The following is a 62,090-nucleotide window of genomic DNA, read 5'->3' on the forward strand; positions in this document are numbered from 1 at the left end:
TGGTGTGGGTCAAGGGAAGGAGTAGGTATAACTCTAAAGGGGTAGATATGTGTGGTGATGGGATAATTCTGTATCTTGATTGGGATGGTGGTTATAGGAATCCATTGGTGAAAAAAATGACATACACACACATTGTACCAATGTCAGTTCCCTAGTTTGGAAATTGTATTGTAGTTATATAACATATTACCATTGAGGGAAAATAGGTCAAATGTACCTAATACCTCTCTCTACTACCTTTGCACCTTCTTGTTAATCTGTAATTATTTCAAAATAGAAAAAAAAATTAAGTACTTGCATAGAACAAGAACTAGAGAATGAGAAAAAGAGGGAAATACAGATACACAAAGTAAAACAAGAATAGCAGAAAGAGAGAGAAAGCTGTTCAAAAGACTATGAGGTTTCAGTTCAATCATGACATAAGTGGCTCCAGATCTCCCCTCCTCCCATGGACACACTGAATCTATAGCTATACACACAACAACTCTCTTTGAAAGAAACCCAGAACTAGTCGAGTGACTCCTACACATCAGGTGAACAAGAAAAATCCCACATTAAAATGACTAGAGGAGTTTCCCTAGTGGCTCGGTGGGTTAAGAACCTGACTAGTATCCATTAGGATGTAGGCCTCACTCAGTAGGCTAAGGATCCGGCATTGTGGTGAGTTGTCACATAGGTCACAGATGCGGCTCAGATCTGACATTGCTGTGGCTATGTCTGTGGCATAGGCCAGCAGCTGCAGCTCCAGTTCAACCCCTAGCCTTGGAATTTTCACATGGTGTAGGTGTGGCCTGGGGGGAAAAAAAAAGGCTAGAAGAAGCTAAGACAAAAATCTCAGCATACAACCCAGACCGGCTATATAGTACAGGGAACTTTACCCAATATTCTGTGACGATCTATATGGGAAAAGAATCTGAAAAAGAATGGATGCGTATATAACTGAATCACTTTATTGAACAGCAGAAATTATCACAACATTGCAAATCAACTAATTTCAATGAAACTTTAAAAAATGGAAAAAAAAATCTCAGCGTAAGTCCCACCCTGGGCCCCACAACACACCACCAGGAGAACACTCACAACTGCACGCTTCTCCCTGGGAAGCAAAGTGTTTTTTACCTCACACCTGGTACCCAAACTACAGACTTCCGCCTGAGACATGGCCTCCAAAATATAGAGCTCTGAAAGCCAATTAATCTTGCGCCCATGAAACCCATGTGGCTACAATGAATTAAGAAATAATTTGTAACAGGTTCACCCAGAGTCATGGTGGCTATCACCCCAGAGCACAGCACAGAGATAGCAGACTGAATCACCCAGTTTTTCCCTGAAAGAAGACTATTTCCCCATCTTAATAGCTAAGGTTTCTAATACATATCTAGAGGTCAATTGCAATCTTCTCCAGAGACCTGAGAGGCCAACAGGTACCACCTTTGTGCTATGCCTCTGTCCTATCCCAGGTCACCAGCGTCTCTCTGAAAAGAGCTTGAGCACACGAACAAACGGCAGTCCAAGCTTTGTGGCTGTTGCCCAGGAGGCACTTTCCTTGATGGCCTGGCTCTGGTTGCCAGCAGAGCTTTTGTTCATGGTCCCAACAGGGAAGTAGCAAACAAAGAAATTGTTCCTAAGTGGCTATTCCCCTAGGTCTCAATGTAGAGAGAACAGACAGAAACACCCATCTCCCAGTCTTTCCCTGAAAGAGATATATTTATGTTTTACAAAGGCTATTGTCTGATGGTCCAGCTTCCAATCAGCCTACATCTAGGTGCTGACTGAGATCCCCCTCCTTTGGAACATTAACAGATCTTTGCAAACCTTCGAATACTGGGAGCCACTAAGAATAAAGGGGAGTAGAAATATCCCACAATTGTTGACAAGCTACACACCACTGCCTGAGAGGGAAGTGAGGAGTTGTTGAAAGAGGAACAGACACAGAGACAAAGGCAGACAGAGAATCTTCTTTAAGCTACTATATTTTCAGGGTATTTTTATTATAGCAGCTTAGCCTTTAATTCAACTAACATAGTTTTCCTCTCACCTCTCCAGGTTTTCCTCCCAATCTCATTTGGTCTTATAATTCTCTACTACCCAATCATTAAATGTTGAAGTGCCTCAAACCTTAGTTCTCCTCCTTTCTCCAAAATCTCTCCCCATGTAATATCCTTCATTCTTATGATTATGTCATGATCCCAACAACAATTCCTGGAAAATACAAATAGAATCTAAGAAATAAAGTCTAACCTTTCTTTTTCCTTTTCCTTTCTGCTTAGTCTAGTTTCACTTGCTCATAGGGTACTGTATGCAGAGGCCTTGTGCTCAGGGGACTGTGTGCAGAAGTGCTGTGCACCACACAATTCAAGATGGTGGTGGGCCATATGCAGAGACTCTGCTCCTGGCACTGCCCTCTGGAGCCTTGAGCAGCACAGTTGCACTGCCCATGAGAATCCTCCCCCGACACACATGCCCAGGAGAACCATATAAAGCAGCATCTCAGCCCCATTGGCTGTCAGGCAGTGCACGTAAAGCATGAGCTTGCACCTCTCCATTCTTTGATCAAAGAATAAAACTTTCCTTTGCTTCTGACCCAAAGTCAGTGACACGGGAAGGACTCGAAGGCACTGCTTAGAGTTAAAAATATCTTTGATAGTCAAAAAGCCCAAAATTTGTATTTATAGTGAAGCTTATTTTTATAGGCCACCAGATTCTTTGTCAAAATCATCAGGGGGTTTTTTTGTCATGGGTTTTTTTTGTCATAGGTTTTCCCAGGAAACAGAGCTTGAAACACAAGTATTTATTGCAGAATGTGATACTGCATCAGAAGTGAAACAAGAGGAACAAAAACAGGGAAGAAATGTGGACTTGTCAAGGATACATTATCAAGTTTGCCACTTATATGGAGTGTCTGGGTGCTTAGACACATGTGTTCCCCTAAAGCATGTCTTAAGAGACCAACAGATATCCCAGAAGAAGAAAGGAAAAACAATCTACTCATCAGCTGTCTTTCCCCACTAGTCAAATTTTCACTCTGAAACTGAGCTGTCCCATATGGGAGCCTTCCCAGTGATAGACTCCTCTGTGTCCCCACTTTATCACAGCCTGGGGAAAGAGGCTATGGAAATACACTGTGAACTCTTAGACCCTCCACATGGAACAAAGAACAGGCAATAACAGTTAATATTTGGGGAGGTAAAGAATGCAGAAATAAAGGATAGTTGGGCAGAAGAGTAGCCATAACTTAAACAGTAAATCAGGTGCAAGGACTTGGAAATCTGCCTTCACCATAAGAACAACCCAGGCCATCCTCCTGGAAGATGAGAGACCACATCAAGGAGACAGAGCCATGCCAGCTATGGCTGTGCTAGATCACTGAGCCCTAAATGGACCTAGTAAATAACTGCAGGCATTTGAGTGAGTCCAGCCAAGACCAAGCCAAGCTTAGCTCAAATTTCTGACACACATAATTGTGAGATAAATAAATGAGTGGTGTTTTCCTAAAAAGACAAAAATAAATTAATTAATTAAATTAAATAAAATGATTGGTGTTTTAAGCCACCAACTTTTCGGGTGATTTGCTATATAGAAAAAGCTAACTGACACATAGGTTTTGGCATCTGAACACATACATTATAGCAGTGGGGACACACTACCATATATTGGTCATTTTTTAATGCATATACAGCACCCTAAAGTACATAATCCCCAAACTTCTAGGTGTTATCCCCAGGCTCACACATCAGCTGAGGCAAGGCCATTCCATTGTTACATTAGGCTAAGTTTATTAGGTATGTAACACACACACACACACACACACATATATATAGTATATATAATAGTATATTAGGATGGAGTATATGGTAAGACAAGTGAATCCTGATCATGTGCCACTGTCTCACCTCTTTTGCCACAAAATGGATCCTTTTACCTCAAGCAATATTGCTAGATCAAGCATTTGTAAGCCCAAGGATGGTACTGCTGACAGAGTGATGCAGGCAAGGAAGATAAACCCTATATTTAAAGAATAAATTCACCCATGCCATAAGTTTATTTGATAATTGATATAATGTTTGATATTTGTTCTTTCAGGGCCTCTTCAGGGAGAGATGTGTTACACCCTTCCTGGAAACCTATTAACAACTTCCAGATCTTTTAATTCCCTGAATCTCCTGGAGAATTGTCTGCCAAGTACATTATCCCCAAGGCTGCAACTAGGAAGCCCACAAGGGAGATGAAGTAACTATTACTAGAGGTGAGGGAGCTTGTCAAGACTGCGTTCCCAGAGGCTACAGAGAAGCTGTAAATTTCAATGTAGAGGAGTCCTCTGGTCACTCCAGTTCTCACTGCACCACATAGACCCTCCCCAGGAACTACCCCATCCTTCATCCTTGTATATCCTGGGGGAAGAGCAACATTCTCCCTTTTTTTTTTTTTTTTTTCCTATTTCTTGGGCCGCTTCCGCAGCATATGGAGGGTCCCAGGCTAGGGGTCGAATCGGAGCTGTTGCCAGAGCCACAGCAACGCGGGATCCGAGCCGCGTCTGCAACCTACACCACAGCTCACGGCAACGCCGGATCGTTAACCCACTGAGCAAGGGCAGGGACCGAACCTGCAACCTCATGGTTCCTAGTTGGATTCGTTAATCACTGCACCACGATGGGAACTCCCTCCCTTTTTTATTTTTCCCATTACTCTTGAGGGATATTTGGAAACTAAAGTCTCTTCCCAGAAGATTCCCGATATGAGCATCTGGTAAGTGCAATAAAAAGTGACTAGGTTTGAGGAAAAAGGAGAAAGCATGTCTTTATCTAGATAAGCAAAACAAGTTCGGTTATAGCATTTATCTAACATACAGTAGGAGCCTAATGCCATTTGTGGAACAAATGAATGAACTGATTAAATTAATCAGAGCCTGCCCTTTGAAGGCATGAAATCTTAGACGCAATAGGGGCTCAGTGAAAAGTGAGCTAGATTTCAAACCAAGAAATCTTAATTCAGATCCTGACTCTGCTAAAACTTGCTACATCTGTGTCTATACAATGAGATGTGACCTATATTATAGAATTGTTAGGAGAATTAACAAACTATGAAAACATTTGCCATGATATAGAGTATTTGATGGTGGTAAGTCCTAGATTTACATTTTTTTCTATCTTGGTGAACATTTTATGATTTTTACACAGCTTTAGAATTTACTCATCTGACTTCATGGACTTTTCATTGTTTTATCATATTTTCAAGAGTGAAAATACTTTGTGTCATGGAAAACTGAGGGGGAGAGGTAATAGAGTGAAAATACTTTGTGTCATGGAAAACTGAGGTATCACCACTGCCACCATCCTCATACACCATGCACTGATTAAATCAATAAGTGTTTATGCCTATGCATCTAATGTATTTTCACATGACTATATCTCCTTCTTTATGTCTCCTACAGATTAATGAAAAGCTCTCTCTGCTCCCTCCAGAGTATTTCTTTCCTGGAGTATTTCCTTTGTACATTTTCTGTAAATGAATGTTTCAACATTCAGATCAGTTCTTTAACAGAATCACACAAAGAGCTTAGGATAAGTGTTAACAATAGGCTTGGGTGAAAAATGAAAGAATATTAAAAAAAAAAGTACCTGCCATTGAAAGAGCTACAATGGAAACTCCCACATACAGTGCACATAGTAATTTTTTTGTAAGGAGTTCCCGTCGTGGCTCAGTGGTTAACAAATCCGACTAGGAACCATGAGGTTGCAGGTTTGATCCCTGGCCTTGCTCAGTGGGTTAAGGCTCCAGCGTTGCCATGAGCTGTGGTGTAGGCCGCAGATGCGGCTTGGATCTGGAGTTGCTGTGGCTGTAGTGTAGACCGGCAGCTACAGCTCCAATTTGACCCCTAGCCTGGGAACCTCCATATGCCAAAGGATCGGCCCTAAAAAAAGCAGAAAGACAAAAAAAAAAAAAGATAAATTTCCTGCTCTTATAAACCTCTCATTTTATTGATACAGGTTAGAAAATAAATAAAAATTTATTTTTTTAAGAAAGAAGAAAATTCCTGATAGTAATGAGTGATATGAAGACAAAAAGCAGAGCAATGCAACAGAGAATTTCTTGAGGGAAGCTCTGGATGGAGTGGTCAAAGAATTTCAAAATGAGAAAAGCCCGACTGAAAAAGCTTCAGTGCAGGGAGTTCCCATCATGGCTCAGCAGAAACGAATCCAACTAGGAACCATGAGGTTGCGGGTTCAATCCCTGGCCTCGATCAGTGGGTTAAGGATCTGGCGTTGCTGTGGCTATGGCGTAAGCTGGCAGCTACAGCTCCAATTCGACCCCAGCCTGGGAACCTCCGTACACCGCGGGTGCGGCCCTGAAAAGACAAAAAAGAGAAAGAAAAGAAATAGTTTCAGCGTATGTCAGGAAATTCTAACAATGGGAAACTGAACATAGCAACAGATAAAACTACTAGAGAGGCAAGAAAAGGATTATGTTCCTGACCCAGGAACTTCCACATACTGCAGGTACAGCCAAAAAAATAAAAAATTGAATTAAATTAAGGAAAGGATTCTGAAGAATCTTGTATGCCATAATAAGGAACTTGGGATTTTAGCTGAGGGCAGCTGAAAACCATTGGGAGTTTTAAAGAAGGGAAGTGAGGAAATTCTTGTTTTAGAGGATAATTCTTTAGAAAATACATGAAAGAAAGATTGAAAGGGGAAGACTATAGGAAGGAGGACCAATTTAAAGTTTATTACAAGTATTCAGATGAGAGATGGTGAGAGTCTGTTACAGGCAGTATAATTAGGAATGAGGAAAAGGAGTATAGGTGTAAGAAAAGTCAGACTCAAAAAGGCTTGGTCATTAACTGGATGAGTCAAGAATAATTCCAAAGTTTCTAGCTTTGGTTTAAAACTCCTTAAGGACAGAGACCGTATCTTTCTTATTCACCACCATTTCCCAATGCCTGAAACTGTGCTTTAGCTGTGGTAGATGTTTAAAATGTATTTATTTAATAATAATATTCTTCCTCCCTCAAAGTAACATCAACAGGGCTTAGTGATTGACTGGATGTATAGATAAAGGAAAAGCAGAAGTCCTGGGCTGACTCCCAAGTTTCTTTTCTTAAATAATTGGATAGGTTGTGGTGCTGTTTACTGATAAAATATGGAGTGAAGACGCAGGTAAGTTTTCTGCATTGTGGCAGGAAGTTGGGCACACTCATCTGACAGTGGCTTCCAGTTTCTCTGAAACTATGCTAAGTACAGTAAGTTATGTGAAGGGACATCTTGGAGTAAGAAGTCTGAGAAAATTTTAAACAATCATTGTGGAGACTGGGAAAGAAACCTACTTTCCCCCCACCCCACCCCACCCCTGGGCTTTGTTAACTATAGTTTGAATGTACTGAGTGTCCATTACTCGCTAAGAGTTTTGCATGCATTAACTCATTCCATTTTCACAACAACCTTTAAGGTAGGTACTGTAATTATTTATAAGAAAACCAAGATTTAGAGTAGTTCAGTGATTTGGGGTCTGGTTTCACTGTGGTTAACTTCAGAGCCGACCCTCTCCAGGATTTTACTATCTCTTAGACAGCCCTCCACTCTTCTAAAACTACCTCATCTGTATATGTCCACATCTGTCCTCTTACTTATTTTCCTTAATAATATTTTCCCCCACAACCTGATTTCCAAGGTTCTTGGATCCGGAACTCTGTCTTCTATTACTCTATGTTTTCTACAACTCCAAGAAGTGCAGGACCCAAAGTAGTAACAACCTTATAAACATGAAGCCCTTTTTGTAGTTACGGTTAAAATATTACAGAACCATTAAATGGGAATCTTTTATGTCACCACCCACCCCATTTTGGCATAACTTTTTCTCTGTGTCCTCCTTTAGTCTTACCTGCATGTACTATACAACTACATGTTTTGTATAACTTTTAATTGCTTGTAAATATTCCTGTGTTGCTCATAGTCTTCAGGTAAACTATTCTTGAAGGTTTAACTTTTTACACTTGCCAAGCACATTACTATACTTCTCTATTCAATCTTAAAAAGATAAGATACTTTCTCCACCTTTTAGGAATCCTGAATGGTAGATGCCTGATTGATTTCCATGAAGAGTGGTTCAAGTGGTATTGGACAAAAAGTTAGAAAATTTTTTCTCATTTAAATCTCAGTGTTTGGCACAATCTTAGTGTGCCAGACTCACAGATGACAATCAAGTAGCCACACAAAAGGTAGAATGTGCAAGAGTTGGTATCAACATCAAAAATAAGAAGCGGATCTTTGCCTACTGTGGGGAGATGTACAGAGATCCCATGGAAGTCTTGGATGAGGAGAGGTTCCAGTAAGTGAAAAGACAACTGAAGAAATGGAAGGACCAGAGAGGCTTGGAAGAGAGCATCAGAGAGGAGGTAGAATGTCCTCAAGAGAAAATATTTAGTTAATGGGACCAGACTAGGTAAGTATGTAAAAAATAAAAAGGAAACATTTTTTCTGTCAAAAATATTTCATCCTCTGGGTCTTCATACAGATATATTCAAGCAATGAAAGAGGAAAACCAAACCAGTGTCTCTGAATTTCTCCTCTTGGGTTTCTCGAGTTGGCCAGAGCAGCAGGCACTCCTTTTTGCCCTTTTCCTATGTCTGTACTTAACTGGGCTGTTTGGAAACCTACTCATCTTGCTGGCCATTGCCTCAGACCATCACCTCCACACACCCATGTATTTCTTTCTTGCCAATTTGTCCATAGTAGACCTCTGCCTTCCTTCATCTACAGTACCCAAGATGCTAATGAACATCCAAACACAGACTCAGTCTATCTCCTATCCTGGCTGTCTGGTTCAGATGTATTTCTGTATGATGTTTGCCAACATGGACAATTTCCTTCTCACAGTGATGGCATATGACCGTTATGTGGCCATCTGTCACCCTTTGTACTACTCCATCATTATGACCCAGCACCTCTGCATCTCTCTTGTGGGTATACCCTGGGTAATTGCCATTTTGAACCCCCTCTTGCACACCCTTATGATGACCCGCCTACACTTCTGCTCTAACAATGTTATCCACCATTTCTTCTGTGATATCAATTCTCTCCTCCCTCTATCCTGTTCTGACACCAGTCTTAATCAGTTCTTGGCTCTTGCTGTGGTGGGGCTAATCTTTGTAGTACCTTCAGTGTGTATCCTGGCATCCTATGGCCTCATCATCTCTGCTGTGATGAAAATCCCTTCTGCTGAAGGAAAACTCAAGGCTTTCTCCACCTGTGGATCTCACCTTGCCTTGGTCATTCTTTTCTATGGAGCAATCACAGGGGTCTATATGAGCTCCTCAGCCAACCAGTCAAGTGAAAAAGATTCAGCAGCATCAGTAATTTTCATGGTCATAGCCCCTGTGGTGAATCCCTTCATTTACAGCCTGAGGAACAATGAGCTAAAGGTGGCTTTAAAGAAGGCTCTAGGCCAGAGCAAGATCTTCTCCCAATGATTCTTACTGGCTGAAAGGAGTTCAACAAGAGACAAATCCTAATGAGATCATTATTTTCATTCTCATCATAACTGAAAAGCGTTACTAAATACCTAATTAAACGTGGCACCTACCTAAGTTTGCTACAAACTCTAAGAGTGACATAACCACAGGCCTTATTCATTTGAGCTCCCTAAGATGATGATGTTGGCAAATATTTACATACGAAGTGCCTGAAAATCACAATACAGATACGCAATTAACATTTGAATGCATCATTAGAACATTGCATATGGCTCATATTAATGCTGGAATATACCAAGGGAAGAACATAAAAGAATATTTCCCCTGGACTGTCCTAGAGTGGACAGGAATAAGTAAACACATTGTCATGCCTGAAAAACAGAATAAAATTGCTATGTAATGAAATGTTCAAACCATAACTACAATGTAAGAAAAAAGAAGATATTGGTAAAGTCTTAAGAGGTCAAGTAAAGCTTCAGGGAAAAGGTAGCATTTTAATCTGGGTCTTGACCACAGATGAGTTTTACAAAGGATGAGAATATTCAAAATATATGAGGAATATTTGTAGGTAAGAAGGACCATGGCATGTATGAGTAAATGTATTAAATAAATTAATCTTAATGCAGTGAAGGGTCCATATTGAAGACTGGTGAGAATGAGGGATAGATTATTTCTCATCCTAATGTTTTCTATTTATTCATGTTTTATGACTATATTGTATGTATTTCCTATAATCTCACTTTATTCCCTCATGTAAAAAGCAGGATTTATCTCTGTTGTCTATGTATATATCTATATATGTCCAAGGTGGTCGACAAAAAATTACCTGGGAGGCCACTGCTTACCATTTTAAATTTTAAAAATCTGAGTGGTTATTTACTCTGAAACATGCCTAAAGTTGCCTGTAAGAGACACAGACCTTACCAGCGATGGAAAGCATATGCCATTGTGACTTCTGATTTGGAAAGCATATCTGATTTAACAGATTGATTCTGTGTCCAAAATGTCCCCCAGAGCCCTGAGGGGTATATTTTTCCATATGCCTTATGCCCCATAGTTTAATTCATAGCATCCAAATATCTCTTCAAAGCTGGTTTTAAAAATGCTCATTTTTATGTGATGTAATAACTTACAGGCAGAAATAAAGAGATAAAGATGAGATAAAGATAGAGATTTTTTAAAAGACATCCTGCTATAAATATGTATTTATTTGTTTATGTATGTTGAGAAGATCTTCTACAAATTACCCTTGTGGTCTTCACTTTTCTTTGGTGAGAGACAGAGAGAGAGAGATTAGGAAAATTTGTTGGGGCATATAAGGATTGGTGTAAATGATGCTAGGTGCAAAGAGAAGCAACAGCAAAAATGAACCAATCAGTTCTCAATTCCCTATCTCTTGAAAGATCTTTGTATATACCAGATATCTCAGTCACAAAGAAGAAATCAATTCTTCTTAATTAAGCAGAAATAAATTTAACAAAGGAGTACTGAATAGTTCATAAAATTGCTGAAAGGGTTAGGAAAGCAGGCTCAAAGGCTCATAACTGGATCACAGACAAAATAACATACATAACCATCCTATGAGTTGACCTAAGTCACTGTCATTAAACACTGAATGTTACAGCCTGTTCCTTTGATGATGTGTTCCATGGACACTAGATGACTATGCTAGCGTGCTGCCACTGCTGACCAAAGAACTGGCCATTTCTGTCTCTGCCACCACTACCAGAGATATTTTTCCACTGCCTCTGGTTTCTGTATCACCCATCTTTGATCCAAGTTGCAGGGAGGCTGTATCTGAATGATTAAACATAGATTATATGCCCTTGCCCTAAGTACAAAGAAGACTGATAAAGAGAATTTCTCCAATTTTCCCCTACAGTGAACACGATGCTATGCCTCCCAGATCCCCTTCTAGGACTGAAAGATTTATTCTCCCAGTTTCTAAGAGTACTGCTAGCTGGTAGCCCTTTCTGACAGCTCTCAATGTCAGCCCTCTCCAATAATTGCCCTCTATAAAAAAAAAAATTTTAAATAAAAGCTTGGCCCAAAGTAATGACCCCTCCCTAAGAGCAAGCTGCATCCAATGGACTAGTCTTTGAGGCGGTATAAAGACACAATTTAAGACAACCCTGAAGGGCCGTCCTCATTCCATGGGGGCAGTAGAGGATTTTGCTGTGATCGCATCACAGCCAAACTTCCTCTGCCCAATACTACTGCCCTCACCCTCTCACAGATTGAAGGTTAATCCCAAAAGTGCTACCTATAAATTTCTCAAATGCTAATCTGTATGTTTCTCTTGGAAGCCAACTGTGACACCACCTATAATGAAACAGTTAACATTCTCTGAATATAACTCAATATAACTAGAAATTAATGACATATTCAGAAATAGAAAACATATGCCCCCATTTGAAATCTTTCGAAATCTCTTAGGTAATTATTGATTCAAAGGGAAAATATAAATACTTGAGAATATCTAAAACATTATGATAATCAAAATGCTAAAAATGAGAAAGTTTGAGGATAACTATAGCAGTGTGCAAAAGGGAATTCTTAGTCATGAACATTTAAATAGAACATAGATAAATTAAGAATCCAACTGAAAAGAAACAACAAAATAAAATAGATTGCAACAGATATTGATATAAAAGTAGAAACCAATGAATCAGAAAACAGAAAAAATAAAACTTTTAAAAATAGATCCAAGAGCTGGCCTTTTTTTTTCTTTTTTTTTTTTTTGGTCTTTTTGCCTTTTCTAGGACCGCCCCTGCAGCATATGGAGATTCCCAGGCTAGGGGTCTAATCAGAGCTGCAGCCACCGGCCTATGCCAGAGCCACAGCAACTCAGGATCTGAGTCGAGTCTGCAACCTACACCACAGTTCATGGCAATGCTGGATCCCTGACCCACTGAGCGAGGCCAGGGATCGAACCCGCAACCTCATGGTTCCTAGTCAGATTCATTAACCACTGAGCCACGACGAGAACTCCAAGAGTTGGACATTTTAAAAACAATTAGTAAAATTGAGAAACTACTATCTAAACCAATTAACAAAAAAAAAGAGAGCAAACATACAAAATAATAAATGAGGAAATATCTATAGAAACAAGAAAATCTGAAGAAATGTAAAACTAAAATATTTTAATTTAATCTATGCAAGTAAGTTTGGAAATCTAAACTAAATGAGTAATTTTCTAGGAAAATACATTTATCAAACTGACTCTAAAAGAGATACAAAATGTAAATAAATTAATTTCCATATAGCTAATACATTTTTAAAGAACTAATACCCAAAAAGAGCCAGACCTGAAGGTTTCACAAGAGACTTGTACTAAACTTTAAATTACTTTCAGAACCCAGAAAAACTTCTATGAAGCCAGCATCACCCTAATAACAAAACCAGACAAAGACACTACAAAAAAAGAAAATTACAGGCCAATATCACTGATGTACATAGATGTAAAAATGCTTAACAAAATATTAGCAAATCAAATTCAACAATACATAAAAGGATCATACATCATGATCAAGTGGGACTTATATCCCAAGTGTGCGATGATTTTCCAATATCCATAAATCAATCAATGTGATACATCACATTAACAAACTAAAGAATAAGAACTATATGATCATCTCAATAAATGCAGAGAAAGCTTTTGACAAAATCAATATCTCTTTCTGATAAAAATTCTCCAGAAAGTGGGTATAGAAGGAACACACCCAAACATAATAAAGGACATATATGACAAACCCACTGCGAACATCATACTCAACAGTGAAAAGCTGAAAGCATCCTCTAGGAGCAAGACAAGGATGCCCACCTCATCACTTTCATTCAACACAGTACTGGAAGTCCTAGCCTCAGCAATCAGAGAAGAAAAGCTAATGAAACAGAGGAAATCAAGACAGCAGAGTAAAAGGATGTAGAGCTGACCTCCTCTCACAAACACATCAAAAATACATGTGGACCAGTTATCACAGAATACCAAATGAAACCTGACAGAAGATCTCTTATACAACCAAAGCTGCAGGAAATATCCCAGTATAACTGGGTAGGATAAAGGGGGGTTGGCGGGGAGGTGGAACCTGTACTCCTGGAAGGGAGCTGTGAAAGAGGAAAATCCCCTTCACTCTGGGTTCCATCACTAGCTAGGAGGTCCAGCAGGACAGACTGGGAGCTGAAGTGGCCTAGACTATGCTCAAGAGGAGTGTGCTCATGCTGCCTTCCTGGCAAGCAGGGTAGAGAGAGACCAGCACTGAAGGTGCCATGACATCACACTTCCCAGCCCAAGACACACATCTGCTAGTACACACAGCTACAGAAACATGGGCTTCAGCAGACAGACCCAGGGAGAGGGCTGTTTGGCTGTAAAAGTTAGCCTGAAGGACCTGGAATGTGGCCCCACCACCAATGTTGATGCATGTAGAATGAAGCGGAAGTTCACCATAGGAGTCCCATTGTCAATACGCTGAGGGCAGGGCACAGCTCCAGCAGCAGAGGGCTTTAGGAGCTCACACTCACTGGAGGAAAAACTGACAACGGAGTAGCAGCATTCCACAGTGGGGGCAGATCCAGGAGCTGCACCAGCAGCAGCAGACTTTCTGCATGGTAGTGAGCAAAGTCACAGAATCTCACAGCTCAGTGGACCACCCCTGAGGAGGAATACAGCAGCTCCTGTCCCAGTAGGAGCAATCCAGTCCCACCTACCCCACACTATAGCTTAGAAATGAATATAGGAGCCTCTACTCCAACAACTGGGGAGCAGATCCTGCCCCTTGATAGGACTGTGACAGCCACAAAGCAAAGAAGAGTTCCCACCCAACATCCAGTGCAGGCTCTGGTCACCACAATACCAAATGCACCCCTTATCAAGAGGACAATGGTCAGCACACTCTGAAGAAAGACATGTCAGGCATCCACACCAAATACAGCTCTCACACCAAAAATATTGGTCTCACACAGCCTGCACAGGGATATTCCCACATAAACATAAACACAGCCCTTCAAGACCATGGTAGATAACTGTTTCTTCTAAATTCATAGAGTCAGAGAAATTTAAGTAAAATGAAAAAGTAGAGGAACTACTCCCAAGTAAAAGAACAAGAGAATTCCGCTGAAAGAACAATGAAACAGACCTCTCCAGTCTACCAGATCCCAAGTTCAAAAAGAAGGTAATAAAAATGCTAAAGGAATTAAGAAAGATTATTGATAGAAATGCTGATCATAGTAAAAAGGAACTAGAAACTGTAGGCAGGAGCCAATCAAAATTAACTCAATTGACAAGGTAAAAACCAAGCCAAAGGCAGTAAATAGCAGGCTAAACAATGCAGAAGAATGTGTAAGTGATCCAGAAGATAGAATAAGAAAAATCACCCAATCAGAACAGTAGACAGAAAGACAAATGAAAAAAAAAGAAAAGAAAAGAAAGCAACAAGTGAGATCTATGGGACAATATAAAGTGTGCCTACCTACAAATAACAAGGATTTCAGAAGGAAAAGAAGGAGAAAAAGAGATTAAAAATGTATTTGAAGAAATTGTGTCTGAAAACTTCCCAAGCCTACAGAAGGAAACAGATATCCAGGTACAGGAAGCACAGAGTCACAAACAAGATGAACCGAAACAGATCTATACCAAGAACGTCATAATTAAAATGGCAATTGGATGAATGTGGAGAAAATGGAACATATGAAAAATGTTGGTGGGAGTGCAAATTGGTTCCGCTATAGGGGAAAACACTCTGGAGGTTTCTCAAAAAACTAAAATTAGAATTACCATGTTACCCAGCAGTTCAACTCCTGGGTTTACATCCAAAAAAATGAAAACACTAATTTGAAAAGATACATGCACCCCAATTTTCATGGCAGCATTATTTACAATTGCTAACATATAGAAGCAACTTATATGTCCATGAACAGATGAATAGATAAAGAATATGTGACATAAATATACAATGGAATACTACTCAGTCATAAAAAAGAACAAAATTTTGCCCTTTGTAGCAACACAGATGGACCTGGAGGGGATCATGTTTAGTGAAATAAGTCAGACAGAGAAAGACTATATGGCATCACTTATATGTGGAATCTAAAAAATATAACAAACTAGTGAATATATCAAAAAAGAAGCAGACTCACAGATAAAGAGAACAAACTAGTGGTTATTAGTAGGGAAGAGAGGGAAATACAGGGGTGAGGGAGTGGGAGATACAAATTACTGGATGTAAGATAGGCTTAAGGATATATTGTACAACATGGGAAATATAGCCAATATTTTGTAATACCTTTAAATGGAAAGTTATCTTTAAAAATTGTATTAAGGGAGTTCCCATTGTGGCTCAGTGGGTTAAGAACCCAACTAGTACCCATGAGGATGTGAGTTTGGCCCTGGCCTCACTCAGTTGGCTAAGGATCCAGTGTTGCCTCTAACTGCGGTGTAGGTCACAGATGCAGCTCAGATCTGGCATTACTGTGGCTGTGGTACAGACTAGCAGCTCTGATTCAACCCCTAGCTCCGGGAACTTCCATATGCCACAGGTGTGCCCTAAAGAAAAAAATGTACCAAAATTTTTTGATTATGAAAAAAGCACCATTTCTAACCAGTGTGCTTGAAAAAAAACAAAGATCACAAAATAATTTGCAAAAATATATATTCCTCTAAAATATATATATAATATTGCTCTAAATTAAATACATAAGTAAATAAATAAAACCAAGGAAAAAACAAAATTAATATACAGAAATCTGCTACATTCCTATATACTAAAATAAACAATCAGAGAAAGAAACTAAGGAAACAATCTCGTTTACTATTATATTAAAAAGAAAAAACCTACCTAATGAGATAAAAGACCTGTACTCAGAAAACTATAAGACACTAATGAAAGAAATTGAAGACAACACGAACAGATGGAAAAATATACCATGTTTATGGACTGGAAGAATTAGCATTCTTAAATATGACCAGACTACTAACAGCTCATAGAACTCAACATCAAAAAAACAAACATCCCAATTGAAAAGTGGGCAGAAGACCTGAATAGACATTTTTCCAAAGACATACAGATGGCTACCAAGCAGATGAAAAATGCCCAACATCATTAACCACCAGAAAAATGCAAATCGAAACCACAGAGAGCTGTCACCACACACCTGTCAAAACTGGTATCATCAAAAGAGAATGCATACAGCAGAAACTGACAGAACAATGTAAATTAACTCTAATAGAAAATATAAAAACCTAAAACAAACAAGGAGTTCCCAGAGTGGCTCAGTGAGATATGAACCTGACTGATATCCATGAGGATGCGGGTTCAATCCCTGGTTTGTTCAGTGGGTTAAGGATCCAGCATTGCTGTGAGCTGTGCTATGGGTCCCAGACACCGCTCAGATTCCACATTGCAGTGGCTATGGTGTAGGCCAGCAGCTGCAGCTCTCATTTAACCCCTAGCCTGGGAACTTTCATATGCCATGGGTGTGGCCGGGAAAAGCCAAAAAAAAAAAAACAAATAGCAAGTGTTGGTGAGGTTGCAGAGAAAAGGGAACCCCTGCACACTCTTGCTGCTGGGAGTGTAAACTGGTACACCTGCTGTGGAAAACACTCTGGAAATTTCTCAAAAAATTCCACTGCTGGGTATATACCCAGCAAAAAAAAAAAACACAAATTTGAAAATTTACATGCACCCCAATGTTCATAGCAGCACTATGTACAATTGCCACAATACAGAGGCAATCTAAGGGTTCATCAACAGATGAATGGACAGGAGTTCCTGCTGTGGCTCAACAGAAATGAACCCAATTAGTATCCATGAGCATGCAGGTTTGATCCCCGGCCTCACTCAGTGGGTTAAGAATCCAGTGTTGCAGTGAGCTGTGATGTAGGTCACAAACAAGGCTCAGATCTGGCATTGCCGTAGCTGCGGTGCAGGCCAGCAGCTGCAGCTCTGATTTGACCCCTAGCCTGAGAATCTCCATATGTCAAGAGTGCAGGCCTAAAAAGACAAAAAAAAAAAACAAAAAAAAACAGACGAATGGATAAAGAATATGTGAGATACACACACACACACACACACACACACACACACACAGGAATACCCCTCAGTCATAAAAAGGAAGGAAATTTTGCCATTTATAACCACATGGATGGACTTGGAGGGGATTATGCTTAGTAAAATAAGTCAGACAGAAAAAGACAAATACCAGAGTTCCAGTCATGGCTCAGTGGTTAACAAACCCGACTAGCATCCATGAGGGTGCAGGTTCAATCCTTGGCCTCACTCAGTGGGTTAATAATCCGGCGTTGCCATGAGCTATGGTGTAGGTGGCAGTCACAGCTCAGATCTGGTGTTGCTGTGGCTGTGGTGTAGGCTGGTGGCTACAGCTGCAACTGGACCCCTAGCCTGGGAATTTCCATATGCCACGGATCTGGCCCTAAAAGACAAAAAAAAAAAAAAGAAAAGAAAAAGACAATTACTGTATAATATCATTTATCTAAATGATAATCTAAATAAAACACACTAGTGAATATAACAAAACAAAACAAAACAAAGACTTACAGATATAGAGAACAAACTAGTGGTTACCAGTGGAAACAGGGAAGTGGGGAGGGGCCAGTTATGAGAAGAGGATTAAGAGGTCGAAACTACTGTATGTAAAATAAGATGGAATTCCTTCATGACCTAGAGGGTTAAGGATTCGGTGTTGTCACTGCTGTGGCTTGGGTCACTGCTGTGATACAAGCTCCAGTCCTTCCGCATGCCTACAACGTGGCCAAAAATAAATAAATAAGCTACAAGTATATATGGTTCAGCACAGGGAATACAGCCAATATTGTAAATGGAGTACAACCTTTAAAATTGTGAATAACTATGTTGTACACTTGAAACCTATATAATATTGCACATCAACTATATCTCAATTAAAAAGAATTGTTATAATAAATAAATAAGAGATGATAGTAGAAGATCCACATAAGAAAAAAAAATGATATTCTGATTTATAAAACAAAAACAGTATCACTCCAAATGTTCTGAGACCGGACTGTGGAGGATACAGGTAGAAGCAGACGCCTCACTTAACAGGTTATTGCAGTAGTTCAGGAGAGAGACAACAGCGTATCAGCCTGTCTTTAGAAGAATGGATGAACACGATGTTATAGTCACAACTGGAACGTTACACAGTAATGAAAGTTAATTTTAACTCAACAATTTCGATAAATCTTGGTAACAAATTGCTGAGTGTAAAGAAGCAAATATCAATCACCAATGACACGATGCCTTTTAGTGAGAAACAACTAAAATTAAAAGCATATGTTGTTTGACCTTAAGTATATACCAAACAGAACTATCTTTTTAACAAGGGAACAGAAAATTTGTAGTAGTGGTTACCTCAGATTATAGGAGATACGGAGGGAGACAAGAGAAGGAGTTGTAGTAATGGTTAAGTTATTGTCAATGTTCTAGTTCTTAAAGATTTAGTAATGGATTCGAGAATGTTCACACTTTCGGGTCATGAATAGAAGTCTTGAGCCAGGCGTTACAGTTAATCCTACTGTGTATATCTGCGTTCCACCTGAGTTGGAGGATAAATCAAGGGTTCGAGGGAAAAAAACCTCCTGGAGTCCAAAAGTGAAGTCTGAACTGCATCCCCCTGCATGGGTTTCCATTTCACCACCTTAGACTGAAGTCAAGGACGAGGCCACATGGGAGCGGTAGAGGAAAGTTTACTACTACCATAAAAAACTCTGAGAACTTTAAGACCGGGACGAAAATACCCGGGAAATGGAGTCCGAGCGCCTGAGGAAACCCGAAGACTTCTGGGAATCGCAGTCCAAAACCCGCCAGTCTCCTACTGCGCAGCCTCAAAAGTCTCCGTGGAAGGAAGCCTTGAGAGACCGTGCAGCGCCGTCCTTCCACCGGAAGTGTCCGATCGGAACCAGCCCTGCGGGAGCGGTGAGTCCGGGTCCGGGGACCCAGGTGTCTGGCCCTTTGTCCCCTCCAAACACCCAGTGCCTATCATGTTCCCTTCGGAAATGCAGCAGCCCCGTGGCGCTCTGGACCCGAGACCTCAGAGGAATCCCAAGGAAAGGTGGAACTAGGGTTGGCCTTGGGGGAGCTTTCTCGCCCGCCTATTTCGGGAGGGAAATGAAGGTTTCCATGGTTACCCCCGCCGCGCGTGACGTCATCGTTGAGGGCTGCGGGGCGTGGTTTGGGAGGCAGCGAGCCGTTTGGTTCTCCGATTCCAGGGTAACTGGTAAGAGGAATGGATTGACCCAGTCGAGAGAGAAGGGGAAGGGGGGTTTCTGTTTCAGAAGAAACTGCCCCAGGATCTGTCCCCGACTCCTGCTTTTCATGGGAGAAGTAACCCGCCTTTGAGTAGGAAAAGTAGGGACAGCCCGGCATCCTCGTGAAATTTCCTCACACAGTAAATATTTAATGAGTTATTTCTTGTGTACCGGGGATGCCGTGAAACCTGTACTGAACCCCTGCCCTCTTTCTAGAGTTCAAAACAGGACATCACAGCAGGTAGTTGTAAGACTGGAAAGTGCCTCAATATGAGAAAGACAAGGTGCTGTGGGAGCCTTTCTCAGCAAGTACTTTGAATTCCCTCCTCTATTCTGTGACCTTTTGGATTTCCCCTAACTCCTATCCCTCCTCCAACAAAACTCTTCCTCTTCCTCTCTATCCCAACATAAACTCCGGGGACCTACTCCTCCAACCAGAACCCTACACTTTTCCTAACTTCCACCTTTCCCAATGTAACTAATTACTCCTTACTGTCTGTTGGAATAGCATTTGTTTACATCCTGCTTAGGTTTTTTGGTAACTCTTCTCCAACCCGATGGTCGTAAAGCATTGGATTCTCCATAAATATTTATTATCTTGAGGTTAGTAAGACATTTGACACCTGGCTTTAGGGAAAATATATCAAATCGAATTATCTTGAGAACTAAATAGTTTTATCTAGAGTTTTGAACTGTTTTAAGTGGATGAGAAGTGATTAGACACCTGGAGACAGAACTTTCAGCTATCTGAGGAGATGACATGTAGAATCAGCTACTTAGCATGAATTTTTTTTTTTTTTTTTTTTGCCTTTTTAGGGCCTAACCCTCAGCATATGGAAATTTCCCAGGCTAGGGGTTAAATGGGAGCTGCAGCTGCCCACCTACACCCCAGCCACAGCAACACAGGATCTGAGCCACATCTGCGACCTATACCACAGCTCACCACATCGTCAGCTCCTTAACCCACTGAGCGAGGCCTAGGATGGAACCTAGCATCCTCATGGATTCTAGTCGAGTTCGTTACCACTGAGCCTCAAGAAGAACTGCAAGCATGATAATTTAAATTTAAGCTAGCAATTACGGATTCTGTAGCCTACTTCAATGCTATCTTCCTATGCTAAATGAGATAATGCCCATAAAGTATTAGGACACTATCTAGTAAGCACTTAACACATCTAGAAAACATAAGAAGAAATTATATCTCTATCAAAAGAATGTCCCAAGAAATTATGAAGGATTAAGACTGATATACCATAGGTCTAACCCCCCATTTTCCTTTTCTATCATTGCTAAATTTTGTTCTTACTTATACCCACTCAAACTCTGTTTTCTAAGGTTCAGTCTGAGCCTGTGATCTTCATTTCATACTCTTGGAAAATTACCCTCAATATTTATCTTCAACTTCCTTTTCCATGGATCTTATCTAAATTCGTATTTATGTTCCTAGCTCCTTTCCATTAAAATATCTCAATATTTGTTGAAATGGGAGTTCCAGTGGTGGTTCACTGGTAATGAACCCAACTAGGATCCATGAGGACGCAGGTTAAATCCCTGGCCTCACTCAGTGGGTTAAGGATCCAGTGATTCCATGAGCTGTGGCATAGGCCAGCACTGCAGCTTCCATTCCACCCTTAGCCTGGGAACTTCCCTATGCCATGGGTGCAGCCCTATAAAAAGATTTTTAAAAAATTGTTGAAAATGTTTTTCTAAATGGATGTCTCATTATCATTGAAAATCCAGAGAGTTCCCTTGTGTCTCAGTGGGTTAAGGATTGGGATTGTCACTGCTGTGACTCTGGTTACAATTGTGGCACAAACTCAGTCCCTGGCCTGGGAACTTCGTCATGCCACAGGTATGGCAAAAAAATTAAATTAAATCAAATCAAATTAAATTAAATACAGAATATCCAAAACACAAAGCATCTCAAATTTCCTAATTACTGCTTTAATTCAGTAAATCAACAAGTATAAGAACTTAATAAATATTAATAATGCTTGGTCCTTAGCCTCATGGAGCACCAGTCCACTGATGAAAAAAAAATAGCCAAACAACTAAAACTAACACAAGGTGATAAGTGTTATATCTACAGATATTACATGTTAGGAACTGTAGGAACTCAGAGTTGAGCTGAATTCCATATCAGAAGTAGTGGAATTCTTAGTCACTCTGATTACCCTGCAAGCTGGTCTCACCATCAATCTGCTGTTCATTGTCACTTCCTCAACTCTTCATTGTCCCTTGTTTTTTGCCTTTCTAGGTCTTTCTCATCCTTTATTGTCCAGTTTAAGCCCTACCACCTATAGGAAATATTTGCACACATATGTACATATTCTCTCCCTACCTAAGAACAGTTAAGATATTCAGTGGCTCCACTCTACAATTCATTTAGTACTTTAGCTTTCAACATTTATCAGACATTTTCGGACCTCCTTCTGTGGTACAACAGGATCAGCAGCTTCTTGGGAGCACTAGGACATGGGTTCAATCCCTGGCCCACACAGTGGGTTAAGGATCGGGCATTGCCACAGCTGTGGCTTAGTATAAGGCTGTGGCTTGGATGTAATCCACATGCCACAGAGTGACCAAAAAAAAAACGTTTTCAATGTGTGTGTCATGTAAAACACGTGATGTTATTTCATTGTTTTGTATCCATTTGTGTTTGATGTTACGTCTTTCCAACTATTTTGAAAACTCAAACACTATTCTTGAAATTCCTAATGACTATACATCAGAATATAAAAAATCCAGGCACACCCCATACTAATCAGGTCAGAATCTCCAGGGGCAGGGCTAGGGAATCTTTTTTTAACAAAGTTCCCACATGACAGTCAGGCAGTGAGCCCACCTCTGAAGTCTGAATTCAGACTTTCTTGGAAACCACTGCTCTATAACTTCTAACCCAGTGCTTTGCTTGTGTTAAGATTCTTAATAAAGTACATGTCTGTGCAACAGTCAGTAATCAGATTGGTGAGATGTTTAGTAGAAGGACCTGAAGTATTTGCATTTTGCTATTGTCCTCAAGAGCTTTACATCTGAATTCCTTTATTCAGTTTTTCAGTTCAAAAACCAGACTAGGAGTTCCCGTTGTGGCGCAGTGGTTAACTAGGAACCACAAGGTTGTGGGTTTGGTCCCTGTCCCTGCTCAGTGGGTTAAGGATCCAGCGTTGCCGTGAGCTGTGGGGTAGGTCGCAGGCGTGGCTCAGATCCTATGTTGCTGTGGCTCTGGCGTAGGCCAGTGGCTACAGCTCCGATTCCACCCCTAGCCTGGGAACCTCCATATGCCGCGAGAGTGGCCCAAGAAATGGCAAAAAGACAAAGCAAACAAACAAACAAAAAACCAGACTAACCTTTCCCAAGTGCTGATAAGGCTTGAGGAACTGATTAAAGACTCACTAAAAAACTGATCAGCAAGTCTTGGTGCAGGTTTATTATACTTTTTGGTGATATGAGAGGCCTCAATGTCCAGGACATGGACTGAGCCATGTAACTAGGAAGGCAAAGGAGGAACTCTGTTACCAGCTAGTTACACTGGCTGAAATTGATAATCTCTGGCTTTCAAGAAAACTTGCCCCATTTTGTTACTTAAGAGGCTTATAATTGATCCTAACATTGCAAGCTTGTCTTACAAGTGTCTATCATCACACTTGCATGAGTACAGTAGATTCTTTACATTTTTTTTTCACAGTGTGGTCCATCCTAGAAGTGAACAATATATTAATTTCCACAAACAATATTTGTCAGGTCGTTCTGCTCAAAAGCTTTCAGTGGCTCCCCAGTACCAAAAGATAAATTCTGAATTCATGAACTTGACATTTGAGGCCTTCTTCAGTAGGGCCTTTGTCTATCATTTTTTTTACAAATCTACTGACTTTTTGCTTTCCCATTTCTGTGTTTCTACCATGAAGCTTCCTTGCTTATAATTTCCTATTTCTCTCTCTCTCTCACATCCTAGTCAAAGCCTATCCATTTGTCAGAAGCTAGTTTTTAATTAGGCTTTTCCTCACCATTGCAACCGAATGTGCCCTTTTTCATCTCCAGCTTTATAAAGCATTTTTGTCATTCTTCTCTTTTGGCCATTATTTTATGACTAAAATAGTATAATTGCATATGACAACATTTAGTATTGTCTTATATTTAGTATTTGTAATTTAAATTACCTTTTTAAAAGTAAAGTTTAAGCTATTTTTAGGTCGAAATTATGTAATAGTTGTATTCCACAAAGCAGGTATGTCAGTGCTTTTACACATATTAAGTGCCCAGTAAATTTTTGTATAATAGACAATGACTATTTCTATGATGTGATCTTTCATCTTCCTAGACGGCAATAGTAATTTTTTTTTAATCCCTCAGGAGAGCTTTTGAAACTAAAAAAGGCCCTTCACAGAGCAGAAGTGGGGTTCTGATAATACATTTTATCTCAAGATGACAACAGAATCAACGAAAGCTGCATCTCAGGACCTTCAGCAGGATGAAGGACTTCTGATAGTGAAGATAGAAGAGGAAGATTTTGTCTGGAGGCAGGACACTTGCTTACAGAGAAGTGATCCCCTCAGGCAGGAGCTGTGCCGGCGGCTGTTCAGGCAGTTCTGCTACCAGGACTCCGCTGGACCCCGTGAGGCACTGAGCCGGCTCCGAGAGCTCTGCTGTCAGTGGCTGAAGCCAGAAACCCATACTAAGGAGCAGATCCTGGAGCTGCTGGTTCTGGAGCAGTTCCTGACCATCCTGCCAGGGGATCTACAGGCTTGGGTACATGAACATTACCCAGAGAGTGGAGAGGAAGCAGTGACCATCCTGGAAGATCTAGAGAGAGGCACTGATGAAGCAGTACTCCAGGTACAAAGGGAATGGGAGGTCTAAGCCTTCCAGGATGGATGGAGCCCCACAAAGGGAGAAAAGGGCCTGAGATAGAATAGCCAGTGAGATTTGTAGGAACTCTGAGTTCAGTATGCATTTGTGTCTCCTTTCCTCTCTGTTTGGTACCATAGTACATGTTACAATTAAGTCAGACTTAATTCTTTCTTTTGTATTACCACAGGAGGTTCTCTTTTGAGGGGAAAGATGTTTGAGTCAACAAAGATTCTCTCATAAGCCCATATGTACTTTGTTTTTCTCAGGTTCCAGTCCATGGACATGGCCAGGAAATATTCAGGAGAAAAGTGGCACCTCCTGGACCAGGACCTAGTGTCCAGTTTGAGCCAATGGACCCCAAAACCCTTCATGTTTCTTCGGAACCTCAGCTCCTGCTGGACTGTGGTAAGGGGCAGTATTCTATGTGGTTCATGTCACTGAAGAACTGAGACAGTGAATCTCCCTTCCCAGACTAGTCTTAGCAACTGTAAATGGTCCTTTCCTTTATTACTTAATGAGAAGTAGAGAACTTTTTTCCTGTGTGTCATGGGCCAACTAAAACAAGAGAGAGAGAACTCTGTTTCTTACCCTGAATGTCTCTATTTTTTTTCTTTTGTTCTTTATTCAGAATATTTCCAGAGTTCCCATCATGGCTCAGCAGAAGCGAATCTGATGAGCATCCATGAGGATGCAGGTTCAATCCCTGGCCTCACTCAGTGGGTTAAGGATCCAGCATTGACGTGAGCTGTGGTGTAGGTCACAGACGCAGCTCCAACCTGGCATTGCTATGGCTGTGGTGCAGGCCAGGGGCTACAGCTCCAATTCGACCCCTAGCCTGGGAACCTCCAAATGCCTTAGTTTGGCCCTAAAAAGACCAAAAAAAAAATTTTTTTTCCAAAACATAGGATGTTTTCATGTTATGAGAAAATTAAAGGAAAGAAAATGAATAAGTTAAGAAAATGTCAGGGAATGAGAAAAGGAGCAAAAGGGGAAGAAACACATGCACAGAAGCAAAACATGTTAATAGATAAACACATAGTCATAGAGAAAAAAACAAATATGTTGCTGGACTCAGGAAGAGAATATAATTCATACATAGAGAGAACAAGATCCATATTGTTACTTTTTCTATTTTACCTTTGGTCTTACAAAGCTCTCTTAATGCTTTTATTAAAACTTGGCCATTCTTGTGATGCCTACCTCCATAGAATCCTCACTGCTGTTCTAAAACTTACAGTTTTAAAAGTTCATGGACTCAAAATCAATTTAGGTGTGAGTGGTCCCCAAAATAAACTCAAAAGTAAATTACAATAATTTTTTAAATTACCCAAGTTCTGCTTTCAAGTTTGTTCTAGAAACATTTCCATCCACCCCATCTAAAACTGTAAATTTTCCCCAGCCTAAGACCAGCATTGCCTAACCCCCTTTCCTATCCTAGCTTATTCTAAACAAAGGAAACGCTATAACAGAGGGGAGCTGCTTGATTCCAGCATAGTATAGAGTCATGAGCATGATATAGACTGATGAGCTAGGAGATAGGAATTGTGAGGACTAGATCATAAATGGGTCCTGAAAGCCAGTCTGAAGAGCTCAGATGTGTTGTAGAAGAGATTACACATTTCTGAGTAGGATGTAAGAGGATGATAGGGTTTAATGACAGCTAGCCTAGTAAGGGTATTTAGGATGACTAGAAAGAATAGATCAGAGTTTAAACAGCAAAGAGGCTATTACAGTTATCTAAATAGGAAGTGGTTTGGTTCTATAGTAACAGAAGTGTAAAGAAAGAGATATATATATGGGACATTTAGAAGAAAATGGTGACAGAATTTGATTATCCATGGAAGATGAAGAAAAAATGGAAGGATGGATTGGATGGATAGATGGATGGAGGTTTTCCCTCCACATACACATACCTCAGAGTTATTTATAGCTTTACTTTTTTCAGTGCATCTATGTTCCCATCTGCTTTCTTTAAGATGGTGCCTCCCTTTCACCCTCTAACACTAGAAATGTATCATAGACCCAAACTATGTCACATTACATAGTTCTTTCTCCTTACTTTGTCCCCATCCCCCACCAGCCCCCATTCTTGCTGGTGATGATCCTCTGCCTAATCTTTTCTATTGTATCTGCTCATCCTCAGATGTCTCTTTCCTCTCTCTACCAACCACTGTGTACACCACTTGCTTTTAGTAATTTTTCTTTCTTTTGTGTCCTTGTCCATCTCTCATCTCATTGAAAGATCACATTTTTAACTATCTTGAGTGTAACTCAAATTTTTCTTCTCTTCCAGTTCAGCAGACAGGTATTTGCCTCTTTCTTTTTTTTTTTTTTTAATGAGTAAAATGCAATTTATTGAGTCCAAAATAATACATTCTTTACAAATTATTTAAAAATTGCTCTTTGAGGAAGTTTATTTTATTTTATTTTATTTTATTTTCCCACTGTACAACAAGGGGATCAAGTTATCCTTACATGTATACATTTTTTTCCCCACCCTTTGTTCTGTTGCAACATGAGTATCTAGACATAGTTCTCACCTCTTTCTTTTTTCATCATTATTTTAGATAATGAGAGTGAAAACAATGGATCCATGCCAAAGATGGACATTTATGAAAAAATGGAATCACAGAGAATTATATCAGGAAGAATTTCAGGATTTGTGTCAGAAGGATCTGCTGAGCCTCAAGACATCTGTAAATCTGCAGGCAGGATAAAGAGGCAATGGGAAAAAGAATCAGGGGAGTCTCGGAGACCATCATCTGCTCAGGATGGAGGTTTTAGTAAAATCCTCACCCACAAAAATATACTTACAGGTGAAATAATAAGCCATGTTGGATGTGAGAGAAGCTCAAATCTAAACTCAAATGAATTTACACACCAGAAATCTTGTAAGTACAGTACTCATGACCAAAGTTTCAAATGGAATTCAGATTTTATTAAGCATCAAAGAATTTGTGCTGGAGAAAAAATTCACCAATATGGAAAATCTCTCAAGAACCCAAACCTTACAAAACATGCAGCAGTTTTCAGTGGAGAGAAAACACATCAGTGTAATGAATGTGGAAAAGCTTTCAGACATAGCTCAAAACTTATTAGGCATCAGAGAATCCACACTGGGGAGAGACCCTATGAATGTAATGAGTGTGGGAAAGGCTTTGGGGGGAGTTCAGATCTTATTAGACACCAGAGAATTCACACAGGAGAAAGACCCTTTGAATGCAAAGAATGTGGTAGAGCATTTAGCCTGAACTCACATCTTATCCTGCATCAGAGAATTCACACCAGAGAGAAACCCTATGAATGTAGTGAATGTGGGAAAACCTTCAGAGTGAGCTCACACCTTATTCGACACCTGAGAATTCATACTGGAGAGAAACCGTATGAATGCAGTGAGTGTGGGAGAGCCTTCAGTCAGAGCTCTCATCTTAGTCAACATCAGAGAATTCACAAGAGGGAAAACCTATTAATGTAAAGGACTTAAAAACTCATATGGAAATGCCAAGGAAATAGTAAAACATGAAAAACATCAAATAAAATAAATATTGGGTGGGATGCATGGCCAAAAGACCAATGTCTCTTTATTCTCTCCCATCTTCAGTTTACTGTTCTGCATATGGTCTTCACTTCTCTGTGTCTGCTTTCTGTGAGACTGGAAATGTGCCTGTTTTATTGACTGCTAAAGTCAAACCAGAAGAGCAGAATTTGGGGGAAGCTAATAAATAGGTTGGTCTATGGCAATAAAAATAGAAAAAAAGGACTCTCTTGGTAAATAACCACGATTACAGTGTAGGGGAAAGAAGATTGAGGTAAAAAGATTGATCCTCAACCCTAGTTAATGATTCTTAAGAAGAGGAGGTAGGCTGAACCCAGGAATGTATTAGTTTGAGCAGTATACTGCAAAACAGTGCTTTAGGAATATTCCTTTTAAAAATGAAGACAAAACTAAATTAGACAGTCACATCAAACAAGAGGACATATATGTAGGCCAAAATCTATGTCCAGAGATCATGCTAGGAAGTAAAAATAACGAGAAGAGTATTCAAGGCAAGAAGACATAATCCAGAAATTCAAATAAAACAGGAGAGGAATTAGGCAAATTAGGCAAGGGATTAAGAGGTGAGGAGAGGTGTTCAAATTAAACTAAATCTTAGGATTTGAAGGAGATAGACACAGTAGTACAACTAGTATTTTACTGTCAAATATGCTTGTGGGATTTTTCACACCTTCCTGGGGTGGGTGGATAGAGATTTTTCTGGGGAGCTCTTCTTGACAGAAATGGAGTTCTCTAGCTACGGACAACTGTGGAAGAGGGCCAAGGGAATTAGTACTAAAAATACAGGTCCTGAAGCTTTATTCATTGCCACTAGCTACTCCTCTCTTTAGAAATGACCAGGAGGAGAGTGTAGAAAAAATCAGTATCTAAGAGAAGAGTAGAGAGGAATCTACAAGTTGGAACTCTACCAGTGATTTCAGGGTATAAAGGTGAGTCCTGCTCTACTTGTTTTATTTGTTTGGTGAGGTACATTTTCAGTAATGAGAGAAATAAAAACTTTATGGCCTAAATATTGCACAGTATATAATGCTTTTACATGAAAACTCTTCTAACTAGAAATAGGACCTCCATACTAGAAGTATGATAATCTGATGTACAAAATTTTCCACTGAGAGGCTTTATTAAAAATGTTTTAGCATTGGAGCTCCTACTGTGACACAATGGGATCAGTAGCATCTTGGGAGCACTGGGGCTCAGGTTTAAGCCCCGGCCGGGCACAATGGGTTAAGGATCCAGTGTTGCCACCGCTGCAGCTTAAGTCTCCACTGCGGCTCAGATTTGATCTCTGGCCCTGGAGTTCTGTATGCCGTGGGGCTGCCAAAAAATGAGGGGGGGGAAAGGTCTTAGCATTTGTTTCTCAATGACCTTGAACTAGAACTGTCCTGATGGGATCTAAATAATCCAATATATTTATTTTTAAGGTAATGTTAAACCCATAGTTGCTTTGACAGGTATTGTGCAAATACAACCTATGTCATCATTGTACAAGTGCTATTATTTTTCCCATTTTATAGTTGAGAAAACAGGTGTAAAGTATCCTGCTCAAGAACATGTAGAAAATGATGGAACCAAGATATAAATACACATACTATTCCAGGGCCCTGATTCATAATCCTTAACTAAAGATACTGACAGTTAACTATGTCACTGACAGTTGTACTACAGGACATAAAATCAGAAAAGACAGTACTGGTACAAGACAACTTTAAAGTTTGGGGGAAGGGGGTTGAATGTCACCCTTTTAGAAAGCTAGTTGGCCACACATATCAAAATCGTGGTGGCAGTAGGGACCTGGTAGTCCAGGCAACGACTTTTCCCAGGAAGCTCCAAGAGACCATCACCAAAGCATCTTCCTAGAAAGGCCTGGAAGTGGCTGCTGTGCCTGGGGTTAACGGGTACCTTCCCATGTGCTTGAGTGACATGTGGGCCCCCAGGCATTGCACAGGGTTTTGTCTGCAATTCCTGTCTCTAACTTTCCTCAGGGCTGCTGTTGAGGTTTAAGAACAGCATTCCAGAGATGCAGGTGGCAGCTACAGGAAGGGGCTGATTTAGGATTACCTCCCCTCACAACACACTGCACCACTGTAGACTGAAAACAAATGCACAACCTAAGAATTGAGAATTATGTTTTATTCCATGAACTTTCTGAGGACTTCAGCCCAGAAGGCAGTCTCTCAGATAGTTCTGAGGGAATGCTCCAAAGAGGTAAGGGAGAAGTCGGGATATAAAGGATTTTTTGTAACAAAAACTAGGTAGTTGAACTATCAAAAGATTACTGTTAATTTAAAAAAATATATCTCAAGTTAATGAATTTAGTGCTTTTCTGGAGTTCCTATTGTGGCTCAGCGATAACTAACCTGAATAGTGTCTGTGGGGTTGCAGGTTCTATCCTTGGCCTCGCTCAGTGGGTTAACGATCCAATGTTGCTGTGAGCTGTGGTGTAGGTTGTGGATGAAGTTCGGATCCCGAGTTGCTGTGGCTGTGGCTGTGGTGTAGGCAGGCAGCTGAAGCTCTGATTCGACCCCTGGCCCAGGAACTTCCATATGCCACAGTTGCAGCCCTAAAAATAAAATGAATTTAGTGCTTTTCTATATATGGGAAAATGCAAGAATCTGGGCTTACTGAAATCATTCCTACCCATATGGCAGGTGACATTCTTAGTCCAACACACACAAACACACACACACACACACACACACACACGTCAAGAAAGAGAGCAGAGAAAAACCCTCTTCCTTTCCTTAAGTTCTCCTCTCCCCTCCAGGGTGCTGGCTATAGCAAGCTCTGTCTCCCAGAGACACTGGCAGAGAAGCTCTGTGACAGGGGAATGTAAAATCACATGCAATCACTCAGACCTGTTTATGTTGCCAGTGAACCTCTGGACACAGTTCCATCACCTGTCATGATCAGTAGTCTTATCTATAGATTTATTTGCAGTGGAACACACCTGAATGCTTGGTTTGGTATTTTAATTTCATTCTTTTGTGGTCAAGCTTCACATTGTTTCTGTATTAGTAATCATTATTTGTCTTTCTTAGTTTGTGCTTTCTGTCATATGTTGCAAAATTCACCAGAATTGTCAGTTTTCCTTTTGCATTAATATTTTAGTGATTCACTCAATGAGTTTCAAGATGACTAGTCTTCTTTAACCTCAGTTAAAATATTCAATAACATTTGGCATTTCTCTAGGTAAATAACAATTTGCCTTAGGAATGACCCCAAAAAATCACCCCCCCCCAAGGACAATCCCCTTGAGGTAGAGACCACCATATACCCCAACCCATGAAGTAATAATTTACTCAAACGGTGATAGCCCATATTTGCTGCAGCCTTGGCTTGTAAATTTCAATGGGAATTGCAAACTCTCCAGACAGTAAAAGAGGAGAACATTTAGGACCATAAATATAGGAAGAATCCCAACAATCAAGAGGTAGCTGCTAGTCAGAACTGCAGCCATTTCTGCTCCTTGGAGACACCTGGACCTTGTGAGCTCTGACCCAGCTCTGGGAACTTTGCCATCAATGGTTGATGCCACACCAGGGAACAAACAGGTCCTGGAGCTGCTGGTGCTGAAGCAGTTCCTGACCATCCTACCCAAGGAGCTCCAGGCCTGGATGTTAAAGCAGCAGCCAAAGAATGACAAGGAGGCAATGTTGGAGGATTTGACGGAAGAACTGATAAAACAGGACAGTAAGTGTGATCAAATGGGGGAATGTTAGGGAATGAAATCCTAGCCAGAGAGAGATGCATCCATACTACTGTGAGAGCAAGGTTGCAGGGCTTCAGTCTCTATTCAACATAACGATATATTAGTCTCTGTGTTTCTACTTCCTCCTGAGGGTGGAATAAGACTGTGCATATTCTTGCTCTATTCTATACCCTGAGAACTGTTCCCTAAGGTGTCTTTCTAAGGTATTATCTCTGGTCCATTCATTGAGTCTTTCACAATCCCAATCATATCTTGTTTCCAGGTTGTAGCCAGTGCCTGTGGAATGGGAATGCATTCTGAATTTCTTCATCAAGTAGCACAGGAGCCACCAACTCCTTACAAGTGGGAATATCCAGAATTCCAGGCCATTCGTGAACAAGATAAGCATCAGAAACTACCCTGAGATAAAGGGAAGGGTTGAAAGCTCTGCCAGCTATCCAGATGATAGCATTAGGAACACTGCAGACATAAGAAACACCATGCTGAATCAGACTGAATATCCATTCTCTCAAGTAATGCATTCCAGCTTGGGTTGCATTAACAAAGGACACCATGCAGAATAATACAGTCCTGTCCTCCCTGTTATCAACATCAGCAGAAAGCTGTGTACCAGCTTTCCAAACTTCACTTAAAAACCTATTCCTGGAGTTTTATGGTAACTTAGTGGGTTAAGGATCTGGTGTTGTCACTGTTGTGGCTCAGGTTACTGCTTTGGCACCAGTTGAATCCCTGGCACTGGAATTTCTGTATGCTGCAGATGCAGCCAAAAAATAAAAATTAAAAAAAAATAAAAACCAATTCCTTACTGCTCTCACAAAATAAAATTTATTGCGGCATATGGAGGTTCCCAGGCAGGGGTGGAATTGGAGCTGCAGCCCCCAGCCTATACTACAGCCACAGCAATGTGGGATCCCAGCCAAGTCTGCGACATACACCACAGCTCATGGCAAAGCCAGATCCCTGACCCACTGAGGAAGGGCAGGGATTGAACCTTCGTCCCCATGAATACTAGTCGGATTCTTTTCCACTGCACCAAGATGGCAACTCCCAATATTCACTATTTTAAATTGTGAATTTAAAATATTTGTGTTTTATAAATACAAATATCTTTTTCTGCATCATATGGTGTCATATATCTATCATATATCTACAGAACCATAAAGCATATGTCATGAAAAACTTTGGTTGCCAAAACTAGGTGCTGAGGGATAGTTATTCTTTTTTAAATTTTTTAAAATTTAAGTATAGTTAATTCACAATATTGTGTTAGTTTCAGGTATACAGCAAAGTGATTCAGTTTTTAAAATTTTCTTTTTCAGATTTTTTTTCCATTATAGGTTATAATTGTTTTTAAGTATTGAACCATGTGAGTGCACTACATGTTCATATTACTTATTTAGTAATTAAGTGGAGAAAATATTGAGAAGGAAAAAAAAATTTTTTAAGAGCAAAGAAAATGAGCTTGCGTGCCACAAAGTCATCATACCCCTCTACAGAACCGCGCAGGCTGGACCTCCCGCGGCAAGAGCGGAGAAGGGTAGCCTGGCTGCGGCCACCGAGACGAGGCTTCCTAGAGCGGCCAGGAAGCGCCCCGCTGACAGCGGCCGAGCGCTGATTGGTTAGTTTGAGTCTAACCTTTGTTCGGGGCCGCCCAGAGGACCCTAGTCACTCCTGTTCCTCTCCGAGCGAGGTGAGTCTCTCTCGGTTCCTGGGAAGGCGCAGGGCACGGCTGTGGTCAGCAGAAACCCCCTCCTCTCACCTCCATCTCACAGGCTGTCCCCTCCCTCTGGACAGATCTACGACAGAGGACTTGGGCCGACCTTCCAGGAGAATGGAGTGAAAGGGGAGCATCGCCTGCGAGTTGCTCTGCAAGGGCATCCGTCTTAACCCCCTTCCTGAGTTGGAGCATGTACCCCACAACCACCGAATCCTAGGGACCCGTACATCTTAGGTTGTGGACTGAAAGAGCCTTTTAACAAAGCTATTAATCCTTAGTGTTTATCTAGGGCTTGCTGCCAAGCCAAGGACTTTGCGTACATTCTTGTTTAATCTACAGAGCAATCCTGTGAGAAACATGAGAATTTTTACAGATGAGGATCTAGTCTAGATAGGTAACTTGTTCTGAATTACAGCAGAGCTCAGATTCAAACCTATGCTCCTGCTTCCGTATTCTTATTTACAGCCTCCTGTCAGACTATTTACTCAGTTCTGGTTGCTTCCCTTTATTAGCGATTATGTTCACAGCAGCTTTTGTCGTTTCTCAATGGTAACAGTTTTCTCTGAGACAAGATTCTAAGAGAGTCTCCTTGAAGTAATCCCAGATAGAGGATCAGTCTCCTGAAAAACAGCTCAGAATGGCCACATCCCTGGAAGCCGAGGAACAAAAAGCCCTTCTAATAGTTAAGGCAGAAGACTGGAGACAGGACTCCACCTCAGGAAAGTACAGTCCTCACAGAAGGGAACTCTTCAGGCAGCACTTCAGGAAACTGTGCTATCAGGATGCACCTGGACCCCGCGAAGCTCTCACCCAGCTCTCCGAACTTTGCCACCAGTGGCTGAGGCCAGAATGCCACACAAAGGAGCAGATATTAGACCTGCTGGTGCTTGAACAATTTCTGAGCATTCTTCCTAAGGATCTGCAAGCATGGGTGCAGGCACACAATCCAGAGACTGGAGAGGATGCGGTGACTGTGTTGGAGGATCTGGAGAGAGAGCTTGATGAACCTCAAAAGCAGGTGGGAAGAGGGTGGTCATTTGGCTGTGGGAGATCAGGGTATACGGACTGAGCCAAAGCAAAAGGCACATGAAAGAATACCTGAAGACATTTAATACATTACCCTAGAGAAGAGCAGGGACTGGCTGCCAGTGTCAAAGAACTAAAGTGTGGCTGAGTAAAGAGAGACACTGTACTGATTCTATGTCACTTTGGAAGGCTAGGATCAGTGAGAAGCTATAGGAAGGCAAAGAGGAAGGCAAATAGGTATCAGATGAAAACAAAAATTTTTATAAAATTCATGGTTACCTATACATAAAATAGGCTACCTTGTAATAGGAAACTCCCCTTCAAAGTGGGGTTCAAGTAGATGATAAGGATATTGCAGAACAGCACTGTCTAATTGTGACCCATTCATATTTAATACATGTAACTAAATGTACATTTAATATATGTAATTAAAGGAGTTCCCATCGTGGCACAGTGGTTAACGAATCCGACTAGGAACCATGAGGTTGTGGGTTTGATCCCTGGCCTTGCTCAGTGGCTTAAGGATCTGGCCTTGCTGTGAGCTGTGGTGTGGGTTGCAGACGCGGCTCGGATCTTGCGTTGCTGTGGCTCTGGCATAGGCCAGCGGCTACAGCTCCAGTTGGACCCCCTAGCCTGGGAACCTCCATGTGCCGTGGGAGCGGCTCAAGAAAAGGCAAAAAGACAAAAAAAAAAAAATATATATATATATATATATATATGTAATTAAGTACAGTGTAAGCCGTATACATAATTTAAATTTTCTAGTAGCCACATTTAAAAATAAAAACAAATGAAATTAAATATATTTTATTCAATCCCAAATATCTAATCAGTATTTAAAAAGGTATTTTACGTTCTTTTTTAATTTCATTTTTATATGTATTTTACACTTCACATCTCATTGTGTATTAGCCACATCTCAAACCCTCAGTAACCACATTTTTCTCGTGGCTATCATACTGGACCAGTTATAGAAGAAATGGAGGAAGTTGGGTTAGATCATCTTTCAAGTCCCAAGACTCTTATGATTCTGGACCTCTGCAAATCACTGTTAGAGACACTGGTTTTTATTCTCCAGTGTCTTGAACTGTAGATCAGTCTCTGTCTCTTTGTTTTTAGTCATTCTGGCCATTTGCAATTGAATGAGAATTTGTCCCCTTTTCTATAGCCCTGGTCCCTGGCAGATTTTTTTTTTCTTTTGATCTTTCAAAGAAGTTTTTTCAGTTCTTTCACATAATCTACCTTACAAGCACAATCATACTTCATTGTTCCCAGGTTCCAGCCAATTCAGAAAGACAGGACACACTTTTGAACAAGTTGGCCCCCTTAAGAAGGCCACGTGAATCACTGACTATCCAATTCCATCCCAGGAAGACCCAGCAGGAGCAAGAATCTGGGGAGCCTCAAAGGAATGGTAAGGAGCAGGAGTTTTGTGTATATGAGGAAAGAGCTGGTTTCTTAGATTAGACAGGAGCTTTCTCACTTTCATCTCCTTTTTAAGTTTTGTCCCTCACCTCACTGTGGAAGATTTTATCTTCTTTCCTATCCTTACCCCACCACAGAAAGAAATGTATTTCAGTTTTTCATTAGACTTTAAAGCTGCTATTTGGGGAGTTCCCTAGTGGCATAGCAGTTAAGGACTTGGCATTTGCACTGCTATGGCTCAAGTATAACCTGGCCATAACTCGCACATGCTGCAGGCAAGGAAAAAAAAAAAACAATAATATCTGCTATTTTGCCCAAAGTTTAGGGGATGGGATTTAAGTACTCATTCAAGTGAATAATACCTTATACTTCTATCTGTTGTTATCTAATGATTCTAGTTAATTTCCCTTAAATTTCCAATTTGAGCAGAATTTATGACACACTGTATTAGTCTGCTCAGGCTGCCAGGACAGAATACCACACCATAAACTGGGTGGCTTAAACAACAAGAAACTATTTTCTCACAGTTCTGGAAGCTGGACAGTCCAAGATAGGGTGCCAGCAGAATTGTTTTTTAGTAAGGACCCTTTGGCTTGCTGACTTGCTGTGTCTTCATATGGTCTTTTCTCTGTGCACAAGCACTCCCCGTATCCCTTCTTCTTATAGAGGCACCAAAATCCTACTGGATTAGGGCCCCACCCTTATGACCTAATTTAATCTTAATAACCTACTTAAAAGTACAGTTACACTGGGGGGTAGAGCTATGTTTTTTACAGTTACATTGCGAGGTAGAGCTATGTCTTTTAGTTTCTCTGAATGTCAGGTTGACCTGGTTTTGGCTGTGGTTTGGTCCCACATTCCACTAATTAACATCCAGGATGTCTTGTGTATCCCCAGGCTACATTTAAAAGGCAGACAAGGAGTTCCCATTGTGGCGCAGCAGAGATGAATCCAACTGGTAACCATGAGGATGTGGCTTCAATCCCTGGCCTTCCTCAGTGGGTTGGGTGTCTGGCATTACTGTGAGCTGTGGTGTAGGTCGCAGATGCGGTTGGGATCCCGCATTGCTGTGGCTATGGCATAGGCCAGCAGCTGTAGCTCCAGTTTGACCCCTAGCCTAGGAACTTCCTTGTGCTGGAGGTGTGGCCCTAAAAAGCAAAAAATAAAAAAATAAAGAGCAGACAAATTGGCTCAGCAGTAACGAACCCAGCTAGTATCCATGAGAATACACGAGTTCGTTCCCTGGCCTCCCTCAGTGGGTTAAAGATCCAGCATTGCCGTGAGCAAGCTGTGGTGTAGGGCAACAGCTGCAGCTACAATTCAACCCCTAGCCTGGGAACTTCCCTATGCTTCGGGTGCGGCCCTAAAAAGACAAAATAAATAAATACATAATAAAATGCAGGCAAGTTGGAGTTCCAACTGTGGCGCAGTTAAGGATCCAGCATTGTCGAAGCTGTGGCTCGAATTCAATCCTTGGCCCAGGAATTTTCATATGCTGTAGGAGTGGCTGAAAAAAAAATTAAAAACAAAAAGCAGATGAACTTTATCAATGTATGCAGTTTACCCAAACTCTACTCTTTACAGTGCTCCCTACCCTTTTTCTAGAGGTTCTCCTGTTCATAATGCCTTTCCTCAGCAGTATGTTACACCCTGGCCTATTCTAGATGCCACTCTCACTACTTTAAATTTTACCAGTATGGTTCTCTCATTCTCTAGGATCCCTGCCAGGTGATTTGCCTAATTTGAAAAATTATTTTAAGCTAAAATACTTCTAGCTAATATCTGGAAAGTATACTATTCATTTATATATAATTTAAAGGACCTTGTAGTGCTTTAACTCAAGGGGTGGAGGGTAGGTTATAGGTTTCCTTTAGAGGTAAGTTTGAGACCTCCTGTTCTGTTCATTCATTTCTCTTTCATTAAACACTTGTTGAATAGCAGCTGTATGTCAGGCGTCATGCTAGGTGTAAGGAAGACAAAGATAAGACACTTAAGTTCTTCAAGAAGCAGAGAATGCACTGTTACAGCATGTGGTGAGCTACAGAGAAAAGGACAGCTATTCCTGTGGTAGGCCTGCAAAGGTATCAGAATAGGTTTGCTTGAGCTTAGATGGTTAGATGAGGAGGGGTGAACTGGGAAGAGGAAACATTCTGGGCAGAGAGAATAGTAGGGTGCAGGGAGCACGAGGGCACACATAACACACATTCTAAGAACAGCAGCTACTCTGAGTTTGATTTTGATATAGAGAATTTTGTGGGAAAAAAATGAAAGGCCAGTGGTCAGTTCTTTAGCTGAATACCTTGCTAAAGAAATGGAACTCCATTCTATCAGATGGAGGTCTTACATTATTTCAGAGGAGTGGCTGACAGATTTGTATTTTTATTTATTTATTTATTTATTGCTTTTTAGGACCACACCTATGGCATACAGAGGTTTCCAGGCTAGGGGTCACATCAGAGCTACAGCTGCCAGCCTACGACACAGCCACAGCAATGTGGGATCCAAGCCGTGTCTATGACCTACACCACAGCTCACGGCAACACTGGATCCTTAATCCACTGAGCAAGGCCAGGGCTCGAACCTGAAACCTCATGGTTACTAGTTAGATTCATTTCCACTGCACCAAGATAGGAACTCCAGATTTGGATTTTTAAAAATCACCATCCGTGGTTCCATTTTATAAAAGTTACCTAGAACTGGAAGTTACATAGACTAAAAGGATTATCACCAAATGTCTACGTAGGTTATTTCAAGATAATGAAATCATAGGTGATTGATTTTCCAAAGTCTGTAAGTGAATGAGCATACAATTATAGTAGGGAAAAAAGATATAAACAAGGGGGGAGGCCACTCTCAAATACAGAAGATAGTGGACCAGAGTGGGGATAAGGCTGAAGAGAGGAAGGGGAAACTTCAGGACATATATAGTAATTAGGATGAACAGGTCTGACATGATACAATGGGGGTGGCGGGGGCAGGGGAGGTTGAGGGAATGGACATTTTAATACAGTCCAAGTTTATGGCTTGGGCGTCTTGCAAATAATGGTATCAGCAATTGAGAGGAAAATCAGAGAATATATATTTATTTGGGAAGAAGAGTTAGAGTGGATTTAATTTTTATACATGTGAATTTATGTATAAAATTCTGTGCCTGTGAAAAGTACAAGTAAGTAAAATCCAGCAAGCAGTGCAGTTTATTTTTTTTATTTATAATGATTTTTATTTTTTCCATTGTAGTTGGTTTACAATGTTCTGTCAATTTTCTACTGTACAGCAAAGTGACCCAGTCACACACATATATATACATTCTTTTTCTCACATAATCCTCCATCATGCTCCATCACAAGTGACTAGATATAATTCCCAGTGCTATACAGCAGGATCTCATTGTTTATCCATTCCGAAGGCAATAGTTTGCATCTGTTAAACCCAGATTCCCAGTGCATCCCACTCCCTCTCCCAACCCTTCCCCCTTGGCAACCACAAGTCTGTTCTCCAAGTCCATGAGTTTCTTTTCTGTGAAAAGGCTCATTTATGCGTATATTAGATTCCAGATATAAGTGATATCATATAGTATTTGTCTTTCTCTTTCTGACTTACTTCACTTGGTATGAGAGTCTCTAGTTCCATCCATGTTGCTTCAAATGGCATTATTTTGTTCTTTTTTATGGCTGAGTAGTATTCCATTGTGTATATATACCTCATCTTCTTAATTCATTCATCTGTCAGTGTACATTTAGGTTGATTCCATGTCTTGGCTATTGTGAATAGTGCTGCAGTGAACGTGCGGGTGCCTGTGTCTTTCTCAAGGAAAGTTTTGTCCAGATATATGCCCAAGACTGGGATTGTTGGGTCATATGGTAGTTCTGTATTTAGTTTTCTGAGATACCTCCATACTGTTTTCCATAGTGATTGTACCAATTTATGTTCCCGCCAACAGTGTAGGAGGGTTCCCTTTTCTTCACACCCTCTCTAGTATTTGTTATTTGTGGACTTAACTAATGATGGACATTCTGACAGGTGTGAGGTTTTTATTTGCATTTCTCTAATAATCAGTGATGTTGAGCATTTTTTCAGGTGCTTCTTGGCCATCTGTATATCTTCTTTGGAGAAATGTCTATTCAGGTCTTTTGCCCATTTTTCAATTGGTTTGTTGGCCTTTTTTGCTGTTGATTTGTATAAGTCGTTTGTATATTTTAGAGATTAAGCCCTTGTCAGTTGCATTGTTTGAAACTAGGTTCTCCCATTCCTTATGTTGTCTTTTTTTTTTTTTTAGGTTTCCTTTGCTGTGCAAAAGCTTGTCAGTTTTCTTAGGTCCCATTGGTTTATTTTTGCTTTTATTCCTGTTGCCTTGGAAGACCGACCTAAGAAAACATTTGTGGAGTTCCCGTCGTGGCGCAGTGGTTAACGAATCCGACTAGGAACCATGAGGTTGCGGGTTCGGTCCCTGCCCTTGCTCAGTGGGTTAACGATCTGGCGTTGCCGTGAGCTGGGGTGTAGGTCACAGACGTGGCTCGGATCCCGAGTTGCTATGGCTCTGGCGTAGGCCGGTGGCTACAGCTCCGATTCAACCCCTAGCCTGGGAACCTCCATATGCCGCAGGAGCGGCCCAAGAAATAGCAACAACAACAACAACAACAACAACAAAAAAGACAAAAGACAAAAAAAAAAAGAAAGAAAACATTTGTAAGGTTGATGTGAGAGAATGTTTTGCCTATGTTCTCTTCTAGGAGTTTGTCTTTAACCCATTTTGAGTTTCTTTTTGTTCACGGTGTGAGGGTGTGTTCCAGTTTTATTGAATTACATACGGCTGTCCAATTTTCCCAGCACCACTTACTGAAAAGACTGTCTTTTTCCCATTTTATATTTTTGCCTCCCATTGTCAAAGATTAATTGACCATAGGTGTCTGGGTTTGGTTCTCTATTCTATTCCATTGGTCTGTATGTCTGTTTTGGTACCAGTACCACACTGTTTTGATTACTGTGGCTTTGTAATATCAGGCAGTGCAGTTTAAAATGTGGTTCTGGAGTTCCCATCGTGTTGCAGTGGTTAACGAGTCTGACTAGGAACCAGGAGGTTTCAGGTTCGATCCTTGGCCTTGCTCAGTGGCTTAAGGATCTGGCATTGCCATGAGCTGTGGTGTAGGTTGCAGATGCAGCTCAGATCTCCAGTTGCTGTGGCTCTGGCGAAGGCCAATGGCTACAGCTCCAATTGGACCCCTAGCTGGGGAACCTCCATATGCCACGCAAGCGGCCCTAGAAAAAGCAAAAAGACATAAATAAATAAATAAATTAAATGTGGTTCTAAATACAGGAGAAAGGTATGGGAGGAGACAGAGCTTTGGAGTCAGATACTGGGTAGATTATAGAAGACGTGAGTGCAGATGATGGTGACTCGGAAGACTATAGAGTAAAAAGAGAAGAGAGCACATGAAAAATTGTGAGGCATGCCACCATCTCAAGTTTTCATAGAGGAAAAGGATTTTAGAAAGGAGAGAGCAGGGGCTGTCAAAGAGGTTAAGAGAAGCAGAAGAGGATGGTATCACCAAAGCCAAGGGAGGAGTTTCCACCAGATGTAACCAGTAGCAATGTAACTGTAAGATTCCCTTGAATTTGGCATTTAGAAGTTAATGAGGAGTTCCCATCATGGCTCAGTGGTTAACCAACCTGACTGGTATCCATGGCATCGTTCAGTGGGTTAAGGATTTGGCATTGACATGAGCTGTGGTGTAGGCATCAGACATGGCTCGGATCCCACATTGCTGTGGCTGTGGCAAAGGCCGGCAGCTGCAGCTCCCATTCAACCCCTAGCCTGGGAACTTCCACATGCTGAAGGTGCGGACCTAAAAAGACAAAAAAAAAAAAAAAGAAAGAAAGAAAGAAAGAAAAAAAGTTAATGAGTCAGTAAGAATAGCTTCAGAAGGCAGAAGCTGAAAGATGCAAATCTTTTAGATAAGCTCAAATAAGCTTAACTTCCTGGAATCTTCATCTCTTTTCTGTGAGAAGCCATATAAGTTTCTCACCTCATCTTTGGAGACAGGATATGCACTTAAAAACCAGATCACAGTAATCATTTAATGTATCAAATGCTAATTCTGTTGTGTAGAGCACAGAGAATTATTGATTATGACTAGCAGCTTGTCTGTGTAAAACTTTAAATTCTAGATGGGCTTTCCTTCTATTTTTTGCTTTGTTTTGGTTTTTTGCCACAGCCATGGCCAGGAACTGAACCCACACAACATCAGTGACCTGAGCCACAACAGTGACAATGCCAGATCCTTAACCTGCTGAGACACCAGGGAACTCCTATCCTTCTGTTTTGTTTGTTTGTTTGTTTTACAAATACCTCTGGATCAGTTTCACTCTGCTTCACACTAGTTTAAGTTCTAGAAAAACACAGTCTTTCTTTTTTTTTGTCTTTTTGTCTTTTTGCCTTTTCTAGGGCCACTTGCACGGCATATGGAGGTTCCCAGGCCAGGGGTCCAATCGGAGCTGTAGCCACCAGCCTGTGCCAGAGCCACAGCAATGTGGGGTCCGAGCCAAGGCTACAACCCACACCACAGCTCACGGCAAAGCTGGATCATTAACCCACTGAGCAAGGCCAGGGATCGAACCCGCAACCTCATGGCTCCTAGTCAGATTCATTAACCACTGCACCACAACGGGAACTCCCAAGAAAAACACACTCTTTCTATGCAGAAAATTGTAGAAGCTTACACATGTGCTGCTGCCAAAATAACCTTTCAAGGGAGTCTTTTCTTAATTTATCAAAAGATGCTTTATGAAATGTAGCTATCCTGTGAGACCTGTGAATTCTTAGGGAAGTCTATTTTGTCTGCATTGAACAATATAAATATGATTGTTTCCTAAGGTACAGCCCCAGCAACCTGACACAATTTTTATCTGTCCCCCCCCACCACCAATCTCCTCACCAAAAAAATGAACAAGCAAAAAAACAAAATGCACGCGTGCGCGCGCACACACACACACAAAAAAAACACTGCAGCAATCACAACAAATACATCTGAAGAAATGCCTCTCAACTTTATTAAAAGATGTAACATCTGGTCCAGATTCTCATTTTACAGTTGAAAAGTTATACCACAGTGGTTGTGACTCTTCCAAGTTTCCATTAGGAGTTAGAGGAAGAGATAAAATTACAATCATAACCTGGGGCTCCTACCTATTAGTTCAGAACAGTTTTTTAAAACCATCATGATAATTTACCAAAAAGAAAGTATCTTTTTAAAATAAATTTATTGTTAAATAGACTTTTTAATGCAGTATCTCTTGTTTTAAATTTTTCATTGTATTCATACCAACAAGAGTATTAGTATTAGCTCTTGACTAGGGTAATGGCACTTGTCTCTGTAAACATAACTGGGAATTATAATAGTGGTCACTTAATACAGAACTGTTTTCATATATGAGAAAAGAACTTGGAGAACCAAGGGTCCTACAGTTCTTTGTAACACATTGTCAAAAAAATTTTGGCTATGCTATTAACCTGCAACACTGACTCTCCATTAGCGGTAAATGATAGTCTCCTTAACTCTTCCAGTTTCACTTCACTGAGCATTTAACCTTGTCCTTTCTTTTCCTCTAGGATGTCAAGCAGGTTGTACACATAGTAATTAAATGGTCTTTATGGACATATCCTTTTTTTTTTTCATTGTTGTGGTGCAGCATATGGAAGTTCCTGGGTCAGGGATAGACCCCATGCCTCTGCAGCTACCTGAGCCACTGCAGTCAGATTCTTTGCCTACCGCACCAAAGCAGAACCCCTGGATGTACTCTCATTTCAGTGACCAGCAGGACTTGGCTTATCTGGAATGTAACTGATAAGGCCTTTTGGATGTGCCAAAGTAACACTGGAAAAATAGCTCTGGCAGAAGATGCTAAACAAAATACTCCTAATTTTGTCAGTTCTGAAACAAGATCTCCTAGAATCCAGTTACCCTAGGGTTGGCACTTGGAAGAGATACGTAAACAAAATTCTGAAATTCCAATTAGCCAAGCAGACTACAGATCCCTGAGATGAGAAAAGTTCACATTTGACAGTTTCCATACAATATTCTTCACATTGCTCAATTACAGATCTAAGAGAGAGGGATATAATTTCAACTGCTATGCTAGCCAAGGAAAATTGATATTTTTTTTAATATTTTTTGAAGTCTTGGTGAGGAATTTTTCTCCAGACTTCTCCTGAAGTTGTAGGAGAGAAACTCATCCTAAGGCCTGATAGATTCCCCCGAAGGTAGTAAACTGCTCACAAGTGCCAACTCTCTGTCCTTTTTCAAAAAACACTCATCTTCAACAATAAGCCACAGAAAACTAACCATCAGTGACTCCAGTTTATAAAAGAAGCTGTGGAGCCAATATGTTGATGTTTGAAAACACTTTTCTTAATGGTGTAGGGATATCTCTGATTTCTGTGATTCGACTAATTTAGCAATACTTCTGCTGCACATTATACTTTTACACATGCTTTATCATACATTCCCTCATCTGACCAAACAATAGGTGAGAAGGAGGGCACAGAGGTGATAAGGAAACCAAAATGGTTATCATCTGCCAACATTTCAACAATTATCAGCAGAGCCAGGGCTGAAATCTGGACCTCTGGCTCCAATTCAGTCCTTATAATTTCTCCTCAAAGATAATATAGTATTTAGATTCCAAAATAGTATCATTTTAGAACAAGTAATGAAGCTTTGAGAAAGTCTACTGCCTGATTTAAAAAAAAAAAAAAAAAAGCAGGGGGTTAGGGAAGTTCCCGTTGGGGCTCAGCGGAAACAAATCTTAACTAGTATCCATGAGGACATAGGTTCAATCCCTGGCCTTGCTCAGTGGATCCCTGGCCTTGCTCAGTGGGTTAAGGATCCAGCGTTGTAGTGAGCTGTGGTACAGGTCGAAGATGAGGCTTGGATCTGGTATTGCCGTGTCTGTGGCATAGGCCAGTGGCTACAGCACCGATTTGACCCCTAGCCTGGGAAACCCATATGCTGGGGGTGCAGCCCTAAAAAGCAAAGAAAAAAAAAGGCAGGGGGGTGGCAGGGGAGTTCCTGTTGTGGCTCAGCCATAATGAACCTGACTAATATCCATGAGGACACAGGTTCGATCCCTGACTTCACTCAGTGGGTTAAGGATTTGGCATTGCTGCAAGATGTGGTTTAGGCTGCAGATGCAGCCCTAAAAAAGATTTAAAACATTTTTAAAAATTGTTTTAAATGGTAAAAAGGGAGGTAAGATTTGATGAAAATTTGGTAGGAAGGGGACAAATGACGACAATGAAGAGTGCAGTTTGGGCACTCAGGCCAGAGCCAGTGTTTTCCATACCCACAGCAGACACTGAAATGTTCTGCTGACTCTTGCTGCTGCTTCCATCATGCCAAGTGAACCACTGAAAAACTCTATGTGATTAAACAATTGTTGTACAATTAGGATTCCTAGGCCTTTTAAGATGGAGGTTTCAGCATAACCACATAGGTCTACCCCCTAAAATCTCAAAATATATATTATAAAATTCAACTCCACAAATATTTATTTAGTACTTGCTGTGTGCCAAGTTCCATATTAAGCTTAGGGTTGAGGACATGCAGATCAGGAAGAGGGAGAGCACATCCAATTTAGCAGATTAGGGAAGACTTCCTGGAGGAGACAGCATTTGAGATGGACCTTGAATAATAGCTAGACCAGTGGCTCTCAAAGTGCAGTCCCTGTACCAGCATTATCTATCATATCAAGAAATGCACACCCCTGGGCTTCACCCCAACCTTATCAAATCAGATGCTCTGTGGGTCAGAAGCCCAGCAATCTGTGTTTTGATGAGCCAGGTGATTCTGATGCACAATAAAGTTTGAGAACTGCCCAGCTAGGATTTAGATAGGAGGAGATATCAAGGACATCAGTTTCAGAAAAAAGGATTCAACCCAGCACATACACCAGACCATCCACTGTCACTTCCTGTTTATCTTCTATCCTGACCTGCATGCGCTCTCTCTCTCTCTTTCTCTCTGCTTTTAGCTATTATTATTATGTACACTTCTTTCCTTTGATGGTTCCTACTCACTTCATTCCTCTCAGATCCCTAATCTCCCTACCTTCTCCAGTCACTTATACTTGGTTTTACTACCACTTACTACCCACCTTTCAGACCCTTCAGGTTTCTCCCAAAATTTTACCTCCCTTCCCATCTTTGTTTTCTAATCTCCTCCTTGTTTATCCCCCTTAATTATCCTTGGCATATCTGTAGTCCCCGTTTACCATTTTGCATTTACACAGAATTGCCGTCCACATTTTTGCCTTTTCCTCCTTTTGTGATCTATTCCCAAGTAACATATCCTGCTATCTTCCTTACTGGCCTCTTCTCTACTTTCTCCCCAATATTATCAGTGTATGTTTTGATGGTGCTAGATACCTAATTTGTGCATTGTATATGGGTTTTAGTTTTTATAAGACATTTTTGGAGTTCCTGTCATGGCGCAGTGGTTAACGAATCCGACTAGGAACCAGGAGGTTGTGGGTTCAATCCCTGGCCATGCTCAGTGGGTTAAGGATCCGGCATTGCCATGAGCTGTGGTGTAGATTACAGACGCGGCTCGGATCCCGTGTTGCTGCGGCTCTGGTGTAGGCCAGCGGCTACAGCTCCAATTCAACCCCTAGCCTGAGAACCTCCATATGCCATGAATGCAGCCCTAGAAAATACAAAAAAAAAAAAAAAAAGACATTTTTAACATTTGCATGTTCTTTCTTCCATAGGCTTTTTGCCTCTTAACCTAGAATGGACCTGTTTATATACTGTTTATTATTACAGGTGATCAAACCAGGACTAAGAATGAAGAGTTGTCCCAGAAGGAAGATATACCCAAAGACATGAAATTCCTTGGGGAAATAAACAACAGATCTAACAGAGATACTCCTCAGTATCCTGAATCCAAAGATGCTGTTGAAAGTGAGGGCAGATTCGAGTGGCAACAGAGGGAAAGAAGACGCTATAAATGTGATGACTGTGGAAAAAGTTTTAGTCATAGCTCAGACCTGAGTAAACACAGGAGAACTCACACTGGAGAGAAGCCCTACAAATGTGATGAATGTGGAAAAGCCTTCATTCAACGCTCACATCTCATTGGACATCATAGAGTACACACTGGCGTGAAACCCTATAAATGTAAAGAATGTGGGAAAGATTTTAGTGGACGCACAGGTCTTATTCAACATCAGAGAATCCACACAGGTGAAAAACCCTATGAATGTGATGAGTGCGGGAGGCCTTTCCGAGTAAGTTCAGCCCTTATTAGACATCAAAGAATTCATACAGCAAATAAGCTCTACTAATATAGTGAAGTAATAAAAGTGCTTTAGACACTCAGGCCTAATTAGTTATCAGAGAAATCTACCTTGGAGACCTTACGTATCCTGAATGTGGGCAAAGCTACAATCACCGTTAAAAATGTCTCCAGCACCAGAGAATCTACCTGAATAAAATTTCCTTTTATTTCTAAATTAGTTCAGTTTCTTGGGAGGATCTAAGAGTTATTTGAGAAAGGCTTGTCCGTTGCCTTGTTCACTTGTGGCCCAAAATAACCATGTTTCCTGGTTGAAAGACACGAATTCTACCTCTTGGCTCTGGCTCCTTTTTACTTGACCGTTTAGTGTATGACTTTAGGCAAGACATTCATATTTTTCTTTGCCTTCATTTTCCCTTTCGGTAAAGTGCAGATGATATAATAGAGGCCCACAGGCATGTTAAGTTAAAATAGATGAAAACTGCTCTTGAAATTAAGAACTAAAACAATACTAATTTTCCCCCATCATTACTGGTATAATGGCCTAAATATCCATTTCTTAAAATAGTATAATAATTTTGAAGAATTTTTTTGGTTTGCCAATGAGTAAAAAAAAAAAAATAGAGGTACCCATCAGAAAAGACAGCAGGTTAAGGAAAACATTAAAATGGAGAGGAAAGCAGTAAGTGATCAGTGGGAACTGCTGGGAAGGGGGATGATGGAGTGTGTTAGGGATCTGTATCTTTGGATAAGCCACTTCTTCTCTGAGTCTCAGGTCATTGTAAACTGAGGGAGATGGGGAGAAGTTGGTCTAGAACTGCACTGTCCAATATAGTAGCCAGAACCCACATGCAGCTCTATAAATTTAAACTTAAATAAAATGATAAATTCAGTTCCATGGTGACATTAGCTACGTGTGGCTAAGTAGCCACTGTAATGGGCAGCACAGATCCAAACCATTTTTATCATTGCAGAAACTTCTAAAGAACACTGCTGTTCAAATCAGTCATTGGTAAGGTACCTTCTAGCTTTGATATGTGATTCTGAGTTCAGGAAGGTAGCAAAAGAGATAACCTGAGGAGGCTGCAATAGCAACAGGAGATAAAATACAAACACCCTGAAAAAAAATTAATTTAGTAATAATAACTTTGTGGTACTTTTCAGCCTTAAAAAGATGATATTATAATTGGAGGAAGATGATTTTTAAGTAAATATGACAACATAATAATCTAAGTTGAAAGCTCAAATTACTACCTAATCTCTATAAAAAGAGTGTAATTACCTTTACAAGGTAATAAACCCTGTCAGTTACCCTATATTAATGAGAAGCTGGGGCTCTCAGTACACTAATGCTTTAAGATAGTAAACAATCTATATTTTTTTCTTTGGGGCTCCAGAATGTATTAGCAGTTCATGTATGTATTTGCAACAGTTTTACATCCTTAGTTTGAGAATTTTATAGCATCACAGGTATTGTGGTCAAAGGCCAGCACATTCAAATTTACAAAACCAGGAATTCCCATTGTGGCTCAGAAGGTTAAGAACCTGACATAGTGTCTGTTATGGTGCAGGTTTGATCCCTGGCCTCACTCAGTGGGTTGAGGATCCTGTGTTACCAAGAGCTGCTGCGTACATCGTGCATCGCAGAGGCAGTTCAGAGCTGGCGTGGCTGTGGCTGTGGTGTAGGATGACAGTTGCAGCTCCATTTCAACCCCTGGCCTGGGAACTTCCATATACTGAGATGTGGCCATAAAAAAAAAAAAAAATTTACAAAAGCATCAAACTGACATGAACCACTAATTCTAGGAATAACCATCACCAAAATGATTAGGAAGTAATCTAATCTCTCACTGAAGACATTAATTACACATTTGTTTTGAGTGTAGGAAAACCACCAGAATCATTTTGCATCTACTACTATTGGAAGATGAATCTTAAATTATTCCTTATAATGCCATAAAGATAAACTGAACTTTTATGTCTATTTGAACATAACGCTCCTTTTAAAAAAATAAGTTTACTTTGTATACATCAACCGATAAAAACTTTGAAAACATCAAGTTTTACACTCTACTTTTTTTTTCATTTATTTATCTGAGCAATATTTCAAAGCATTTGAAACAGGATTTTTTTAATTGTCATTAAGAGAAAAGTAAAGTTGTAAATCTTAGTATGAGAAACATCCTTATTTAAAAAGTAGAGTTATGGAGTCCCCATCGTGGCGCAGTGGTTAATGAATCCGACTAGGAACCATGAGGTTGCGAGTTTGATCCCTGGCCTTGCTCAGGATCCAGCATTGCCATGAGCTGTGGTGTAGGTTGCAGACGCAGCTCCAATCCCACGTTGCTGTGGCTCTGGTATAGGCCCCTAGCCTGGGAATCTCCATATACCATGGGAGCTGCCCTAGAAAAGGCAAAAAGACAAACAAAAAAAAAAAAAAACAAAAAAAAGGTGCTTACTGAATGATGGCTTTTCCCCCATTACCTTTAGTGTTGCTGGAAAACACTGTCATGTGTAGAAGCTGTACACAGTCTTTAAAGGGTAAATTAACTTCTGATCTTATTGAATTTAGAGAGTTTTCTGCAATAGTAAGAAAGATGATCTTGGCTACCACAAGGTTAGGCTTCCTAAAATTGGTAAAGATGATAAAAGACTGATTTTCTTCTAATATACTCTGTATGATGGAATTCTGTTCAGGTAGCAGTTTTGAATATGTTATGTACAAAGAAGTCTTCTTCAAAGAGTTGTATACCTTCAAATTCTGAGTGAAGAGTAGTTTGGAGCACTGAGACCATGCTACCCTTTTTAGTCTGGTGTTGATTGCACATTGCCACCAGTGTCCACCATCTGGGCTTGACCAGAGGGACAATGATAAGAGTCAGGGAGGTACAGAAAGACTTGGGGCCAGAGACATCCTGGAGTGAAAGCAGCAAGAAAGTCCCATGGTATCTGGGATAACAGCTGGCACAAGGCAAAGAAGGCATGAGGTTAAAGGAGATCTAAGTAGTTGTTAGTACTGGAAGAATTAGGCAACATCCTAGTAAGTCTGTGGAAATCTACAGGAAAAAATGGTGAGGATGCAACCAGTGGAATGAAGAGCTCTGAGTTCAATCACAGCCACAGTTATTGGAAAAGAAGATATAATATGTTAGACCCCAATCAGAACCACTGGGTTTTAGCAGAGCCATCCTGGAATGATGGAACCTGCTCTAAAAAACCCTAAACATGAAAGGCAATTTCTCAAATACTTGTGTCAGAAACATATGTGTCCTCTCATCTTTTTTGGAGGTTTTTTTTTTTTTTTTTTTTGAGGGAGGCAAGAACTTGCTAGTTTGTAGTTTTCACGAACTAACAACAGAGAGTGCTAGTAAATGGCACCTAAAAGGAATATGAGGGCAGCTCTTTCAGACACTGATGGAGGATGGTGGTTAAACTGGTGATTCTGAATGAGGAGCCAACAGCTGTGAAGAAGGAAGCAGATGAGAGTTGGGAATAGGAGGAGATGTCAGAGGTGTGCACAGGCAGTGGTGAAGAGGGGGAAACAACAGAGAAAGGGGTGGAATAAAAAGAATGATAAAAAAGGAACAGGGAGTTCCCGTCGTGGCGCAGTGGTTAACAAATCCGACTAGGAACCAGGAGGTTGCAGGTTCCATCCCTGCCCTTGCTCAGTGAGTTAAGGATCCGGCGTTGCCGTGAGCTGTGGTGTAGGTCGCAGACGTGGCTCGGATCCCGAGTTGCTGTGGCTCTGGCGTAGGCCAGTGGCTACAGCTCTGATTTGACCCCTAGCCTGGAAATCTCCATATGCCGTGGAAGTGGCCCTAGAAAAGGCAAAAAGCCAAAAAAAAAAAAAAGGAAAAAGGAACAAGTGTGTAGGGACAAGAACAAAGATAAAATAAGAGATGGTGACTGGGAAAGAGAAAAGAGTGAAAAGTAATTCTGATATTTAATGGTACATCAATTATATTTGAGACCATAGGTCATGTGCCACAAGCCATACATAGGTAAATAGATCAGCTTATCCGAAGCATGTTGTCTTACATGCATAGCAGTATTATTTGTTATCTTTATTGAATGAGTCCACAATCTCATCCTGAACATTAAATTATTTCTTCTTAGTCTAATCAGAGTCCACCAACAGTGAAAACACACTAGAAACTGAAATGCTTCAAAACAACTTGTTCTCCCCTTAGGAATATCACAAGGCAGTTAGACTAAAGTTCTAAGAGAATAGTTCTCTGTCTTTCTTACTCAAATCCTCTAGAGCAACGTTTCTCAACCCTGGTTTTATTGACATTGTCAGGCAGACAATTCCTTGTTGTTGGGGGCTGTCCTCTGCATTGTGGGATGTTTTGCCATATTCCTGACCTCTGCTCCCTAGATGCCACCAGCATCGCCAACTTGTAACAAGCAAAATTTCTCAAGAAGTACAAATGCTCCCTGAGGGGCAAACCCCCCACCCCTGACCCCAGCCCACTTGAGAACCACTGCTCTCTAGGAAAATAATCTGATTTCCATGACTGTTCCACATCATATATTACAAGATTTTACTTGGAAGTGTTATATATGACCAGCACTGCAAGACCCTTTTACTTCCTCACAAAATGATTCCCAGAGTACCTAAAATCTATGCAGCAGTCATGCTAAGGAAGTAGTCTACTTTAGGAAGCCATACCTCACTTGTTTTTTGGGGTTTTTTTGCTTGTCTTTTTGCCTTTTCTAGGACCACTCCCGCAGCATATGGAGGTTCCCAGGCTAGGGGTCTAATCGGAGCCATAGCCACCGGCCTACGCCAGAGTCACAGCAATGTGGGATCCGAGCCTCATCTGCAACCTACACCACAGCTCACAGCAACGCCAGATCCTTAACCTGCTGAGCAAGGGTAGGGACTGAACCCGCAAACTCCTGGTTCCTAGTCGGATTCATTAACCACTGAGCCACGACGGGAACTCCAAAGCCATACCACACTTTTGAGAACCAGAGGAATCTGTCCTCAAATGCTACTTGCATAAAGAGCTTACACTGCACTTTTCTAGACTTTTGTCATCCCTCCATACCATACTTCTGGTGCTACCCTCTACTTTGTCCCTTGACCCAACCACAAATAGACACTTTATCCTTGATCTAGATCTGCACTGTCTGATACATTAGCCGCTAAGAACATGTGGCTATGCAACTGAAGATCTATTTTTTTTCCATTTTTAATTTAAATTTTAAAACTGATTCTCAATTCAGTATTGCAAAAAACTTTAAGTATATCTGGAGTAACTTGGGTATAGGCCTCTGCTTTTTCCATTTTAAATTTTATGTAATCTCAATATAGATCAAGTATTTCCAGTGAGAAAAAAATTTTTTTTTTTTGCCTTTTTAGGGCCACACCAGCAGCATATGAAATTCCTAGGCTAGGTGTTGAATTGGAGCTGTAGCCACCAGCCTATGCCACAGCCACAGCAGTGCCAGATCCGAGCTGTGTCTGCAACACTGGATCCTTAACCCACTGAGTAGGCCAGAGATTGAACCCGCATCCTCATGGATACTAGTCAGGTGTTACCGCTGAGCTACAATGGGAACTCCTCCAATGAAAATTTAATAACTGAATCAAGATGTGCAATAAGTATAAACACACTGGCTCAGTGTGAAAAAAAAAGGAATGTAAAGTATTTTATTAATAAGTTTATATTAGATTTCAAAACAATATTTTCTATACTGATTTAAATAAAATATATTCAAATTAATTTCCCCTGTCATTTTACATTTTTAATGTGGCTACTAGAAAACATAAAATTACATAGGTGGGTCACATTACATTCCTATTTATTGGAAAGTACTGATCAAGATCTTCCTCACTCTTTAGGTAGGTTCCATTCACTGTATTCCAAACCACCTCAATTCTGTGGGACTAAGTTCTGTGGTGCCAAGGACTTTTTACCTATTTCTTCTTCTTCATCAATTCAACACATATTTACTCGTGCATGCTATAGGCAAAGCTCGTACTCTAGGTACTGGATGTAGCAGGATATAACAAGAAAAATAAGCTTCCTGCTTTTATAAGCCTATATTACAGTAAAAGGAGACAAATATCAAATAGTAGTAGTGGTATATGGAATATAAACAATGATGTGAAATGAAATAGAGTGACTGAATGAATAGTACAAGTAACCAGGAAAAGCTTTTCTGGAGGGATGACATTCTAACTGAAATATAAATGTCCAGTCTTGGGAAGTTCTGCAGAAGACCTTGCCAGTCAAAGAGAATAGCTAATGCAGTCTTCACAGTAGGAGTGAATCTTATGTGTTTACAGGAAATGAAAGAAGGTCATTGGGCCTAAAATACTGGATTAAGAGGAATGTGGTATAAAATTAGACTAGAGAAGTGAGCAAGGGCCAGAATATGTTTTCTAAACATGATGGGGCACCATTGGAAGGGAAGGACATGATATGATTTTCTTTGTGTGTGTGTGATTTTTAGTGCCACACCTTTGGCTTATGGAAGTCCCCTGGCTAGGGGCTGACTAGGAGCTACAGCTGCCAGCCTACACCACAGCCACAGCAATGCGGGATCCTTAACCCACTGAGAGAGGCCAGGGATTGAACCTGCATCCTCATGGATATTAGTTGGGCTCATTACCTCTTAGCCACAATGGAAACTTTCTGATTTTTGTTTTATCAAAGATCCTTCTGGCCCCTTAGGAAAGCAAGAGTGAGAAAAGAGCAGAAGCAAGGAGACTGGTCAAGAGGCTATGACAGTAATCCAAATGAGAGTAGATGGTGGCGCCAACCACAGGTCCAAAATGGACATGAAGAGAAATAAACAGATTCAGGGTGTATTTTGGAGATAAAGCCAGAACAATTTGCTAAAAAAGTGTTGTAGACTCCTAAATTATCACACAAAAAGATGTGCAAATACTGGGTTAAACAGGAGTTCCCATTGTGGCACAGCAGAGATGAATCCAACTAGGGACCATGGGGTTTCAGGTCCAATCCTTGGCCTCACTCAGTGGGTTAGGGATTTGGCATTGCTGTGGTGTTGGTCAGTGGCTGTGGCTCCTATTTGACCCCTGACCTGGGGGCCTCCATGTGCTGCAAGTGTGGCCCCATAAAAGAAAAAAAAAAGAAAAAAGAAATTTCCATTTTTGTACCTCACAAATGTCAGCAATTTCAAATGATTTAACCTAATAAAAACAAAATAAGAACAGAAGAATCTAGATAGAAAAGCAATGGGAGAAGGATCTTCAAAATTGTGTATGGGCGTAATTAACTTGTTAAATGAAAATCTGTATTCTTTTCTCCTTAAAACTTTCTGTGGGGAGTTCCCGTCCTGGCTCAGGGGTAATGAACGCAACAAGTATCCATGAGGATACCCGTTCCTTCCCTGGACTCGCTCAGTAAGTTAAGGATCTGGCATTGCCTTGAGCTGTGGCTTGGACTTGGCTTGGATCCTAAATTGCTGTGGCTATGGTGTAAGCTGGCAGCTGCAGCTCCAATTCAACCTGTAGCCTGGGAACCTTCATATGCTGCGGGTGCGGCCCTAAAATGCAAAAAAAAAAAAAACCAAAAAACAAAACACCTCTTTGTGGAAGGCACTCTTCCTTAAGTCCCTTTGGCTAAAGGAGATAGACAACAAATCTAATGAGATTCAGAACACTGCTATAATAACATGTCTCTGTACAGACTTACCCTTCCTTCTGGATAGCTCAGTTCCTAAACTGATAAAATCCAGTTATCAATGAAAGACAGGAGAGCAGAATGTCTGGGTATAAATCCTTGCTCTGCCAATTACTAGTTGTATGATCTTGGCTAATTCACTTATTTTCTCTTCGCCTCAGGTCCCCCATCTGTAAAACGGTGGTGAAATGGTATCTACTTCATAAAGTTTCATTATATAAGTGACCAAATGTAAGGTTTAGAACAGTGCCTGGCACATCGTAAGCTATGTTAGTATTAGCCACCATCAATAGCACTGTTAGATCTTTTGCTAATATCATGTTCAGCATTTTCTTAAATTAATTGCTGAGTTAACTGGGGTTTTTGTTTTGTTTTCATTTTTCTTTTTCGGCCGCCGCCGCGGCATATGGATCCCAAGCTGCAGTTGTGACCTAAGCCGGAGCTTCGGCAACACCGGATCCTTAACCCAGTGTCCGGGAGCGCCCTGCGTCCCAGCGCTCTCAAGACGCCGCCAATCCCGTTGCGTTAACTGGTATCTGATGTTCATGAATTCACTGCATTTTTGCTGTTGTGTGCTTTAAAGTAATTCCTGTAATGTTACCAGTTTCTCTAATTCTGAGCTGCTCCCTGAAGACCTAACCGCAGTCCCACGCGGACTGTCCCACCTGTCCGCCAGCGGAGAACACCATCCCGGTCGTCCTCACTCGGGCACTCACCCGCCAGCCCTCATCTCCCGGCGGTTTCCAGCCCTCGGCGCCGGCGGAGCCCTACTCAAAGCGCCTTTTACTCGGCCGCGAAGTCCGCCCCAAGCCGGGGGCTCTGGAACCGTTAGCTACCGATGTTGCTGGGAGTCGCGAGAGCTCCGAAAAAGGAGGCCGGTCTTTCCCAGGTTGTGAGATACTGGGGTTCCCGCCTGGAAAGCGGCCCGGGGCCCTCACGCGGAGGGGACACCCGTTTGGGGGCGGGGGGCGGTGCGGTTTAGACATCGCGGCGCTGGCTTTCTCGAAAAGACCAACCGAAGACCTGTGGAAAGCTCCAGGATCCGGTGAGAAGCCCGAAAGTGACTCTGAGGACAGGCCTCCAAAGCGGCCGGCAGATGCCTAGAGCAGCCCTCCGCTCAGTTGCCATCCCCAGTCCGCTTCTTCCCGGCGGGCCCAGGCCGCGAGTGGGCCAAAGCCTTACGGGCCTCCGGGTGCAGAAAAGACTCAGTCGACCGCGGACAAGGAAAAGAGGATCCTTCTGCTCCACTTCTGCCGGATGGGCGGGTGCCTCTCTCCCTGAGGAGAGAGGGGACGTTGTTTTTTGGGTCACACTGCGGGGGGCGGGGACGACGATGAGAAACTCGTTCACCCACGGCTGTGGTTGCCAACCGTACCTGCTGTGCCCATCTCACCGTGATCTGGCAGGACCTTGAGGACCAAGGGAGAGGAAAATTGGCCTCTGTTTAAACTTCTCTGATCCTTAGGGGGAAATGAAGGCCTATGATGAAATGGATGAAGGGTATCAAAATTAGAATCCTTTAAACCTAGGTTCACTTTCTGGCTCTACCACTTGACTATGAGAACCAAGGACAATTTTTTTTTTCTTTTTTTTTAACTTCTCTAAGCCTCGGTTTTCTCTTTTGTGTAAGTCATGCCTTTCATGGAATGGTTGCGATGACTGTTAGAGGGCATGTAAAAAGCTTAGTCTTTAGCCATTTCCCTTCCCTTCTCTGTATCTGCTATCACTAGTTCATATTAGCCAAATAGGACTAATTTACCAAATACCACTATTGCTTTCCTTGATCCTGTGAAGAAAAGTGAAGGACTTGAGTAAAGGAAAAACCATGAAAAATGCAAAAGATTGACAGTCATTGTGAGCCTCACATAGGTGCTCATGCCAGCATTTTCACCTCACTTGGTGCCTGGCTCCTAGTAAGTACTTGATAAGTACTTAATTAGATGAATGAGGACAGATCTAGGGGGAAGGAATTGATACAAAGGGGGGGCGTGATTTAGATTGACTAAATTTAGCTAGCTGACAAAACAAGCTACCTGTCAGAAAGGTGCTGTACAAAAATAAAGGAGAGAGGGAGGAAAGAAAAGTGTGGTACCTCTGCACATTTCAAAAGATGCCGCATACTGGAAATGGGAGCTCTCAGAATAAATATCAGACACCTAAGCTGAAGAAGTTTATAGTATATTTGAAGAGCAAATGTGATAATACCATAGTCTAATATAGTAGACTGTGATGAGTGTCAAATAGAATGATGAAATCCTGAGAAGAGAGACCTGATTAGAATAATCTACCAGTATTTAGATTGAGTAGGGAGCAACAAGACAAGTCCTTTGTTTTAAGAGTGCTGATGAAATGTAACAGTGATTATGGGGTAGGGAGAGGAACATTCTAGAGGACAATAAAAGGCAGACAGGATGACTAGTGGTGGAAAGAAGGAAAAAAATCTAAATGTCTTATCAATAGAGGAATAATTACATATGCTATATCCTATTATGGAGTACTATTCAGCTGTTAAAGTGATAAATTATCAATGGAAAAAAGCAGTGTCTGAACAATATGTTCTGTTTTTCTTAATAGAAAACTATGTTAGTGTATAATTACTTGTAAAGGAAGAGGAGGCACTCCAAACTTAACAGTGATTACTTCATGTTAAGAATTGTGAAGATTTTACATATTTGCAAGCTAACAATTTAACTTGCCAGCTTCATGGATCTTGGCAGAAAGCACTAGGCTTCTGTGCCAGAGACAAAGGACTTTTGTTAACACGCAAGCAAAATGAGCTTCATGCTCCCCTTGTTCTCAAAGCCCAGAGAAGTAATGTGGAGAGTGGGTGGCTGCTGCTCACACAGTGGGTTTGCATCCTAGCAGAGGAACCCCAAGCTTAGGAAAACCAAGTCTTTGCCCAGCCTTGCCCCAGAGTGAGGCAATATCTTTATTATCCTGGTCAGGAATCAAATCTGCTCCAAAAGGAGGTACAAACATCTTTGAAAAGATAATCTGAAAGAAAATCTGTCAGGAGCCTTGGGAAAATTTGAGAGATCCTTGGAGAATTGTTTCCCAACCCTATGGGTAATAGTATCTGGGAGTAGAGGAGATGCCAGTTTTTTTTTTTTTTTTTTAACTTTATATACATCAAGATTCTAGGAGTGAGTTCCCATTGTTGGCTCAGTGGTAACGAACCCAACTAGTATCCATGAGGATGTGGGTTTAATCCCTGGTCCCACTCAGTAGATTAAGGATCCAGTATTGCTGTGAGTGGAGGTATAGGTCACAGACGCAAATCAGATCTGGCACTGCTGTGGCTGTGGCATAGGCCTGCAACTGCAGCTCCAATTCATCCCCTAGCCTGGGCACTTCCATATGCCGCAAGTGTAGCCCTAAAAAGAAAAAAAGGAAAAAAAAAGATTCTAAGGGTTTTAAAAATCTTTTTATTAAAGTATAGTTGATTTTCAGAGTTCCCATTGTGGCTCAGTGGTTAACGAATTCGACTAGGAACCATGAGGTTGTGGGTTCGATCTCTGGCCTTGCTCAGTGGGTTAAGGATCCAGCGTTGCCGTGAGCTGTGGTGTAGGTCTCAGCCGCAGCTCAGATCCCGTGTTGCTGTGGCTCTGGTGTAGGCTGGCGGCTACAGCTCCAATTCGACCCCTAGCCTGAGAACCTCCATATGCGGCGGGAGCGGCCCTAGAAAAGGCAAAAAGACAAAATAATAATAATAATAATAATAATAAATTATAGTTGATTTGCAATGTTGTAACAAGATTCTAGTTATATTTTTTGTTATTTTAACTTTTAAAAATATAGTAAGAAATAAAAGGCAAACAGAGAAGTTTAAATTTGTTTTAGTAAGGGACAAGGAGCCACTCAGAGTCAGTGACTGGAGGAATGATAGTGATATTTAAGGAACATAAATCAATTAAAAATATCTAGGATGGACTAGAGTTTATAAAGTCCATCTCAAGGCTGCAATCGTGTAGCTATAAGATAATTAGAACCAGGGCGTTCCCGTCGTGGCGCAGTGGTTAACGAATCCAACTAGGAACCATGAGGTTGCGGGTTCAATCCCTGCCCTTGCTCAGGGGGTTAATGATCCGGCGTTGCCATGAGCTGTGGTGTAGGTCGCAGCCGCGGCTCAGATCCTGTGTTGCTGTGGCTCTGGCGTAGGCCAGTGGCTACAGCTCCAATTCTACCCCTAGCCTGGGAACCTCCATATGCCCAAAGAAATAGCAAAAAGACAAACAAACAAACAAAAAAAGATAATTAGAACCAAGGAAGGTGGCTATATTAATGGAGAAGAGCAACAGTTCAAAGGAGACTTCTGCTGGCTCCCACCCTGGATTGACTTAAAGTGGCTTCCACCAGGCCCACAAGGCCCCAGATAAAGCCAGGTCTCATAATGACAATTTAAAGTCACAGTGTTTCAGTTATGTTGAGGATATGGCAACATTAGTCACAAATCAAGTAGATGGTCTGGCTCGGCTCCTAGCTGAGAAGTTGTTCCTGTGCCCTGTGGCTCCCCCTACCCCAGCAAGCCTATCCACTAAGCTTGCAACTTTGCTCTGCTCGTTGTATTGCATTTTTACTGTTTCTGATGAATAGAGATTCAGAAAATGTTTCAACCCACACGTGTCTTTTTTCTACTTTTTTATATTAATCCATCATTTCTGTGTTTAGAGCAGTGTGGATTAAATATTTATATGCTCATTTATCTAGAAGAAATCTGCCAAACTGGTCTTCAGCATTCATTCCCCAAATGATCTATTTATTTTATTTTATTTTATTTTTTGTCTTTTCTAGGGCTGCACTTGCAGCATACGGAGGTTCCCAGGCTAGAAGTCCAATCGGAGCTGTAGCCACCGGCCTACGCCAGAGCTATAGCAAACAGGATCCGAGCTGCATCTGAGACCTACACCACAGCCCACGGCAACACCGGATCCCCAACCTACCAGGCAAGGCCAGGGATCGAACCTGCAACCTCAGGGTTACTAGTCAGATTCATTTCCACTGTGGCACAACGGGAACTCATCCAGTGCCCCATTTAAAGAGGGAGATATTCAGCTGCCCCAAGTGCAGTTTTTAACTGAATAGCCCATTCTTGCCCTCTGCAACTGTTTTGGTCCTGGGGTTAGAACTTCTCCAGCGTTCTTTGGCAGATGCACACCCGGCCCTGGTGTCTTATAGGACAGTTTCCGCTATTTCTCCAACAATCTGATTCCAGAAATTCCTCAAAATTTCTGCTCCAGGAGTTCCTGTTTTGGCTCAGCATGTTAAGAATCCAACTGGTATCCATGAGGATGTGGGTTCAATTCCTGGCCTCTCTCAGTGGGTCAAGGATCTGGCGTTACCCCAAGCTGTGGCCTAAGCTGGCAGCTGCAGCTCCAATTGGACCCCTGGCCCAGGAACTTCCATATGCCACATGTACAGCCCTAAAAAGAAAAAAAAATTCCTGCTCCATTCTTTATTTTCTAGCACTGTTATTTATGTATTTAAAAAAATTTTTTTGGAGTTCCCATTATGGCGCATTGGAAATGAAATCTGACTAGGAACCAAGAGATTGCAGGTTCGATCCCTGGCCTTCCTTAGTGGGTTAAGGATCTGGCATTGCTGTGAGCTGTGCTGTAGGTCAAGGACACAGCTCGGATCTGGCATTGATGTGGCTGTGGTATAGGACAGCAGCTGTAGCTCCCATTAGACCCCTAGCCTGGGAACCTCCATATGCCCCAGGTGTGGCCTTAAAAAGCAAAAATAATAATAATAATAATAATTTTTTTCATTCATTTAAGAGGGTTCTTGGGAGGGAAAGGAAGTAGATATAGATATCACTCTTTCAACTTGAACTTGAAACAAGCCATGTTTTCCCACACCATCCTCTCATTTTCTCATTTTAACACATCTCATTTTTGTATTCATAGAGAAGGCTTTCTGATTAAAGTGAAATTTGAGCCAGATGTTGAAGAATGGACAGACTTTAGGCAAGTGGAGAGTAGTAGGAAGTACACTGTAGCAGAGAGGTCAATATGATTGAAAGTGTGATGCTGAATGGAGTAGCAGATATGAGAATCAAGCCACCATCTATTAAGCCAGACATTAGAGTTTGCAAAAAATGTGAAATGATTCCACTCTTTTTAATAACATATTTTGTTTTTGAAAATAGAGTTAAATTTCATAAAATAATAAATTACCAACATAGTTAACATGTAATGGGTATGTTATTGTTATTTTAAAGAATAAGTATTTTTCTCAGTTTTAATTTCGAACATAGAAAAACATGATGGATATGCCCCACATAAACATAAGCTCTTTGGAGTCCTTACTAATTTAAGAGTATAAAAAGAGACCAGAATGTTTGAGAATTAATATGCTAGTCCATACACTATGTTTATGTGAAGCGATGCTTCTGAAACTAAAATGTAGAGCAACTATGGAAAATCCAGGGACACCTTTGAGGCTCTGGGTGTGGAAAATATTTGGAACCTTATCAGAAACATGTTGCCTGCTTACGCAAATAGGGCAATTACAAGTAACTGGAGTTTAACTTTTTTAACCGGAGTTTAACTTTAGTAGGGCTGCCATTGTTGTTGGACCTAGTGCCTCAGGAAATTTAAAATGTGTCCTAAACCCTAGTGTGGCTAATTCTGGTAGTGGTTTAAAAGGGTTAAGTGCTTACTTTCCATAGTAGAAAGTCAATAGATAATATATCTATACAAGAAAAATCAAGAAGGATAACTTGATCCCCTTGCTGTACAGTGGGAAAATAAAAAAAAAAGAACTGAAATATTAAAAAAAAAAATTGCCAGTTTATTGGGTGTTCCTGTGGGGCACAGTGGGTTAAGGAACTGGTGTTGTCCCTGAAGCAGCCCAGATCACTGCTGTGGTGTAGGTTTGATCCCTGGTCTGGGAACTTCCACATGCTGTGGGCATGGCAAAAAAAAAAATTACTAGTTTTTCAAATTAGTTGTACCATTTTACACTCCCATTGATGTAGGAGATAGATGAGCCCCGAGGCTGAGAATAGCTGGAACTTGTTAGGCTGAGTAAATTGGGCCTTGTTTCTCTTTGACACTTCAAGGAAAAAGTCAGTTGAAGAAGCTGAGCTCAGCTGGAGTAGAGAAGAT

At 41.0% G+C, this 62,090-nt stretch overlaps 3 protein-coding genes across 5 annotated transcripts; all 3 read left to right on the forward strand.

The window, feature by feature from the left end:
• Positions 1–8,524: 8,524 nt before the first annotated feature.
• LOC125136175 (putative olfactory receptor 1F12P) lies at positions 8,525–9,466 on the forward strand. The gene has a single exon (XM_047796879.1). The coding sequence runs from the start codon at positions 8,525–8,527 to the stop codon at positions 9,464–9,466; it is 942 nt and encodes a 313-aa protein (XP_047652835.1).
• A 9,875-nt stretch (positions 9,467–19,341) lies between these two features.
• Positions 19,342–28,149, forward strand: ZNF165 (zinc finger protein 165). Of its 2 annotated transcripts, none has more exons than XM_047796851.1 (4): positions 19,342–19,419; positions 24,102–24,584; positions 24,866–25,004; positions 27,167–28,149. In XM_047796851.1, the coding sequence occupies exons 2-4, from the start codon at positions 24,174–24,176 to the stop codon at positions 28,072–28,074; spliced, it is 1,458 nt and encodes a 485-aa protein (XP_047652807.1). In that variant the 5' UTR covers positions 19,342–19,419; positions 24,102–24,173; the 3' UTR covers positions 28,075–28,149. The 2 variants fall into 2 exon arrangements, with proteins under 2 accessions (XP_047652807.1, XP_047652808.1); XM_047796852.1 differs by lacking the exon at positions 19,342–19,419 and adding an exon at positions 19,426–19,720.
• A 5,350-nt stretch (positions 28,150–33,499) lies between these two features.
• ZSCAN16 (zinc finger and SCAN domain containing 16) lies at positions 33,500–47,537 on the forward strand. 2 transcript variants are annotated; one of them, XM_047796869.1, is made up of 4 exons: positions 33,500–33,554; positions 33,659–34,599; positions 35,883–36,021; positions 46,849–47,537. In XM_047796869.1, the coding sequence occupies exons 2-4, from the start codon at positions 34,219–34,221 to the stop codon at positions 47,367–47,369; spliced, it is 1,041 nt and encodes a 346-aa protein (XP_047652825.1). In that variant the 5' UTR covers positions 33,500–33,554; positions 33,659–34,218; the 3' UTR covers positions 47,370–47,537. The 2 variants fall into 2 exon arrangements, with proteins under 2 accessions (XP_047652825.1, XP_047652824.1); XM_047796868.1 differs by having other exon boundaries at positions 33,507–33,554; positions 34,138–34,599.
• Positions 47,538–62,090: the final 14,553 nt, after the last annotated feature.

Source organism: Phacochoerus africanus, chromosome 9 (assembly GCF_016906955.1).
Source record: "Phacochoerus africanus isolate WHEZ1 chromosome 9, ROS_Pafr_v1, whole genome shotgun sequence".
Lineage (NCBI taxonomy): Eukaryota > Metazoa > Chordata > Mammalia > Artiodactyla > Suidae > Phacochoerus > Phacochoerus africanus.

What these genes read in the sequence shown, in the direction of transcription:
- LOC125136175 (XM_047796879.1), top strand. Translation starts at nt 8,525, where the DNA reads ATGAAAGAGGAAAACCAAACCAGTGTCTCTGAATTTCTCCTCTTGGGT.
- ZNF165 (XM_047796851.1), top strand. Translation starts at nt 24,174, where the DNA reads ATGACAACAGAATCAACGAAAGCTGCATCTCAGGACCTTCAGCAGGAT. An exon ending in CTGATGAAGCAGTACTCCAG is followed by an intron (nt 24,585 to 24,865) that starts GTACAAAGGGAA and finishes TGTTTTTCTCAG; the next exon opens with GTTCCAGTCCATGGACATGG. An exon ending in TCAGCTCCTGCTGGACTGTG is followed by an intron (nt 25,005 to 27,166) that starts GTAAGGGGCAGT and finishes TCATTATTTTAG; the next exon opens with ATAATGAGAGTGAAAACAAT.
- ZSCAN16 (XM_047796869.1), top strand. Translation starts at nt 34,219, where the DNA reads ATGGCCACATCCCTGGAAGCCGAGGAACAAAAAGCCCTTCTAATAGTT. An exon ending in TTGATGAACCTCAAAAGCAG is followed by an intron (nt 34,600 to 35,882) that starts GTGGGAAGAGGG and finishes CATTGTTCCCAG; the next exon opens with GTTCCAGCCAATTCAGAAAG. An exon ending in TGGGGAGCCTCAAAGGAATG is followed by an intron (nt 36,022 to 46,848) that starts GTAAGGAGCAGG and finishes TTATTATTACAG; the next exon opens with GTGATCAAACCAGGACTAAG.